At 33.6% G+C, this 72,089-nt stretch overlaps 3 protein-coding genes across 3 annotated transcripts; 1 reads left to right on the top strand and 2 right to left on the bottom strand.

Moving 5' to 3' along the window:
* Window positions 1-151: 151 nt before the first annotated feature.
* LOC146886266 (uncharacterized) lies at window positions 152-595 on the bottom strand. Its single transcript, XM_085673367.1, has one exon. The coding sequence runs from the start codon at window positions 593-595 to the stop codon at window positions 152-154; it is 444 nt and encodes a 147-aa protein (XP_085529493.1).
* Window positions 596-1,586: 991 nt separating this feature from the next.
* LOC114184508 (F-box/kelch-repeat protein At3g23880-like) lies at window positions 1,587-2,747 on the top strand. The gene has a single exon (XM_028071815.1). It carries the CDS (start codon window positions 1,587-1,589, stop codon window positions 2,745-2,747), a length of 1,161 nt encoding a protein of 386 aa, XP_027927616.1.
* Window positions 2,748-36,811: 34,064 nt separating this feature from the next.
* LOC114183342 (WAT1-related protein At4g15540-like) lies at window positions 36,812-41,678 on the bottom strand. The gene is made up of 7 exons (XM_028070340.2): window positions 41,380-41,678; window positions 41,225-41,290; window positions 40,925-41,038; window positions 37,971-38,202; window positions 37,587-37,745; window positions 37,354-37,505; window positions 36,812-37,211 (listed from the first exon to the last, which is right to left on the bottom strand). Exons 1-7 carry the CDS (start codon window positions 41,571-41,573, stop codon window positions 37,043-37,045), a joined length of 1,086 nt encoding a protein of 361 aa, XP_027926141.1. The 5' UTR covers window positions 41,574-41,678; the 3' UTR covers window positions 36,812-37,042.
* Window positions 41,679-72,089: the final 30,411 nt, after the last annotated feature.

Raw genomic sequence — 72,089 nt, 5'->3', positions numbered from 1 at the left:
AAGCTTCAAGAGAGCCCATTAGTTGTATTACTGACAATGTGGCCAAATCTTTTGTTTGTTCAATCGCAGTTGCGATTGCATCATATTTTTGGGGAATAAAAATTAAAATTTTCTCAACGATTTTTTTGTCAAGAATAGTTTCCCCATAGGCTCACATCTGACTAACTATTTCCTTTATTCTAGAATAGTAGTCTTTAATGGTCTCAAATTCTTTCATTCTTATTAATTCAAACTCTCGTCTTAGAGAATGAAGTTTAACATTGCGTACCTCATCACTTCCTTGAAACTCTTCTTGTATTGTGTTCCAAACTTGCTTTGCGTTTGTGGCACCTATTATTCTCGGAAAGATTCTGTCATCAACTGCTTGTTGAAGAGCAAATAAAGCCCTTGAATCCTTCTGTTTGTTTTCCTTCAACTCCTTCTTCTGAGCTGCAGTAAGAGTGGAAGTGTCTTCTGGAATAGTGAATCCCTCTTCTATAATGTCCCATAAATCTTGGGAGCGAAAGAATGTCTTCATTTTGACACTCCAAAAATCATAATTTTCTCCTGTGAAAATAGGTACTGGAATTGATGATGTTTGATTGGTAGTGGCCATAGGTTGAGAAAATATTTTGGAAGTAGTATAGAATGAAGTTCTAATTTTTTTGAAGTAGTTGAAAAGTTTATCTACGCCCAGTAGATGACCGAACGTAGCTCTGGTACCACTGATAGTAATTCAAGGTTGTGAAAGGGATAGTTGAAGGGATAGAGAAAATGTGTAGATAGTAGAGTGTGAAAGTAGTAGTTGGAGAATGGAATTTGTAGTTGAGAGTAGTTGTATTGGATGTTGTGTTAGTTGTTCTTGATGTTACAAAATGGTAGGATACATGGGTATTTATAGTCCCATAGATTATTCTAGAAACTCCTAGCTAGAACTAATGCAAATACTTCTAGATTTTTCTACATAGTTGAATGTTCTTGATTTTTCTTTCTATCCTAGGCTTTTCTCCAATACTCTAGAAGTTTCTTTACATTTCAATAACTCTATCTTATATTTTTTTAGATTCTTCTAGAATTTGCATTATACTTTAATACTTATGGTTGAAGAAGCCACCCGAGATTTTTTTCTTCAATACTACACTGCTATGAAGGTTCGATAAATGTGCTGTGAAGGGTTGTGTAAGCATCGTTCTACACTGTCAAGTTAAGGATCATATGAAGTAAAATAGGCTTTTCGTGACTAAAATCAAAGAGTACTATAATCAAAGAGTACTATGTGGCTAATTAGTCAGTGGTTATGTGGTGCATTTGGATCCAAACCAATAGTGTCTGGTGTATAAATAGCTTCTATGCATTTGGATGGTATACCACATGTACCTATTACATTTATATAATTTGTTTTCTAATAAAGAAATTGATACTATTAAGAGTAATAGTAGTTTTTGTGGTTCCATTTTTTGTTTTTTTTTTAACTCTCTAAACTCATTTTATTTTCATATTCCATGAGAATGTTTTTGTAAATTTATTAAAAAAGTTTGCAAGAAAATCCTGCTATTTTTTCTAAAAACTTTAATCGGCAGGTAATTTGTGTGCATCTCATCACATCAATGTCTTCATCTCAATGTTCTCCCGTTGTTCCTCAAGAACTCATGGTAGAAATTTTATCAAGGGTTCCAGTGAAGGATCTCATGCGACTCAGGTGCATATCAAAATGGTTGAACACCCTCGTCTTCGATCCGACATTTGTTAAACTGCACCTTCAAAAGTCTTCCAAAAACACACACATCTTGTTAACCTTCAGAGACTACGAGAACGATGAAAGCAGGTACTGTGCAGCACCATGTTCCTTACAAAATTTACTTCACAACCCATCATCCACGGTTGACGTTTGTCACCGATTCAACCACGATTACACAATCTTGGGTGTCTGTAACGGCTTGGTTTGCTTGCAAGATTCTTACCGTGGAGATGAATTTGAAGAATATTGGGTCCGGTTTTGGAATCCATCCACAAGGCTCATGGGCGAAGATTCTCCACACATACGTATTCGTTTCGGTGATCACAACTACCCTTATTTGTTTATGTTTGGGTTTGGCTACGATGATTGGAGTGACAGATACCAAGTTGTTTTTTTGGATAATAAATTACAGAAAATGGAGGTTAGGGTTTATTATTTAGGTGACAGTTGTTGGAGAAACACCTTAACTTGTGATGCTTTCCCTGCGTTGAGTGTTCATGGAGCTTATGTGTGTGGCCATTTAAACTGGTTAGCACTTCCCAAATGCGGTCCTGGGTATCGCTGGGGAACTGTTACAATCAACGAGTTAGAAATTTTTTCTTACGATTTGAAGAATGAGAAATGCAGTTATTTGTCTATGCCTGATGGTCTTTCTGAAGTGCCTCCTCCGGATGTGCCTGTGCTTGAGGTCTTGAAGGGTTGTTTGTGTCTTTCCCATCATCAAGGGACTTGTTTTGTTGTTTGGATAATGAGAAAGTTTGGAGTTGCAAAATCATGGACACTGTTGCTGAATGTAAGTTATGAAGATCTTCATATTCGTGTTCTTCATGGCTTGCCAGCTCTTCCAGTGATTTTGTGTTTGTCTCAGAATGATGATGTTATGTTGCTTGCAAGCTACGATAGTGCGGAATTTATTCTATACAATAAGAAAGACAATAGTATAGATGGTCGTGAACTTTTCAATGACGACAAGTTTTTCTTTTGCTCGTATGACTTCGTTCAGAGCTTGGTTTTGCCATATCGGAATTAAAGTTGTCTTATGTTTTCTCAGATGAGTATGTTAAGTTTTGTCAGAGGTTTCAAAACCTCATCATTTTCATGTGAATATATGATAGAGAGTGGTACTAGTTTGGGTGGTTCATTCGATCTATCATTGGTTATGAATAACATGTTGCATTAGATTTCTAAATCCTGTACTTTTGTGAAACTAGTCTCTAGTGTTAAGAGTGCTTAAAGATTTTATATCCTTTCTAAGAGGTTCCTTGTAACAGTAGTCCTTTATGCACTTGGAATAACCAAAAATGACTTTTTGTACTTGTGTTATATTTTAGGAAAAATAAGGGGATATAACTACTTCTAGCTAAGTAAACAAATTATAAAGGTAAAATGATATGAAAGATCACATATATGTGCACTAAAAGGGGAGTCTTTTGGCTCAATGATCGCATAAAGATTTCAAGAATAACCTTTCTTCTTCAGTAATATCTTCTATTTATAAGATTAGAAGAAATAGTCATCGAGAATCTTCATATCCATTTTGTGCTTCAGAGAATATATTCTTCTTTAAGTTGCTTATGTCCATGTCCAAGTGTAGAGATGCATGTCTCTTCTTCAAGAAACATTATAATATATGGCATGACTTCTCAGACCAAGGTAAGATAGTTTTTATGCTCTTCACAAAGTTGACATTCAATTTTCTAAGGTTATTGGTGGGAAGCAAGTTTAATGTGTATTTTAAAAGATCTTTGAAAGAGTCAAGTCTTCGCGAGATTCTCTTGTAAGACAAACATAAGAAGCATTCTCTGCAAACATTTTTCTATACCTAGGCATAAAGGTAGGGGCAAATCATAGAAAGAAAGTTTTTTGGAATGATATGATAATAAATATAAGAAAGAGATTGTCTAAATGCAAAGTAAGACATCTATCTTTGCAGGAAAGGTAATGTTAATAAAATCTATAATTTCTACCATTTCTTTATATTACTTATCTATCTTCAAAATGTTTGTTAGTGTGGGAAAAATTAGTAGAAAATTACAGAGAGTTCCTATGGGAAGGGGCCACAAAGGTAGGAAAATTGCATGAGTTATGGGAGTGTATTTGTAGAACTAAGGAAGATGGTGGGTTGGGAGAAAAGGACTTGGACAAGTTCAACATAGCCTTGTTAGGAAAATAGAAATAGAAACTAGTTAAGGAAGAACCTAGACTTTGGAAAGATATTGTGCTCTCCAAATATGAGTTTTGGAGAACATTAGATGATAAAAAAGTTTGTAGTCTCATGATAGTGGGAAGATATTACGAAAACATGTGAAGGAGGGTATAAGGAAAATTGGTTTGATAGAAATATAAGATGGAATAGAAGGATAGGTAATAAAATCAATTTTTGGGATAATCTATGGCTAGATGAAATCCCCTTGAAATAAAAGTATATGAGGTTATATACAAATTCAATCTCAAAGAAAGCAAAGTTAGTGGAGACCGAATATTGGAATGGAGAAAATTGGGTGTGGAACTTACAATGGAGAAGAGAGTGGTTTGAATGGGAGAAGGACACAGTGGCAAACCTCATGAGAAAGGTAGAGGGTACTATAATGCTTAGAGATAAAAAGGATGAGGAAATATGGAATGGTGACAAAACAAAGGTGTAAACCGTGAAATCTGCATATAAAAAATTATATAAGAGTAATGGAACATAACAAGAGAATTTGTTTGAACTCTTTTGAAAAATGAAAGCATTACCATCAGCCATATACTTTGCATGGAGGGTTAAAATTTAGAAGCAATAGTGTCTAACCCAAACTATTTAAGTAATTATACCATTCTAGATCAAACCCTTACTTATTAGAGCTCTCAACAAAAACCTCGATCCTTATGTTTAATGTTCATATAAGCCACCAGATAATAAAAATCCAGAGTAAGCCTCATTGTTCAAATATTAGAAAATAGTAAAAAACTTATATCATATAGTTTTAGAATAAACATGAACCAAAAATTACAAGAATACAAAATTAACAAGTCAAATGTTTTTAATTGAACAAGGGTCAAAATGCCGAATAAGAAATTGGATTTATGCAAATAAAATATACAATGTGATATTTTATAACCCTAATTTATTAGCATTGTATATACGTTAATACATTTAATTATCTTTATTAAATTCATTTATATTAGCATTATTAGCATTGTATATATACATGTGAAAGTGAGTCGGTGGGTTAAAAATAAGTGAGCCTAACCTGTCTCACTTTATGATGAATCATAAATTTTGCAACTCGACTCAATCCATCACGGATTGGTGGGTTAAGTAGATTGGCTCAACAATCCACATAAAAAAATTATTTATTTATTTTTAAGTATTCAATTTTTTAAATAATTTTTTAAGCAATTCATGAGATGACAAAATCACAGTAAAATCAATAACCAATGTCTTCATCATGCTCACTACTAATATATGATGAATTGTTTTTAAGAAATTCTCCATATAGTCCAAGAAAACATGACTAATATTATACATTTTCTGTCTTGCTATTCAACAAAATATAAATGAAAAAACTACACATCTTTGTCATGCTAATTTAGAAATTTTTTTTATAAGACGGTTGCTTAAGTAATTTATTATAAAAATTATAGTTAAAGATTAAAGTATCAACATTTATAACTTGACAATCAAATTAATTAAACATTCACACTATTCAAATATTATTGAGCAACATTCTATTATTTAAAAATATGAAATTGTGAACCTATATATTTAGAAGTAGTAAATATTTATAAAAAAGTTTAAAAAAATGTTTGTGGGTTAAGTGGGTCAACCTACCTTCAACGCGGCTCGAACCGTTTAACCCATGGATTAAGTGAACCGGGTTGAGTTCAACCAACCTTTAAAAAAATTGAATTTTTCTCAATCCAATTTGAGCTGACTCATGGGTTGGAACCCATTTTGAAATCTTTAATTGTATATATGTTTCTAACATTTAATTCTCTTAATTAAATTCATTATTGAAATTAATGAATTTTAAAATACATTAAATGCATTCTAGAAATTAATTAATTGGTAAAAGTTAAAACATTTGTTTATATATTACTTATTATACTAACCCAATTCGGAGACTACGTGAGAATGAATTACAAGACAAATTACGTACAAGGAGTTACTTTTGGAATATAGGGGTGAACAAAGGACACCTTAATCCAAAATTTATTTTTTTGATAATGACATTCTAATAATTGAACAATCAACTTTTATAATAAATAAAAAAGTAAATGATGATTTTGTTCATTGAAAGTGTAATAGGTGTTAACTTAGTCTTAAAATGAATAAAAATTCTTATTTAGTTCTTGGATTTATAAAAGGTGTAACAATTGTTTCTTCCGTTTCTTTCTCGGTTTTATGTGATAATAAAGTTTAAGATTATATATTAATTATCATTTTACTAATTATACTTTTATTTGTAAAAAAGTTCAGTAAAAATGTAAATTAGTGTCACATTCATCCATAAATATTATAATAAAAAGAGTTCCCAGGAAACTTAAGGGCAAGATATATAACATAGCTAGTAACATTTACACATTTAAACAGTAATTAAAATTTTCTCTCTTCAATATAAATTGAGTTATTACCAATAAATATTTAAAGAAAAAACGGTAATTTGTCTAAATCATAATAATAAGATAAATTGGTCTCTAATTATAAAAATTTGTTCAGGCGCTTGTAATTGTCAAAATATAGGCATTCATTTAGGGTTTTCTCTCGATGACCATACTAATTTATAATGGTAACTAAGATCCAATTCAAACTAATGAACACTTTTTTTTTTTATCAACAATAACAAATAATAAAATAAAATAAAAATATCTGAAGATAAATTAATGGACAATTTGTTTGATTATATCATAGATTAAGTAATAGAGGTAAAGGAAATGAAGAAAGATTCAAAAATTAACATTTGATATATAAGTTTGACCAGGTGTCCACCCAGCAGGGATGACATTGGTAGCCACAACAGTCTTAAACTTAAAGTTGGTTAGCCTTATAGAGAATGGTGCTTTGAGTTGTGACCCTTTGTTATATTTCCAAATTGCACCCCAAGATTGTTGCATGGCTTCCCATGAATTTGAAAAATCTTCCTTCAGTTCAACTCTCTCAAGTTCACCATCTCCATCTTCATATTCAACCATCACTGCAAAATAGTCTTGGTTTGATCCCGAGTCCACATGAAAAAATATAGACGTACGGGGATACTCGCATGCAACCCTGCAAAAGTTAGTTGTTAATTTTTTTTAATGGAAAAGTTGAATTCACGATTACTTTAATTTTTTCTTCTCAACTAACTAAATAAATTTTATTTTTCCAAATTATTAGTAGGCATCAAATTCACGACTTTTTCTTTTGTAGACCAGTGAGTTGTCGGTGTGCAATAGAAATATGAGTGAAATTATTAATTGGGTTAGTTAAATTATTAATTGGGTTAGTTTGTTTATCGGGTGTAAATATCATTTTAGTCTCTCTTTTAATGTTTCTTTGATCAAGTATATTCAGTATGGTGTTAAGATTAGTTATTTTATTTGTGCACAGTAACAACTGACCATTATACAAACCGCGTTAGCTAGTATATAACGGAATAAATCGATCCACTTAAAACAATAAAGTATCAAATTGAACCAACTCTAAAAATTGAAGAACTAAATCAATAATTATACCTAAAATATAAGTATAGAAATTAAGAAAATGTACCTGTTATATTGAATGGCTATTCTGCCAGCGTTGCGTAACTGATCGGCTTGACCTGGACCCGCCATTACACCAAAAGCAGCACCACTCAAATCAAAATGTGCGTCTGAACCACAACTAGGACACTCATCAGTGATCACTACCCTCACACACTACCAGAAAAACGCTAATTACCGCCGGTCAGAATCCGTCGAAAATGTGCATAATCCGCTGGTAATAACGTTTTACCGACGGACTTCCGACGGCAACAAATCAGTCAGTAAACCGCGCGTCAGTAATCATTTACCGATGAACTGTTCAAGTCCGCCGGTAGTTACCGACGGAAACATCCATCGCTCTGACCACTGGTTATTACCGACGGATTATGCCGTCGGAAATTACCGACGGCCTTATCCGTCGGTAAATCCATTCGTAAAGTCCACGCTGTTACCGACGGATATATCCGTCGATAATTACCGAGTAAAACATCCGTCGAAAATTACCGACGACCTTATCCATCGGTAATGACGTGGACTTCACGAATGGATTTACCGATGGATAAGGCTGTCGGTAATTTGTCGGTAAGAGTAAAAAATTGGTCTGGGTTTATTTATTTTTTAGACATTCCACAATACCTGCATATAGAAAATTCCAACACAGACAAATCCAACAGTCCAACATTCCATTTTATCAAATATTATATGATTATCAAACTCCATCACAATATAACTATATATATATATATATATCAGATGACACACTAAATTGTTTATAAACAGAGAAAATTGGTCTGTAGCACAGGAATGTTTACATAAGCACGATCAATACCAAGAAGGAATAATAATACATAGGTTTATTAAGTACATGCTGAAGAAAGTTTGTCTTAAGAACAAGAAAAACAAATAATCTTCATAATCAGGAGAAGATTCTTCATTTACATTATCGTCCTCTTCATTATTTTGTTGCTGAGGATGAGGTGGAGGGATTTCAGAGTTTTGTTGAGTAGGGTTTGGCTGTTGTGGTTGTGGCTGTGGTTGTGGCTGCTGAAGATGAGCCTGAGCATCAGGAGGGAGATATTGCAGAACTAGGGATTGAAAGGATTGAAACTCAGACCTCAATTGCTCATTTTCCTCCAGGCTACGGAAAGTTGTTGCCTAATATTAGTGAGGTCCTCAATATTAGAAGAGGAAGAAGGTGGTAGTTGGTTCAGACTTTCATTTGGACCAGCATATTTTGGAAAAAGTTGACCAGCCCCATAAAGTCTTCCTTTCTTTTTCCCTCATACTATCTCAATCCAGCACCTAGTCCTGATAGAATCATCCTGTGTAGGATCAACAGAGGATTGCTCTTGTGTTCCATCAACACATGAGGAAACCTCAGATCTGACTTGAGAAAGCCTAGTTTGAAATTCTTCCTGTAAGTAAACAATGAACAATTATTATTCTGTGGTGGGATATATTTAAGAGTAAATAATACTGAACAGTAAAAGAGACTTACATTTGTCTTCCTAGACCTCTCATCCACATACTCGCCAGTACCCTTCCGGATATGTGTCTGCTGAAAGACTTCATCAAGAAACACATGGCCAACTCACGTGCCTGCAACAAAATGTTATAGAGTTAGATTTGATTTGATTTCAAACTTTAAAAATGTAGTTCAAATGTGACAAATACAAACAGTTAATGTGTTTACCATACGAAGGGCATGCTCGTAAGTGGTAATGGATCCACCTGTGTGTATGGTTCCACCTGTTTCAGAAACCCTATTCTTCTTAGCTGCAATACATTTGCTCCGATAACTTGGAGAATTCCAATGTTCTAGCAGCCTTGTCCACACATTATTAGGAATCCATTCTGGCCTTTCTCTAGCCATTATAGCATCTCTAAACATCTCAGATAGACGATGAGAAGCTCTACTGTTGAAATTTCTCTTAATGGCAATTTCATGCTCTGGTGCCCACTAAACTCTTCTCTATAACACAATTTAAACATATAAAACATTATAAGTATATTAAACATGGAATAACAATTAACAACTTAATTTACCTATATATAATAAGTTAGAACACGTTACCTTGAAAAGTTGCCAAAAAATGTCCTTGTCTTTTTCAGGTATTGATCCCCATGATGGCCAAGGATTAAGAAATTGTTGCTTGATTGTCTTTGTGATAGCCTGTGAAGCAACTCTAGATGAAACAAACCTATAATTCATGGAAAATTGTCAGAAGATGAAATAAGTTACATAATATAAACAATGAGAATAACTGAATTTAAATATTACCCTCGATCGATAGGTTCAATCATCGGGCGATCCTGTAGAGGAGGGTCAGGTTCTGCATCCAAATCAAGATCAACCATAGGCTGTGGGGCAACTATATCACCTGCAACTGGGGATGGTGTAGACTGTTGACCAACGGCAGAAGATGGGTCACCAATCGAGGCTGGAAATGGTACAGTATGAGGTGATGGGGATGCTCCAATGTCTGTAGAAGGGGTATGTAACCCAGTGTGTGGAGCTGAGGAAGATGAGGATGGTATATGTGAGGGTGGTACAGAAGGGGCCTTGGGAGCAACAACAGGGGTATGCAACTCTGTGGGTGGAGGTTGAGAAGATGAGGACGACATATGAATCGCCGAAATAGATGTAGGGTTATGTAACCCTGTGGGTGGAGGTGGAGAAGATAAGGATGGCATATGTAAGCCCGGGGTAGGGGTGATGGGTCTGAGTGGAATCTGAAGCACATAATTATTACGTCTCTTTCTTAAGACAAGATCAAACACACGAAAAAAAAATACAAGGGCGTTTCAGCGTAATGGAAACGAAACTCTCTAATTCGTGACAAAATTCTAAAAGTTCATTTCAAATTTGAAAATAGGAGTAATTTAAAGTAGAACCTTTTGACATACCGTAATACTCTCTCTTTCATGAAATCTTATCTTAATTTCTAAAATTTTAAATAATATTTTACGTTTCGCTTATTTTTAAGTCGTTTCAAATAACGTAATTTTCTATATCTTTTCTCTTCGTCTATTTTCTTTCTTTCTATTTTAATGGTCTTGGATTTCATTTTATATGATAGTTAAAATCCATGACTCAATGTTTGATGGAATATGAATTTCATATCTATTTTTGAACGTAGTTTATAAACATTGAAAAAATAATATCACCTTTCAATTTAGTGGATTTTAAGAGATGTATCATTATTAAATTTTTGAAGAAGATTATTATAGAAATTTGAAGGATAATAAATATGTGAAGACCCAATGAAAAGGCAAAAACCTTATTATATCATCTTTAAATAACGAATATGCTGGCTTGTTTATCATTCATCAATTTGGATGCAGACACACAGGCACTTCGGAGTTGACTGGTTCATCATTAGCATCCTCACTCTGGCTGTCTTCAGAATCCATTGAGGCTCCCTTTTGGAAGTAATCTGTTTTGAAATCGTAATCACCATCCATTGAAGCTTTCTTATCCTTTTTTCTTTTGTTCTTCTCTGCGCGCCTCAGTTTTGTATTAAGCATACCATCTGCAGTGTATAATTTTTCATTTTGCCTACTTGCTGCATTGTTATCCTTCTTCTTTCCACCATCATCTTCCATGGCTTCATCCACCTCACCCACATTTCCGGGACCTTCGCCTTGGTTACCTGACTTGGTTTCTGTCTCATCCTACAAGAGAATGTTTTAATTAGAAAGTGTGAAAACACTAAAATTCCCAACATACGATTCATATCAACAATAGTCAATTCTCTAAACGGTTTCAAGAAACAAACCTCCAACATCATTTCAGTAAGATTGAGAGGGTGACTTGAAGGAACTTCAACAACATTGAAGTCATCAACAGATTTAAGGCTCCCAATATATGAAGATTCATTGTTATAGACTTCATCAACGTTAAACTCTTTTGCAAATTCAGAAACTATCTTCGCCTCTGAAGGTTCACCTTGATCCCTATTTGGGGGCATGGTATAATACTAAATTTTACCTGAAACATACAAACAGAAAGAGAAATTTCTGCGTTTAGTTCTTTCTCAATTTTAACTTCAAAATAACAGAAAAGTAATCGGTTCTCTGATCATAATTTAAGAAATTCCATGCATGCGTACCCTCATTCCAATCACGAAGAACGATTCTTGCAGTAGTAGCAACGTCATGTATTCCATCCTTCTTGAGTTTGCCCTTCTCTCTAGCTACCTTCCGCAGAAAGTCGTCAACATCACCTACATTGAAACTGCCAATTTTGTACAGAGTTACCAGCTGCTCAGGCAGACAGAGCTTTAGAATTTCCTTCACTGCGTTGGCCAAGTTAAAAGAAAAGAAATAAGTCTTTCAATTTACTTAACAAGAGTCAGTACAGCTTAAATCAGGATTTTCCATAAATAAAATAATTGTATCATGCAAACTTCTAAGCTTTTTGGAAATTAAAATTCTCATTACTAAATCAAACATTAATTTATATCTAAACAAAATAAAAACAACCATAGAATTTTAAAAAAGCATAAAAGGAAGCATAACCCAACAGCTCACGCATAAAAAAATCCAATGTTCTATAACATCACCTATCCAGTTGCATTTTTAAAACCTAACAAAACTCCATTTTATAACTAGGGTAAGTGACAAGATTTAACCAAAGGGTGCTATTATCACCGACATTCGAAGAATGGTTAGATCAAACCACACACAACCATATATTAAAATACAATATACACACCCAGCGACCCACGGACTAACCTCATTCACACCATCATTGTTAACACAAAAGTAAAGGGAAGTTGTAAAGAGGGAACGATTCTGAAAATAATTGAATTTATAATTGAAAGTAATTCTATTTGAGAAAATGGAGGAAAAGGGGATAAGAAATTTACACAAAAATAACATGTTTAAAGACAAAAAGCACCCTTATATATATAGGCACTAGAAAATACTTCAAACTGTGTAGAATTGAATAGAATTCTTCAATGTCACAAGCTCATTTTCTTTTACTATTTTTTTCATGTAAAATACCTATAAATCTTCTACCATTCATTTCAAACTGAATTAATGCAAATAAACACCTGAATAACCAGATAATAAGGGAGGGGGAAATGACTTGGTATACCTGGGCTAATTGGATCCTCTAAGTTCTCAATCCTCTTGCAATTTTTTAAGGCAATGGAAGCATCATTTTGTTGAGACTTCAGCATAACAACACCAGGGCAATCTAGCAACTTAACATTTTTGTCCAATTGAACCTCTTGCATTGATCTTGTTAACCCCGGAGTAGAGCCAACATTGACAACATGAGACCTTTTTAAACTATTAATAAGACTACTCTTCCCCACATTGGGCAAGCCAATCAAACCCACGGTTATTGACTTCTTGATCTGTCAAGACAAGGAAGCAAAACAACAACAAAATCAATGATCTACAATTAAAGGACAAAAGCAGAAAAAACAAAACAATTAATGGATAAGCAATAGACATTAGTCAAACCTAGTGTTAAGAGTCAAATTTTGCTCATTTAGCCTATAAACCATAACATAGTTTACTTTAGAGTTGACTTTTTGAAATTGTTCCAAATTGAGTGATTTGACCTTATGGAATCATTATAAATGCCTAATTACACTTGTTGGAAGTGGTCAAACACCAAAATTTGATGTTTAGGGCCAATTGAGCAGAAGTCTTAGTTTTAGCTTAGTTGTTCAAGTAATGTTTAGGTAGAGTTAATCCTTCCACTTGAGATTTTGATCAATTTGTAGGTCCTATATACTTAGGCAAGGTTTAATGGAAGATTTGAAGGCCTAGAAGTTCATATAGAAACAAGGTCAAATTTGTGGAAAAGCATGAAGTGTGCAAAAGTAGCATGTTTGACCTTAGAGTTGACTTTTGCCATTTGGACCCCAAATCAAAAGGCAACCATTTGTAGCACTTTAAGACACTTACTGTGAAAGGGAACTCCACTTTGGAAAAGCAAGAAGTGTGCAAAAGTGACTGGTTGGATGAATTGGTGTGTCCAATAGACCTCTACAGATCATTGTTTCAGAGTAAACAAGATGATTGGGTTGGATTCAAGACCAATGGTAGTAGCCAAGCTCATTTCACTCATATTTCTCCACTTTATTGCACTCTTGCTACAATTTTGAGTTTATCTTCATTCCACCACTTCACACACATCACTTTTAAGTTTCTTTAACTAGTTACAAGTTTAAATTTGGGTTTCCATCATCAAATCACCAAAATCCCAATTCTACACCATTTTCACGATTCATACACACCATAGTTAATATTCCAATGGAATTCTCACTCATTTCTTAATCATTTTGAGTCTTTTAAATTCGTGCACAATCTTGGGATGATTCCAAACCATTTCGAACCATCACACACCTAATTTCATCACCATTTCATCAATTCACGTTTCTCTGCATTTTTCTCGTTCATGTTCAACGTAGATACACTTTTGCATTTCAATTTCACGTGATTTAAGCTTTTTGATTTGTTCTTGAGTTTTGTTCATCATCCTTGGATGTTCCCAAAGTGATTTGAATCATCAATTTCACATTTCCTTCCATGAATCGCCAAATTCAAAGTTCTGCATCTCATCAATTCACATTTCTACATAATTCAATGATTGTGCAATTTTAATGATTATTGGTGCAAATTGTTTTGGGGGTTTCGTCCATGGCATCATGACGAAGTGTTATGCATTCTTAATTGCATTTTCGTTTCACGAGTTGGTCGAAACGATCGACGTCGTGTTTTTGCTCAAATTTGGGAATTAAGGTTCATGAAATTAGGAACTTTGTGTGTAGTGCACCAAATCGAGTATTCTAGTTTCTAAATGCAATTGAGGTCAATTATAATCATTCTGCATCATTACATTTTCAATTGCATCATCAAAAAATCCCAATCCGAGGTTACAATGTACCTTGCTCATGAACATGTTCTTGATTTTGGGCAGATTTCGAATTTGATGAATTTGGACAAATTTAAGCATTGCATTAACATAATGTTGATCATTAAACATGTTTTGAGTATTTAGGATTAGCTAATTTATCATTCCCTACCATTTTGTGCCTTATATGTCTTGCATTCATGTATTGTTCTTAGCATTTTTCGCATTTGATGATTTTGAGTTTAAAATTTTTAAGAGTTGATTTTGAGTAAATTTCCCCACCATAATTCAAGCACAAAATTTGCATTTGACTTTAGCCATGTTCACAAATTGATTCCTAAGATTCTCCCTATACTACAATTTTTAAGGGGAAATTAGTTTTGACTAAGTCTTTTAGGCGACAAAAAGGCTTTATCAAACGTCCTTTTCTTCATACCATAAACGAGTTCAAACTCTAATTGTGACTCACTCTAGTAATCCTCAAGCATCATCTTCTGCTCCAACCATCCCTTGCCTACGCCTCCTACACTTGAACTTCCTATTACGATACGAAAAGGTACTTGTTCCTCTTATAATCCCAACCCTCTCTATATTTTTACCATTATTTATAAAAATTTGTCTCCATCTTATTTCTCCTTTGTTTCTTTGGATTTTGTGGCTGTTCCTAAGACTACAAGTGAAGCCATGGTTGATCCCGATTGGCGTCAAGCAATGGTAGAGGAGATGGTAGCCTTACATTCTAATGGCTGTTGGGAATTTGTTCCTTTACCTCTTGACAAGAAAACAATTAGCTATCATTTATTTATATAGTGAAAATTAGACCTAATGGTCATATTGATCGATTAAAAGCTTGTTTGCTCACCAAAGGATATAAATAGTTTTTTGTCTAGATTATGAGAACACCTTTTCCCTATGGCCAAAATAAATTTTGTTTGTCTCTTTTTGACAATGGCTACTATTCATCATTGGATTATCCATTAGCTAGATATTAAAAATGCATTGTTACATGGTGAACTATAGGGGAAGAAGTTTATATGGATCAACTTGTTGGTTTTCTTGCGCCCGATGATTCTTGTTTTGCTTATAAGCTTCAATGGTCTTTCTATGGTTTGAAGCAATCTCTTCGATCTTGGTTTGGTCATTTTAGTTCTGCCTTAATTCAGTTTGGCATGACGAGGTGTGAGACTGATCATTCTATCTTCTCTTTTCATTCCTCTCATGACAAGTGCATTTACCTTCTTTATGTTGATGAGATTGTCATCACGGGTGATGATGAGATTGAAATTCGACAACTCAAAGAACACTTGTAAGATTTGGAAAAATTAAATGAATAAATAAACATTTATTTAATAAAAAGGAGAGTAAAGGGATCCCTATATTAATTAATGCATACAGTTATGATAAGGAATAATACTAGCTCAAGTGGTTGAAAGTACTTGGTTATGTTGAGAGGACTTAGGTTTGAGTCTTATGTATGCCATTAGTGTGATGTTTTAATTATTTAATTGTTTTGGATGCATGCATGGTTGTGTGACATGAGATTATAAAGCGATATGTGCATAAAATGTCAAGAATCATGTGATGGTTTGTTAGTTTGTGGATATGCTTAGTAAAGGTGTGGATGTGAGTTCGAACCTTAGCTAGCGATAAATAATTCCTAGGAGATGATCAGAAACCCTAGCCGTCTTAAGAGAAGGCAGAGAGGTAGAGATTGGGTGGTTACTAGAACTCAAGTAATGGCACTTGAATGGCCATTAAGCCTTTTAATTTCGTTTTAATTTTTATTTAATTAATTTTGGGATGGAAACTAAGAAGAAAGATGAGTGCTAGTGAGGAAAGAGGAGGCATTTTAGTGAGGCATCTTACAGGAGTTTTCATAGCACTAAGTTTAGGTCTAAGGGAGAGTAAGAGACTAGGAATAGTGTTGCTACTGCTAGAGGTCAAGAGTGGATCAACTTTGGACCAAGAAGGAACATTAGGATTGCATTGGAACAAGAATTCCAGGTAAGGGGAGTTGCACATAATTGCTTATTTCGTGTATAATGTATTTTGTAATGTATTGAAGCATAATTGCCCTTCCCCTACTGTCAATTTTCATAGTTCTCGTAATTCTAGGTTTCTACCCAGAAACCACTTGGCGGCATGCGTGGCCCGCCAGGCAACACACCTTGATTGAACTAGTTTTTTGGGTTCTGCCTAGAAACCGCCTGACAACAATCAAGGCCCGCTAGGTGACACGAATAATATTGTTTGTTTTTTGAGTTTTAAGGGTTCTGGAACACGTTGAACTTATAAATCCATCTCGTTTGTGTTGCGTGAATTCTATATAAATTGATGATAATTGTCATTGTGTGATGTATCTTGATGATTTGATAAACGCATACACATGAGTATTTGATAAGGGAATTGGGAATGGGATTAAATGTGTATAATTGTGGTTTTGTATTCAGATGTTGTTACTAAATGCATATTTATACTGGAAAAACAAAATTAGAATAAATTCCTATGGAATTGGATGAATTGGATCAGGCTTTGAAAATTCGAGGTTTTCTCGCATGGTGCAAAAATCATGAGTTCAAGGGTTTTTGTAAAAACATCTCACTAATTAGCTATGATGTAAAAACCATTACTTTTCACGTGATTCAAAAATAAAAGACATAGATGAATTAAAATATCAACAATAATAAAAAGAACAAAGAAATTATTTCATTCTAACCTCAGAATCCATAATGAAATTATAATGGAATCAACCCAAGAAGTTTAGCACTCCATGAAATACAAAATAAAATAAAAATAGAAGAAGAATAGAGAGAGAAAGATAGAAATGAAACGAAATTAGGCCCCCTTAAGGGTTCCTAAATTCCGAAGTGCCGAGCTTGTTTTTATCCTTTCTGCTTCACTTGGTTTCTTTATATAGGTCTTGATTGGACTTGAATCTTATATTTTCTATTGTTGAAATCTTTTATCTTTTGATATAATATCTCTCAAATAGTTAACATATTTTATCAATTTCTAAAATATTTTGAAGATTTCCTTTGTTGATAATTTGATATATATCAAAGATAATTAATCAAAAATCTTTAATTAATTAATTATTCAGCAACTTAATTTCTGTCTAATTTCCAATTGTGCCCCTCTTGTAATCTCCTCCAATTATCTTCTACATAATACAATATCTTCAAGATATATTTGTTTGTTGTGGAGATCTAAAAAGATTCAAGAAGATCTTGTCATACTTAAAAAGATTTTGTAGTTATTATCTTTTGATATTTTATGATATAATTAAATAATAATTATTTAAAATATCAAATAAAATATCTAAAGATATATTTTCTCAAATGATCTTTTATCATAAATATTTATGAATTATCAAAGTTGTCTTCTGGAAAAAGATAGAGAAAACCACAAGGTCTAAATTTTGTTGCTCGTTCCCTCTTCTTGGCTTAACCAAACTTCTTCACTTTTGAAGCTTTTCTTGTCATCTTCATGCAATGTTTTGCTTGGATTTTTGTGATTTTGATAATTTCCTATTCTTGGAATTATCTTTAAGGTGCGATGAAGCTTTAAGAAATTTATTTCCACACCTTCATCAGTGCAACTTAGCTATAGCTCCACTAACACACCTCAAAATATCTAAAAAATATTTATGCAACTAAAAAGCTATTTTTAACATCTTTTTGTATCTCATGCTCAATAAACCCAATTATAAGAAATCCTAATTAAATCAATCTTTTAAGGACAAAATTCAATTAAAAATCCATAATTAAACATAAAATGAGGGAAAAAAATATGAACTCATCACGCACACACACACATATATATATATATATATTTATATACATATATATATATATATATGTATATATATATATATATATACATATATATATATACATATATATATATATATATATATATATATGGATGAATAATTGATGTATGTGATGGGTGATGATGCAATTGAGTCATACTAGACTACATGTATATGCACTAGAGTGTTGTGGATGTCTACCTTGATTGTTTGGGGTGTTAAAACCTCTTTTGGGGTGCTAAACTAGCAACTTTCATGTTACTGGTATAGCGCCTGGCAGTATAGGGGAGACCGTCAGGCGATAGGAAGGATTAGGGAAGCCTTTGAGAAATTAGTGCTCGACAGTGAGTTGTGACCGTCAAGCGGTCTGCATTGTATTGTCGCTTAGTGGCGCTTAGGTTGCGCCAGACGATAGCGCATAGGGTCAGGATGCTTTTGTTATGTGTTTTGCATGTTTTGAGATTGACGACCTTAGGCCAGGACATGCTTAACATTATCACGAGCGGGTAGGTTCGTGATTGGTGATGGAACGCGTGATTAATATGAGTGGGGAGGTTCATATAAATGATACTCTCGTGTGAGGATACGAGCGGGGAGGTTATTATGTTTCATGCTCACACTTTAGAGTTGTTGCGAGCGGAGAGGTTCAACTGCATGAATCACACGTGTTGGATTACGGGTGAAGAGGTCCATAACGGTTGGACTACGAGCGGGAAGGTTCGTAGAGGTTGCACCACGAGCGAACAGGTTCGTGGAATCATGATATATCTTGAGGCCATGGTCAAGTATGTGTATGATATGAATTGATAGTTTAGTCTCATATAGGTGATGAGACAATGATTCAGAATACCTTGGGCAACAAAGGTTTTAAGAATGAGTATTGCGATAAGTTAGAGTATCTTGGGTGAGGTGTCTATGTTACTAAATATGTATGTTTATGATAATTTGAGCTCACATTTTTTGATTTTGTTTGGTGATGATCGTGTGGCTTGTCACATGAGAGTAGATGTTGTTTTAGGTGATGCTAGTTATGCATAGAGCCAAAATGAGGGCTGGCTATTAGGATTTTATTTAAAAAATTGTTTTGGTTATTTTGTAATTTTAATTAAGTTGGTTTTGGAATTCAAAATTTGTAATTATTTACATTATGGATTTTGATTTTGGCATTTGAATAAAGTTTTAAATTTTCCCGCTTTTGGGAATGAATATTAAATGTCGAATTATTTCAAATATTATTTCTTTTATTAAGTAATATCCAACTAGGATGTTACAATACGTTTCATAGTAATTTCATACTAAAGATTTGGGCTCTCTAAAATATTTCTTAGGCATTAAAGTTGCCCAATCTAGTTCTAGAACTATCATTAATCAACGAAAGTATGCCTTGAACATTCTCATTGAAATTACTATGCTTGATTGTCATCCTTGTGATACTCCTATGAATCTCAAAATCAAGCTTCTTCTAGGTCAGGGGGGCCATTGAAAGACTCAGAAAGATATCGTCACCTAGTAGACAGACTCAACTATCTCACCAGCATCACTTTTGCAGTTAGTGTGGTAAGCCAATTTCTAAATGCTCCTTATGATAACCATTGGGATGTTGTGACACACATTCTTCGATACATAAAAAATGCTCCAGGATAAGGATTATTGCATGAAGACAAATACAGTATTAAGATCACTTGTTACTTTGATGTGGACAACGTGGATGACCATCAGATAGAAGATCCACTTTTAGGCACTATGTTCTTATCAGAGGAAATTTTATCTCATGGAGAAGCAAGAAGCAAAATACAATTACCAAATCAATTGCAGAAGCAAAATATCATGTTATGGCAGTAGCCAGTTGTGAGCTTACGTGGCTTAGGGAACTACTACAACTAAAAATAGGGGACATCCATGAAACAAAGCTTATTTGTGACAATCAAGTTGCACTTCATATTGCATCAAACCCGGTCTTCCATGAAAAAACCAAACACATTGAAATTGATTGTACCTTTGTTAAAGAAAAGGTGCTCTATGGATAAATCACTACTAACTTTGTCAACTCTAGCAATCAGTTGGCTGACATATTCACTATGTCCTCAAAAGCCCTCATATTGAATACATTTGTAACAAACTTAATGCATATGACATATATGTTCCAACTTGAAGGAGATTGTTAGAATATAATCCATTGTTACATATCTCTAAAAACCAATCGATACATAACCTATAAAATTAATATAATTAATTCCTAATTATTAGGTGTCTTTATTGTAATTGATTATATTCAATAATATAAATATATATGGAGTGATCTACATTAAATACACAATACATTCAGAAAATATACAATTCTATTATTTTATTTTAAATTCTCTTAAATAATTTTCATGACGTCTAATAAAATATATTTCAAACAAAAAGTTTATATACCATTCAATGGATGATAGTTACATTGACAAATCTGACAAAGTATATCAAATGAAACTTTACGATTTAATTGTTTTATTTTTTTGATAATTAGTTAGATGGTACCCATTTGCAATCAAATGTGTCAGTTTGGTATCCGCTTTTAAAAAGATGTCAATTGAGTCCTACTTTTAAAAAGATACTTCAGTTAGGTCTCTCTAAAAAAAAAATTACTAATGTCGTTAACAGTATTGATATTTAAAATGACTTATAAAATTAAGTATTGATATTTATATTAAAATTTAGTGGTTAAAATCACGAATAAAATTACTAATCTACCAAATTTAGTGGTTAAATTTTTTTTTTTAAAAGACCTAATTAAAACATTTTTTCAAAAGTTGAGATTTAATTTATATTTTTTAAAAATAATTATCAAACTGACATATTTAAAACAAAAATAGATATCATCTGATTAATTAAACTATTTTTTTTTTAAATTTTTTTAGTTATATATAATTTAGCCGTGAACATAAACCACAATAATATAAAAAGTGCAAGAATAAAGAAGGAATAATACACTGTATTTTTATATTGATTTGTAAAAATAAACTAGTAAAACTTTACATACTCAAAAAGTGAAACAATGCATGTTGGACAAGTCACATCACATATTCAACACGCGGTACCTATTTGACACATGGCATCTTGCATGTCACACACCTCACATTCGGTATGGCTAACATGTCTCACTCTTCGAGAGAAACCTTTACGAGAACTCCAATTTTCCTTTCTTTTCATGCTTTTCGGCATCTTCAAAGAATTATAAACGGATTTCATTGGCAATTGATGTGTGAAAATTGCAATTACATTATTATTCAAAAATAATGTATTTAATTAACTAGATATATTATTTGAATAATAATGTAGTTGTAATTTTCACACATTATATATATATTTTATTTTTGACATTCTAATTATCATAATTTATTAAAAAAATAATAGAGAGAAGAAATATTGGTTTTTTCACATGTTCATAGTGTGCCTTTTGGTAATCTTGGTTCACTATAATGGTCTTTTTTTTTTATATTTTAGAGTCTATTTGTAGTCAAATTTGTAAAAATAGGTCCGTTAATTTTTTTTTTTGCAAAACATGGATTAAGTCGTCAGGATACAAGACGACATTACAGGTGAAGTCGTCTTGTATCTTGTCGATTTTTTTTTTCTTTTAAAAAGCAAAGTCGGCCTGATAGAGGTCGATTTCTGTTCAATGTAAAAAGTGAAGTCGTTAGGTTGAATGACGACTTCACTTCAGGTTTTTTTTTTTCTGAAACGTAATTAAATATTTTTTATTATTTTTTAATTAGAGTTGATTGGAAGAATAAATATTAAAAATAAAAAAATAATATTGGAATAAAGGTAAACATTAATATATTTTAACATTGATTAAAATTAAAATACAACAATTAACATAGTAGAAATTAATAAGACGATCATTTGTGGCCTCCAATGCCACATGAAGGTCATCTTTTGGGTTTGGTTGATCGTCTTGGTGGTTGTTGTTGGTGTGGTTCATCATCATCATCATTATCTTCATCTTGATGACTTTGAGGAAATTGGGGATGGTGAACCGTTGTTTAGGGGGTTTGAGAAGGCATTGGCGGAGGATAGAATGACATTGATGATGAAGATCTTGGATAATAGGCAAGCGATGTTCTCATGGTTGAGGTGCCAAAAATGTGAGATGGACCACCACCATAGCTTGACTAAGATGGGAAGAAAGCATGTGAGGAAAGGACGTGTTGGAATGGGGTGTTAGATGGGTTGTCATGCTGAAGGTGTGGATGTCCAAACATTTCACCGTGACCCATAAACGACAGTCCAAAAAATTGGTGGGGATGATGTATAAAATCTGGAGAAGACTCGACATGGCCAGTGTAGGGTTGCAAAGCAGGTTGGGAAGGTTCATGTGACATATCATACTATAAAATAAATAGTAGGGTTATTGCCATGAATAAGTATGCATGATAAACAAATGTACAACATTGTAGTAAAACTAACCTCATCGTCGGAAGATTTTGTAGATGGAGATATATATAATGTGGTTTATGTACCACTGCATGTAGGGTGTTTCATCACGCAAATGGTTGTTTCCGCTAAACACTGTACCTTGAATGACCCAATTTTGTCAGTCATTCCAAATTGCAATCCACTAGTGATGATATGCTGCCCAATCTCTTTCATTTCTCCCCCTCAAGTCGTCCCTGTGAACTTGATCCAGGTTAACCGGGTCAGGCGGGATGTTTTGCCTTAAACCAAATTGACGCATGACCCAATTCGCCAGATAGATTTCGACTATCACGAAGCAAATTATAGGGACTGTTGCTCTGGCGATTGGAGGGATGTCAATCACAATCAACCTACTAACTTCATTTTGAATGTAAGGCCTTCACAAGAACTTAAACAAAATTGTAGACATTAGTTTCAAATGTTAAAAATTGTAAGGCCTTAAACCATATTGTACGTATTTGATCAAATCTCAAGCAAAATTCTCTAACTGAAATGGAATTAGGATTTGTCCGATGATTTAGGTTTATCCACCTAAAAATAGTAGCAATTTGAAGTTAGTTAAATTACATGGCAAGAAGAAGAAGAAAAAATTAAGTTAAAAGTTAGCTTTTACCTTCTTGCAACGGGGAAACCATCCTCATTAGCCACCTCCTCATCACTTAAAGGCTCAAGTTATGGAGCAATAGAAGTAATTCTCTCCCAAGCCCAACATTGTAACAAAATCATGCATCCACCATCGTTTTCCTGGCTTAGGTGAATGCCAAGGTCTAGGCCACTATATAGATAGGCCAAAACTACAGACCTCCAACTATAATTGCTGACTACATTCAAGTTAGCTATCTTAAGTAGATACATCACATGTACCCTAGCTGCAAATGTGTCTAGCATTTAAAATGCTTCCAATCAATGTTAGTATGTACATGCTCGCATATTGAGCAATAACATTTGTTATTGCATTCCGTGGAAGTTGTTGGAAAGTATTATTTAACCAAGAAACTCTAATTGAGTTTCCTATCATGGTCGTCGATGGTGGAATGACCCCCTGTTCATGGAAGGTCGAGAATATGTCTTCCACCATGGTGGGATCAGTGACCACATCTTCATATATCGGTAGCCTAAGGAGGACTGCCACATCCTCAAGTGTCATAGTGGTCTCTCCATGTGGGAAGTGGAATGTTTGAGTTTTTGGTCTCCACCTTTCTAATAAGGAAATGATGAGAAGGTGGTTCACATCCATGTCTGGAATATACAAGATGTGTCAAAATCCAACCTATTCAATTAAATTTTTGACACGTGGATCAATTAAGTCTTGGTTGTTTAGAATCCAAATTGAAGCTCGTCTTGGTCTAAGAACTCGTTCGTTGCCTTCCCACAAGTCCTTGGTAATATGTTCATGTTGAAGGCGCAATAGTGATGTAAGACTCGAGAAAATTAAATAATTAAATAATTAATTATTTAATAATTGCGGGTAGTAGGAGCCTTTATGGCATTTAATGTGGATTGTTATGACGTGGAAAAGTACTAGCTCAAATGGTTCAGAGTACTTTATGGTGTTGAAAGGACTTGGGTTCGAGTCCTATGTGTGCCAATTGTTTGTTATTTGAATATGGATACTATTTTAATGTTATGTTTTGACGTGATTAGTGATAATGTAATCTTAAAACTATAGGAATTCTCACGAAACATAGATTGGTTGAATTAGTTGTGGGTTCAAACCCTTCTAAGGACGAAATAAACTTTCTTTTTGCCAAATTTTCTTTTGGTATGAATGTCAAAAGGCAGAGGAACCTTAGTTGCAAAGAAGTAGTTTAGTGGGCTGAGAAACACTCTGTTAATGATCATTGAGTAACCATTAAGCAATTTTTTTAATTTAATTTTCGTTTTAGTGGAGTAAATGGTGATTAAGAGGGTAGTAAGTTAGAGAGAGAAGGGAATTAGAAGAGAGTGAAGCACTGCATTTTCGTGTGGGATTTGGGCAGAGATTTTCCAGAGGATTCGTGCTGGTTTACAGTGCGAGTTGAGGCTGGAAGTCATTGTTGGAGTGGAAACAAAGGCTAGGAGAGTTTTGGTTTAAGGACACACACCAAACTCAAAATTTGAGCGGGGAATCCAGGTAAGGGGAGCTACTTTCATGTGTTTTAGTTGTATATAATGTACTGTGACTTGTATGAACCAAACTGCATGCGATTCTCTTCTTTTACGATGTTTCTGCCCAGAAATCGCTTGACGATCATGTGTGTGCCACCAGGCGACACATCATTTTTGCCCAGTTTTCTAGCTTTTGCTATGAACCGCCTGGCAGCGATGAACTACCACCAGGTGGCGTGTCACTGTTATGGGTCTATTTTGATGTTGTTTGTGCGGGAGTCATTGTGACTTCTGGAATTGGTTTGTGTAAATCATTTGAGTGATTTACTACTATGAAATTGACGATATTTGTGTGTGTGGTGACACTTTGGAAAAAAATCGTGCATGATAAATCATGAACACATGTTCAGATTTTGGAGAGGAGTGATTTGGAGTTTATTTCCAAAGAGTAAGGGTCAAATGAAAATTTAGAATTGAATTCGGAAGGAAGTTCAATAAAGTATATGCGAATCAATGTGTTTTGGTTCATTTAGCAATGGGATAAATTCTGGAAAGGGGCTGAGTTACTCGTAGGTATGGAAAAAAATTGAGGTTTCTACTAAGTTTTGATACACCGCCTAGCGGCGCTCCGTTTGCCGCCAGGCGACGATGAGGTGCAAGTGCAGTTTTGCGAATTTAAGTGGTTAGAAACGAGGGAGAGACCTATGGAAGTGAATAGTAATAGAAACTAGGTGATGAAACGGGAAGGAATAATACACATATATTAGTGGAGAATGAGACTAGTTAAGAGGTGTGAAGATATGTTTTATGGCAATGTGTAGTTGTAAGAATGGTAATGAAAGAAGGGGAACATGTTAATTCTAATTAAAATTTCAGGTTCTGGAAAACATAGGTTTTCTTTAGGTTTGTACACTTGGGACCTGTGATGGTCATGCCTTAGTGAGTAAGGTATCAATCATAAATTGTGTATCATGGATTGGGAGTTAATTGGGTGGAATGTGTGGTACTATTGCAATTTGATATACGAAGGTTGTGTATTTTGTGATATTGTATTATGTGTCAATTTCCTTAGTTAGATTAAGTCATTGGATAATCATAGAAATCTTGGTAAATCCTATGTCTTGATTAGAGGGATTTGGAAATGTGGATTATAGATAACGAAACCATGCGTGGAGTGACAAAGTATCAAGAATCTTACCCTAATGGATGAGGGTGTATTAATACCTTTGAAGGTATTATTTGAATGAAGTATGATTTGTTTAGTGTGCTAAAACAGTCATTGGTGCGCTCCTGATATAGCGCCTGGTGGCGTGATAAGGACCGCCAGGTGATAGGATTAGTAGGAGTGTCCTCCAACATGTGGCGCCTGGCGGCAAGGGTGATCCGCCAGGCGATAGACTTTGAAATAATGGGTTTGGGTGAGGCTTGGCACCTGGCGTCAAGGGTGTCCCGCCAGGCGGTCTACACAGGATTTTTGCCTGGCGGCGCTTAGGTAATGCTAGGCGACAGTGCTGCAGGCAGTGGTTACGTGTGTTGTCTGTACGCAATGATGTGGGACTTGGATCAGGAGATGATGTGCCATGAGCGAGTAGGTTCATGGATGGTGGTGAAAACATGATGATATGAGCGGGGAGGTTCATATCCTATTACTCTCGTGTGGGGATACGAGCGGGGAGGTTCGTATGTTCCATGCTCACACTTAAGAGATGCTGCGAGCGAGGAGATTTGTAGCTGGTGGATCACGTGTGTTGGACTACGGACAGGTAGGTCCGTAGAGCAGGACTACGAGTGGGGAGGTTCGTAGAGCAGAACTACGAGTGAGAAGGTTCGTAGAGGCAGGACCACGAACGGGCAGGTTCGTGTGAGCATCATAAATCCTGAGTCCAAGGTTAACTATTTGTGTGAATTGAAGGTTGAAAAGCCTTGGGGTATTAAGGTCTTGGCCAAGAACTAACAAGAATAATATAGCTGGGTGTGTTTTGATATTATTAACAGACGTGTCAATTAATTTATGAGCTCACCCTTTTTGTTTGTGTTTGGCGATGATCGTGTGACTTGTCATATAGGAGCAGATGATATTCTAGGTGATGCTTTTGACGCATAGCTACGGAGAGAGGGATAGCAGGGGACCTTTGACTAGAGATTTTCTTTATGTTTTATTTTTATGTAGTCGCTATTTTGGAACTTGTATATTATTACCCTAGTTTCATTTAAATTATGTATCACGCGTTTGGGAATAATAAAATTATGAGGTTTGTTTTTATATTATTATTTATTTATTTTAATTAAGTAATTTCCAGTAGGGACATTACAAGTGACATATCTTGAGGAAGGTGTCAGTTGTTTGCTATGCTTAAAAAAATAAAAAAAACGGGTGAGAGGAAATTAGGAGTAAGATAGAAAAATTAAATTGTGGAGATCAAAGTTAGTGATTAAAAACTGATATGTAAAATAAAACTAAAAGAAATGCAAACCTTGAAAATAGTAGCAACAAAGTAAGTAATGAACAAGTCTTTCTGGAAAATCAATGCACAATGAAGCAACCACAACAAAGTGAGTAGAATGAGCCAATGCATGGGTTATATTGACGTGAATGTTGGTGTCCAACTACCAAACTCCATTATTTTTGAATGCATTCAAAATTGCAATTAATTGTGGCAATGATGGCAGACAACTAGTACTGGAAAAGCTGGCTAATTTGTAGACCATTGCATGTAGATTTCTCAATGTGAATTGCATAGGTAGTAGGAGGAATCTCTGAATTCCACTATTTGTATGAATCTCGTGCTTATGAACATGTATTGTGCAGTGCAGTTTCCAGTAGTAGCTCGTGTCTATGTTAGACTTTTTGGACAAAGCAAAGATGATATTAATGCATACGTTCCAATGAGAAGTCGTGATCAATTCAACCTATTTCACTTGGAAGTTGTTATGACCCAAGCCGGTTTCACATTGAAGTCATCACCATTACAGTCGGTGTCCTTTAAATGCCATATTAAAGTCATCCTAACATGCATTGGTTTCCTCTTAAATGTGAAATTAAAGTCGTCTTGACTAGCAGCGGTTTCCTTTAAATGCAAAGCAAAGTCATTCTGACATGCACCGGTTTGTATTTAATATCCATTAAAACTGGCCTAGTTGTCAACAATTTCAATTACACCTAATGTAGTTGGCTTTTTTATGTTTTTTTTTTAATGTAATAAAGGAAAAGTTGTGTGTTTCCATTAAATATGCACTGATAATTTTGTGGTTTTCAACAATATTAATTAAAGTTGTTGCATACAAGATTTCAATGAAATTTGCATGCACCTATTTTAACTGTGTGAGAGAGGCAAGTGCGCATGCACACCCATTGCATGAGTGATTAAACCACCAAAATTTTCATTAGTTATCTCTTGTTCACCTCTGCATACAATGGCCCATCCCCATCCATCAAGTCAATATCATGATATTCTTTCTGATTTTAGTGAATATGATATGAAAACCATGGCTTTTGAATACTCACAATGGAATCAACCTCAGCAATATTCACAACCCAGTTCATGGGCATAAGTTCGGAAATTACTTATTTAAAATAAAAATTTAGAGAATATATGAATAACCTTATTTATTAATAATTTCTTTCCCAAAACGCGGAAAAATTTAAAAAAATTATTTCAACGCGCCAAACTGAAATAAAAACCGTGGTGTTCAACTATAACAAATATAAGGTGTTTATAAAGCCAATACAAAATATGTTATAAACTTCTATATAAGAAAACTATAAAAACTCCCATAGCTATTTCCCCCACTCCATCGCTAACCATCCACATGCTCACCTGCATCAACATTTGCTCCCATGTAACGAGTTACATGATCGTCGCCAAACACACACAGATAGGGTGAGCTTAGTTAAAAATAAACAACTAAAAACATGATAATAAGTAAAACATCTCAAAACTATAACCCAAGTTAGATTTTCCCATTCCTCAAGCATCAACTTTCAACCATTTCTTTAGGTGCCTCTTGATTCTACACCCTTTGGTGAGTACACCGATCGATCTTTGTTGCATGAGTGTCTACTGAGCCCTCAACCAAAGCATCGCATCTTGACACTTATCCAAAAGCTGTGTAGGAATCCTCCTCACGAGCCAAATTTGCATCCAAAATCGCCTAGCGCGCCTCTCGCGTCGCTAGGCGGAACTTGGTTCCAGACCGCTTGGCGGGCATTTCACAACCCCAAGCGCCAAACGCCTTCCAGTGCTTCTGTTGCTCCACTTCCACCTAGCGGAACTCACACTACTGCTAGGCGCCATGCACGTCCAGTGTCCACTACTAATGTTTTGGGTATCTATCGCCTGGCGGCTCGCCCCGCGCCGCTAGGTGCCATACCAGTAGCGCAATGCTACTGGTTTTTGGGCACATCAAACCGGTCTTAAGGGACCCCAAACACTCCATACCAAGATTGCAGTACATTCATACCTAAACAGGAATAACTCTAGGATAATGATACAATCCAACACAATCATAATTTCATCAATCAAGTAACAATTATCCTTAATATGAGAGCAAATCTTTTTATCATCATTCCTCTCCAAAAATACAAGCCACATCAAATGTAATGTATACTAACAAATTGACCCGTACTTACAGCTTCAAACATACAATTTACCACATTCGATCAAAGAACCCTTTTATTCTCTCCTACATATTATTCCATTCGACTGCCCATTATACATACCATCATTTAACTCACTCACTAGTTTTGAATTTATACATCCTTCATCCACTAACCTAAACCATGCAGAAAAATATTAGATATGCCCCTAAAGAACACACAAATCACCAACTCCAACAGGAACCCTAATCCCAATTTCATTCAAGACTTCATGCAGTTTCCACCAATTAAACACCACAACGCCACGTATAAATCAAACAAAAACAAGAAATTGGCAACGCAGTATACATCGCCTGGCCGTTCGCCCTCAGCCTCTAGGCAGTTCATAGGGAAACCCAGAAAACTGGGTTCAATCACGTGTGTCGCCTGGCGGGTCACCCATGGCCGCCAAGCGGTTTCTGGAAATTTCCAGAAACCCGAACGAAACTCGAATACATGCAAAGAATACAGTCTCAGTTCTTTTAGGCACAACACGAAACATACAATTAAAGCTTAAAACAACAAATAGGAACTCCCCTAACCTGGATTCCTTGCTTAATTTGATAAATCCCTTAATTACTCCTTGATCGCCAATAACCTTCGTTGCTCTTCTTCCAATCCCATTCTTTCTATTATTCCCAACACAATTTCTAGTCTGAATATTCCTCTCCTCACAACACCTTCCAATGGCAGACTCCCCAGCCCTTTCTCTTTGCTTATTTGGTCTCTTTAATCACTCCTTAATTATGGTTAATGACCATAAAACGAAAAATTAAGTATTTAGTGAGCTTAATGGTCATTCAATGGATGATTTGAGATACTTTTCCAGCCATTCTAGCTGCCCTTTGACGGCTAGGGTTTGTGTGACTCTTCACGTTTATGCCAAAAATTGAATTTAGCAAAAAGAAGTTATTTCTCTTAAGCCAAGGTTTAAACACACAACCACACCATTATCAAGTTAATGCACAACCATTCAACCAATTCATGATTCGTGATAATTTCTATAAATTTAGAGTTTTATACCTCCTTATCACGCTCCCATATATATATATATATATATATATATATATATATATATATATATATAATACCATTAATAACACACAATTGGCCTACCTAGGACTCAAACCTAAGTCCTATCACACACTAAAGGACTCTCAACCATTTGAGCTAGTACTTTTCCACGTCATGACAGTTAGCATTTAATGCCATAAAGGCTTTCCCTAGCCGCATTTATTAAATAATTATTTATTTAATTATTTAAGTTTCTCGGGTCTTACACAAATCATACCTCATTTCAAACTTCAATTCCTAGGAGTGAACAACAATTAAGTATCAACATGTCTTTCGACACAAAGGAGTCCACATTGTCATATATCAAACAATACCATATTGATAATGTCTATAGATTTGTGGTGGTTGAGAGCAAATCTAAGAAATATATATGTCGATGTGTCGACTACAAAAAAGGTTGCCCATAGCGTTTAAGAGTTGCTTATGCAATTGCAGTTTCAAGTGAAATAAGGAAGATTTATTGTTCACACACATGTTTGACAACCATGCAACCTGTTGATCATGTCAATCTTGATTCCAATAAAAAATGGTTCTATTGTGTTGAACTCTATAAAGGAAAACCCTTCCATACCTATCAAAAGTTTGATAGCTGAAATAAAAAATTGTTTCGGATATTCAGTTTCATAAGACAAGGCTTGGAATGGTAAGCAAAAGACGTTTGCTAAGGAGTTTAGAGATTGGGAAGACTCTTACAATGAACTTCCTAGGTGGTATAAAGTTGTACAAGAAAGTAACCCTGACACAATAATTCAATGCATTGGACCTCTCATAGTTGTAAATGGTCAACCTGACCCTTCTTGCTATATTACGGGACGCGTATTTTGGTCTGTTGAACCATACATCAAAGGGTTTAATTATTGCGAGCCCGTTGTCCAAGTAGATGGGACATTTCTCGTAGGAAGATATCAAGGGACATTGCTAACAACGCTCGCTCAAGATGTGTCACATAATATATTCCCTTTGGCCTTCGCGATAGTGGAAGGAGAAATAAAGGAGGCCTTAATCTAGTTTTTTCAACTCTTAAGGGAGTACGTCACACCACAATCAAACCTCTACTTGATAACGGACAGGGGGGAAAGGCATATTGGCAGCCCTACAATATGAAGAAGTAGAATGGGAAGCAGATGGACTACAATCAGTATACTGCATACGTCATATTGTTGCAAACTTCAACAAAAAGTTCAAGAATCACGAGTTGAAAAAATATACTTCATTATATTGCATATTGACAATATACTGTATAGGTAATAAAAATATTCTTTCATTCACCATATTATCTCTTCATCGAAAGTGGCATCTTGGATCGACAGGATACCACTACAAAAGTGGACTCAAGCCTACGATGGGGGTAGTAGATTTAGAAACATGACAACAAACCTGGCAGAATGTATGAATTCTGTTTTAAAAAGAGCTCGTTCATTACCAATTTGTGCTCTAATTAAGGCAACATTTGAAAGGACTACAACATGGTTTGTTGAGAGAGGGTTAATGCACACTAGATGTTACGAGGTGGCCACTAGTATCCCGAGGAAATAAATTCTATTATTAGAAAAAATCAACAACAAGCGAGAATATGTCAAGTGCACCGATACTCAAGAGAAAATAATGAATTTCAAGTTCAAAAGATGTTTTCTCTACATGACCACCGCGTACCAATGTCTTTTACAGTTAAATTAAATGATTGGTAGTGTGATTATGGTCATTTTCAAGCTCTTCGACTGCCTTGTCATCACGTAATAGTTGTTTGCTCTTTGTCCCATATAAACCTAACCATATACATCCATCCAGTTTATACCCTCTACAACATCAACAAAGCATATGAAGACAGTTTCATCCAGTTAAGAATAAAGAATATTGGTCCACATACACCAGACCAAACTTCATTCCAGACCCAAACATGCGTCATAGGGTACGGGGAAAACTACCAACTATTAGAATCCATAATGAAATGGATCAACCAAATCTCAACAGACGAAGCAAATGTTCATATTGTAGAATTGAAGGACATCATAGGGACAACTGTCCCTATCGTCAATAATTTGTTGTTTTATCCAATTTTCTAGTATATTTTTATTATGTAATTTTTTATTATCTAATATATTTTATTATGTTAATTTATTGTACCAATCAACAAAAATTTACAAAAATAAAAAATATAATCTCTAAGAAGAACAAAATTTAATATATATATATATATATATATATATATATATATATAATTACAGCGTTTCAAAAAAACCGTTAAGTAAAGTCGTCATTCAATCTGAGGACTCATCATTCAACCTGACTTCACTTTTTACATTGAAAAAAACCAACCTCTATCAGGCCGACTTTGCATTTTGAAAAAAAAAACAGGAAAGTGGCGGGATATAGGACGCCTTTTGGTAATCTTGGTTCACCATAATGTCTTAATTTATTTAAAATAAAAAACTATATGTATATACTTTTTCAGCAGACATTGGAAATACAACATCAGATTCTTTTGAATCTGATAATATTAAATAACATCTGTGTTCATTAAAGTACTCAAATTTATTGTCTAAGATAGACGCTACTTTGTCTGTATTAGATACTAGATGATGTCAACATATACTATTACAACCCATACACGATGTTTTATCTTTTGCAAAGATGTCTGGCAAACTTTTGCCTGCTTACTTTAAACAAATATATATATATATATATATATATATATATATATATATATATATATATTAGTAACATATATAGATTCATAATAACATAAAGCCACTAAGTTGAAGCCCAAAGATATTAGATCTTAGAATTCACAGTGAATTAGATACTAAGCCCTAAGATCGACACATAACAACTCCTAATCCTAATCCTAATCCTAGGAGTTGTTATGTGTCGATCTTAGGGCTTAGTATCTAATTCACTGTGAATTCTAACATCTAATATCTTTGGGCTTCAACTTAGTGGCTTTATGTTATTATGAATCTATATATGTTACTAATATATATATATATATATATATATATATATATATATATATATATATATATATATATATATATATATATATATAAAAGAGTGTTATAATTCCTCATCTATTAAAGGAATGAGTACACAGATTTGCTCACAAATATAACAATGCCTAAATTATAGCTAATACAATATTTGACATATCTTAAGACCCCCACTCAAGTTGGTGCATGGATATCACACATTCCCAACTTGAATAGAGACTCATTAAACATTTTGCTTGACACTCCTTTAGTGAGAACATCAGCCAACTGCAATTCTGATCTTACAAAAGGAAAGGAAATTATTCCAACTTCAAGTTTCTCTTTGATGAAATGTCTATAAATCTCCACATGCTTTGTTCTATCATGTTGCACCGGATTGTGAGCAATTGCTATAGCCAACGTATTATCACAGTACAAACTCATAGTTTCATTTTGTTTAAAGCCCAAATCTGATAGCACATTTTTAATCCACAAAAGTTCACATACACCTAGTGTCATGCCTCTGAATTCTGCTTCAGCACTATATCTTGCTACTACAAGCTGCTTTTTACTCCTCCAAGTTACAAGATTCCCTCCTACAAAAGTAAAGTATCCAGAGGTAGATCTTCTATCATCTTTTGAACCTGCCCAATCTGCATCAGTATACCCTTCTACTTTTAAGTTTCCATGATTTGAGAATAAAATTCCTTTTCCAGGAGTGGACTTTAAATATCTCAAAATCTTCTCAACAACATCCATATGAAGCTTTCGTGGGTCATGCATAAATTGGCTAACGACATTCACTTCATAGGTAATATTTGGATGTGTATGAGACAAATAAATTAATTTTCCTACCAGCCTTTGCCTATGTTTGCTGAATTTGAGCATTGAAAGAGTTTATGATTCTGTTCAATTGGTGTATCAACTGGTTTACTCCCAAGCAATTCAGTTTCTGATAGTAAATCAATAGTATATTTTCTTTGACATAGAAAAATACCATGTTTTGATCTAGCTACTTCAATACCCAAAAAATATTTAAGGTTTCCAAGTTGTTTCATCTCCAATTCAGATGCAAGGTATTGTTGTAAACTGGAAATCTCATCTTAGTCATTTCTTGTAACAATCATGTCATCTACATATATAATCAAAGCTGTAATTCTTCCTTTACCTCTCTTCAAAAATAAGGTGTGATCAGAGTTACTAGCTCTATAGCCAAAAGCCTTCATAGACTTGGTAAACCTTCCAAACCATGCTCTTGGGGATTGTTTTAATCCATATAGAGCCTTCTTTAATTTGCAAACTTTCATTCCAATTGAATTTGTCACACCTGGTGGAGAATCCATATAAATATCTTCTGAAATTTCTCCATGTAGGAAAGCATTTTTCACATCAAATTGTAGAAGAGGCCAATCTTGGTTTGCTGCTAGTGACAGAAGTATTCTCACAGTATTGAGCTTGGCTACTGGTGCGAACATTTCTTGGTAATCTACACCATAAGATTGAGTGTAACTTTTAGCCACAAGTCGTGCTTTATACCTCTCAATAGTTCCATCAGCTTTATGCTTAATTGTAAACACCCATTTGCAGCCTACAACCTTCTTCCCTCTTGGTAAGGACACAAGATCCCAAGTGTTATTTTTTTCTAAAGTTGCCATCTCATTAATCATTGCTTTGGCCCATCTAGGATTTGCCAAAGCTTCATGTATATTACTAAGAATAGAGATTGAAGATAATTGAGATACAAATGATGCATATGACTGGGATAACCTGTGAGATGACACATATTTACTAATGGGATATTTAACTTTGGCTTGGAGGTTTGGTTCATATTTAGCTGGAGGTTGACCACGGTTAGAACGGGGTGGAAGATTATACTGGACAGTAGTAGACTCAATGTTTGGTGTGTTTTTGGTCTCATGCAAACAAGGATCAATTTCATGATCGGTTTCGTCTAAATTTGTATTATCAAGGATAGGATCAAGAGAATCAATTTCATGATTAGTTTCAACTACATTAGTATTATCAGAGATAGGATCAGAAGGTACCTCTGAAGAGTCAAGTCGAACCTGTGGAGAAGATTGAGCCAATTGGTTAGGATCAGAAGACACTGTATTATCCAAAGGAGAAGTTTCCATATTTAGGATTGGCTCACTTCTTGCAGAATGATCCTCACACGATAATTTATCTTTACAGTATATTTTTATATCTGGGATATCAAACATACTAACATCATGATTATGCACTTCACTTTCATTGTCGTCCTGAAGTATAAAATCAACATAAAAAAAAAACTATGCTCATTAAATGTCACATCCATAGAGATATAAAATTTCTTTGATGGTGGATGGTAAGCATAATAGCCTTTTTGAGTTGATCCATACCCAACAAAAACACATTTTAAAGCTCGTTCTTCAAGTTTTGTACGTTGATGTGGGTGTAAGTGAACATATATAACACATCCAAAAATATGAGGAGGTAAAGAGACTATGGAAGGAAGGATACAATGATCAGACAACACATCAAAAGGCCTTCGAAAGTTAAGCACACTAGAAGGTGTTCGATTAATTAAATAAACTGCAGATCTCACAGCCTCACCGCATAAATGAGATGAGACATTACCATCTATCAAAAGTGATCTTGTCACCTCTAATATATGTCTATTTTTTCTCTCAGCCACCCCATTTTGTTGTGGTGAATAAAGACATGTAGTTTGATGTAAGATGCCTTTAGAGTTCATGAACTTGATTAATTCAGTCTTAAAATATTCCCTTCCATTGTCTGATCGAATGACCTTAATGTGTGCATTAGATTGAGTAACTATCATATGATGAAAAGAACGAAACACATTACACACATCACTTTTATGTTTAAGCAAATACACCCAAGTTACCCAAGTACAATCATCAACAAAACTGATAAACCATTTTTTTCCCATTATGTGTAGATTGTGGGGCAGGACCCCAAACATCTGTGTGGATTAATGAAAAATGAAAAATTGTTTTTTATTGCTTAAAGGAAACACAACACGATGACTTTTTTGCTCTGATACCATGTTAGAAGTGGGTTTTAAGTATAACTCAACCCTACAAAACCGACTTGTAAGGTGAGGTTTGCACCTCACTTATATACTATGAATTCGCCTTATCTCTAGTCGATGTTGGACTTCCAACACACCCCCTCACGTCAAGGTATATTCATCTCGTGCGTGGACAAGAAATTAGTGGGTGGTCCGTTTGCGGCCCGATATCGGATGGAACAAAATGTCCAAGAAAATTCGCTAGGATAGGCTCTAACTTGGCTCTGATACCATATAGAAAAGATTTAAAGAATAATTATGATGTATTATTTCAAAGAATAGGGTACCATATATATACATACAAGAGTGCTATAATTCCTCATCTATTAAAGGAATGAGTGCACACATTTACTCACAAATATAATAATGCCTAAATTATAGCTAGTACAATATTTGACATATCTTAACACTATTTAAACCAATTTTAATAAAGATCTTACTTCCATGTTTTAGATTCTTACTCAAATGCAGAAATAGACAATGAGACAATAGCTTTTTTTTTTCTTCAAACAAAATCGCAATATATTTAAATTCTTGTAAATTTTGTACAAGGGACATCTCCACAAACAACATGAATTTTGTGGAAGAAGACATTATTAGATTTGACAAAGCAGTATTGAAAATCATTAGTCAACAATGGGTGGTCTCTTCGTTATTTTTCCCTGTGTAGCTCACCAACAAAGGGCTCTTACTACTTGATGAAGGACGCATGTCAAAGTCCTCACTCAATTCATCTTCTTTTGCATTACCCCATATGACAGCATAAAATCCAAACGAGAGTATCACTGCTCCAACAACACTACAAAGTTTGAAACAAAACGTAGATGTCAAAAAGTGCATTGCAAAAGTGAATCAAATAGTCGTGTTCTCTGAGAGTTTCAAGTGATTCAAATTTGGCAGAATTAAAATCCAACAAGGAGAAAAGGAAATGAGCTTCATACGTTCCAAAATACAGAGCATCACCAAGGAAGACGACACTCGAAACGGCTGCAACCACAATGGACAGAGGCTTAAAGATTGAAACATAAACTGGGCCTTTAAGATGAATGCCCCAAGTGTGAACCAAACTACTTAGGCCTGTGCAGAAGAAACCCTGCATGAAGTGAAAGTACAAGTCAGATTAAACATCATTTCCTTGACTCGTGTATCAATTAAATTTGTGTTAGCTTCTCACCGAATATACAATAGCAATCAATGTTATATCAGGATTTATCTTCCAAGCACTCAAATTTTCTTCTAATAGCAAGCAAATTGGAGCAGATATCAGAGTCCCACTCAGGTTGTACAGGAACACCACAATAAGCTCTGCTGGGTATTGTTTCATAATATCGGTCTGTTTCCAAACAACAGAAATTGTACTTTAGTATTTCTTTGGTGTAATAAATGCTTTTTTGCTATAGTTTTTGTTTTTATTTCTTACAACCAACGACAACATGCCTTTAAGCACAATTAAAGTTAAATTTTATATTTTTTTTATATCATAAAAATGTCAGTTTTTCTAAACATTTAGAAACAAAAAAGGCAGTGAAAAAAGAATCTTTCTGAGTGTGTTTAATACCTGAATAATGTACCAGATTGGAACCAAAAGATACTCAACGGCAAGTAGGGATCCACCAAGAACCCAATTTGTTTGTGCTGTGGATTCCATGGGAGAATGAAGCGTAGGAGATGAAGTTGAAAGGATTATGGAACCCTTGTAGAGTAAAACTATGAGTGCACCTAATATGGATACGGCCGAACCCAGGATTTTGGCCTGAGAGCTTGAGCTTCTCAAAGCTACCTTTTCCATCCTTCAAACAAATGGACCATCAACATAGGTTAGGATAAAAAAGGTAACAATAGTGAAAAACAAAATGCTAACAGTAGTGAAAGTTATAATGATATATAGTTCAACTAAAACACGTGAACAAATGAAAGTGAATACAAATTTTTTTATCGTTTATCTCACATAATCTTTTGTACATTGGTTTTAGGTTAAAAAATATAAATAAAAGAATCTCATATGGGAAGAAATTATTTTTTAATGCTAATAAATAAGGCTCAACTCGATCGGCTTAGTCTGAACACGATTTGGGGTGATTTCAATTTAAAAATAACTGACATAATTTTAAATAAATTTGAATTGTATAACTCGATGCAATCTTAAGATTATAGTGAAAGCATACGTTTATTGAACATTGATGTATTAATAATAAACTGCTTTATTGGATATTCATGACATGTTAAGGTTACTAACACAGGCTAATCCATACTTAAATTTATTGACTTGAACTAATGATATTTGTGTTGCTTTTACTTTTTTTAGGGTATGGATGAATTATATTAACTTGCCTAATAATTTTAACAGCATCAACTTATTAAAAAATTACTCTAAACAAAATTATGAGAATTAAATAAATTGTCCAATTTTGATTATAAGTAAATTATATTAACATATAATAATTTTAGTAGCATCAAGTTATTAAAACCATAACTCTTAGAATAATATATATATATATATATATATATATATATATATATATATATATATATATATATATATATATATATATATATATATATAACACATTCAGTAGTTTTTATTCTTTTTAATATGAACATTTGCTCATAAATAAAGCACGATTTAATAAATAATATCACCCGTTAACGTCTAGAATGGACCTTCATTCTCGTTGCATTATTACCTTTCCTTTTATGAAATAAATCTTTAAAAAGTTATTTATTGTGGAGTTCTTAGCTTTAATAATCAATTATTATGTATTTTTATTATTGAAACATTTAACGTGAGGATATTTATGTAAGAATTCTTGTTTATATAAAAAGGAAACATTTTAATAATTGTGAAACTAACCAATTTTCATGTGATATTATAAGAATCATAAAAAGTGAGCTAACCAATTTTTACATAGTTATTATTTACACAAGTGAGGATGTTTTATTAAAGTTATCCTACTGTAATAAAGTTTAACCAAAGAGATTATGTAAATAGGAGTGATGACGATACACATAAAATTAAAATAGGTGACGTAATTAAGTAAAAATAAAATAAAACAATGAGTGTATGTAATCTGTTGTAAGAGAATAAACAATCTCAAAGGAATCTTGTCGGTGGGGTCCAAATTGATTGCCATCAATAATGCTATTTTCTTTATAGTGTCTTTCACCAAATTTGAATTTAAATATACATAAAGTGAAAAGGACATAATTCATATTATTCATCGAAAACTTTTGGACTCTTATAAAGTACATTAGATACGTTAAGGTTCACATATATCTTTCTGTTTAGTGATATAATTCTTGGCTATAATAATTGCGTGTTTCCTCCACTTTATGTTATAAATGTAACTTTAATTTTTTCAACAATAAAAAAAATAACATAAATATTAGTATAAAATATATCAAATAAATATAAAAAAATGATAATTTCTTGATATTACTTGTTCTTTTTTACATTCATCTAATAACCGCATAAATTAATATTTTATTGTAATATAATACTTTATTAAAAAATAGTTCTACCATTGAAATTTTTAGTGAATTGTGGTGTGAAAATTAATTCTTTCTTAACCTTTACGGAGAGTATATACAAGTTATCCAGTCCAACACACAACCAAAACCACTATCCCACAAAATTAAAAAAAGAAAAGAAAAGAAACCACTCTTTTTGAAAGTTGAATAATTTTTAAATAATATATGTTGATCTGATGTAATGAATCAACAATAAAAACAACGTTTTAATCTTAATTTATTATTTCAAATTTTAGGTTAGGTATGTATAATCACTTAAAGAAACCAACGTTTAGTATTTATGATATGACACTATGCCACTCAAATTTTAGGTTAGTATGTATAATCTTAATATATGACTCCATTTCGACTTTATTAACATTGATTATTAAGATAATCTTATCCTAAAAAGATTATTTATTATATGACACTATGCCAGTGTAATATATTGTCAAACATACCTATCACGACTTTATTAACATTAAATGATTGCTGATAAAAAAAATAGCATTAAATGATTATTAAGATAATCTTATCCTAAAAATATTTAAAAAATATGGAAAATTAAATATTTTTTTTAATAAACCAAAGCTTATTTACGATAAATTAAAAATGTGAACTTAAATGAACCAAGAAAGATTTTACAAGTTAATCTGTGTATAATTTAATTTTAATTGATGAAAAGCTAATTTAACTTTCGAAAATTTCTTCTCATATCTTATGCAAGTCCAAAACGTATAGATGTTTTCTTCAATTTTATGAATTTGGATTTTCTCATGATTTTAGTGTCCTTTTCTTTTCAAACTATAAAATATATTAATTTTGATATTTTAAAATATAATAAAAAAAATCAATATATTTTAAAATTATAAAAAAATCACAGTACCAACAAAAATAAAAATCAATGAAGTGAAAGTCAATAGAAGTAATGAAGTGGACAAAAGAAATTGAAATTGACTTGCAAAACTTTGAAATAACCGAATGATATTTTTGCAGTTCATGCACCTGAAAATGATAGCCAATATGAAGGTGAAAGCTGGTATGAGGTTGCTGAGAGCAGACGCAAGCGTAGGCGATGTGTAATTCAGTCCCTTATACCCACAAAGTTGAGCTGTCACTCTGCCTCACTCCCCATTGCAACAACAAAAATTAACATCAACATTTATAATTACATGATCATCAAGATTTTTTTTCTTAACTACAATTTTACAATTACTCCAAAGAGGAAAATTACTTGTGTGGAATCTAGTTCAAACCGATCTAAATTGTGTAAATAGGGTAAAAAACTGCATAATTTGATCTTACCCAATTACTCCAAGGAGGAAAATTCTGAAGATGAGAGAGCGGTTGAGCTGTGGAAGGCCTCTTGACCTGAAAAAGAAAAATGCAGAAACAAGATGAAGAATGGTATCGAATTGCATAGAAGAATTAATTTGAATGATAAAGAGATAAAAGAGCACCAGCGAAAGACGAAGGGCAGAGGCAAAAGGAGAAAGAGAACAGAGATGAGATATGAATAAGCGATGAAGGCATAATAACTCAATCCCTTCTGAGTTGCAGCTTTGAATAGAATGTTCACACCAACGTTGGAGCACTCTATGCCAACCATTGCAATGAATGGAAGCACTTCCTTGTAACAATACCTCCCTGTCATCTCTCTCTCTCTCTGCTTCAACTCTTCAGATCTCTTCGGTTATTCTTTCTCTACTAATGTCACCGCTACCATTAGTTTTATTCATTTATACTTAATTTTCTTTTTAGTTCAGTATTTTTATTTTGGTTCTATTTTAATTTTTGTTTGATTTTAGTCTTTTTCTACTTTTTTTTTCTATTTTAATTTTTTCTGTTAACTTTTTTCTATTTAACTCTAGCTGATTCTGAAGACATTATTATTAGCTTGTTTGGATACGTATTTGGACATGTTTGAACACAGATTTTATTTTACAATATAGCAAAGAAAAAACAACTTTTCTTTTATTTTTAGAAAAAATTAATAAATACTTGACAATTATTTTATTTTTAAATTAATTTTAAATCTATGCCTACGCATATGTTAATGTTTTTGTGTTTATTAATGGATGTTGGAAAAAAAATAATAAATAATTTTAAGGTTATAATTAAGTTTTGAATACAATGAACCTAAAAAATAATTTATATATTTTAGAAAGTCATATACATTTATAAAAATACAAATAGTAGACATTACAAAAAAACAAAAAATAAAGCATGTGCAAAAATAACGTTGACTCTATAAAAATATAAAGGATATATAAAAATATGTAGAGTAGACTCGCTAATCAGTGTATGAATATATTAATCTAATCTGTATTGTTAGACTCGTCTAATATGTATTGTTAGATTTACTATTCAGTATATAGACAAATTTGTCTAATGTATATTGCAAGACTCCTTTAATAAAAAAATTGATAGAGTCGTCCAATATGTTTTAATAAACTCATCTAATATGTGTATGAACAAACTCATTTAACGTATATTATTGAACTCATCTAATCAGTGTATGGAAAAACTTGTAAAATGTGTGTTGCTAGACTCGTCTAATATTTTTTATTATACTCATTTAATCAATGTATGAACAAACTTATCTAATTTGTATTGCAAGATTCATCTAATCAGTGAATGAAAAGACTTGTCTAATTTGTATTAATAGACTAATCTAATTTGTGTGTGAAAAGACTTGTTTAATATATATTGTTAGAATCGTCTAATCAATATATGAATGACTTGTCTAATGTGTATTGCTTGATTCATCTAATCAATACATCGACATACTCGTTTAATTTGTTTTGCTTTACTCATCTAATCAATGTATTCCTAGAATTGTTTAATAATTTTTGTTATATTTGTCTAGTCAACGTACAAAATGAATTGTCTAGTATTTTTTGTTAAACTTGTCTAATTACTGTATGAATAATCTCGTTTAATGTGCATTGTTAACCTCATAATTTTTTTTTCTATATTCTTGTAATAAGTGCATGGAAAGACTTATTGATGTGCATTGCTAGACTTGTCAAATTAATATATCGATAGAGTTATGCAATACATATTGTGAGGCTTGTCTTATTAGTGTATGATAGACTCGTCTAATGTCTGTTGCTAGACATGTCTAATTAGTGTATGAACAAACTCGTCTAATGTGTATTCTTAAACTCGTGTAATTAATGTGTGGAATGATTCATCTAATATTTTTTTTTTGCTATATTTGTCTAGTGATTGTATAAACAAACTCATCTTATGTGCATTTTTAAACTTGTCTAATCAGTGCATCAACAAACTTGTTTAATATTTTTATTAGACTCATCTAATCTATGTATGGGAATGACTCGTCTAATGCATTTTACTATAGTAATCTAATTAATGTATGAATAGACTCATTTATTGTGTATTATTAAAGTCTTGTAATGGTTTTTGTTATACTTGTCTAATAAATATACATACAAACTCGTCTAATCATAAAATGATAAAATTAAAACTAAAAGAATAGTATAAAAAAAGAGTTAATAATTTAAGTATATAAGTTATTCTTTAATAATTTATACATGACTAAGTAATTATACATTATAAAAGGGTAAAAATGAAAATGAAAAAAAAAATAGCATAAAAAAAAAGAATTAATAATTTAAAAATAATTTATTCTTTATTGATAAATATATTGAAAATGCATTAGAAAAAGTTTTTTAATTATGGTTAACATGTATCTAACGACACACATTCAAAGAAGTAATTGTAATTATGTATTTATTTTAAGAATCAACTAAGTTTTAAAATAAATTTTAAAGATGTTTATCATGAATTAAATTGATTACTAAAAGAATTTTGACTACAATTGAAAATCCTGTAACAATTTAATAAAATTGAAAAGAAAAACTATTTAAATATTGATATGAAGATTCTAAATTTGAGAAACTAATAGGGTTATTGAGAATGGAAAAAATAATATAAACAAATTAGTTTAGAAATAAAATAAAATGAATAAAAAAATAAAACAATGTGGTAATAAAAGAAATATAAATAAAAAAATAAAAAAATAAAATAAATGAATAAAAAAACAAAATAACTTTCATGCACACGTGTTAGAAAGTTTCCAAGGGTCTGCGACCTCCAACGTCATAAAGAGGGGGAGAGGTGCCTACAAAAGACACTTTGATGCCAAAGTCAATTTAGAATGTTAGAGAATAAATACTAATGAATACATATAACATATACTTCGTAAAATGTGCTTTTTATACAATGGTTCATGGGCCTTACTTGGTTGGATTTTGGGTTAAGTAGCCTAATTACCTAATCATCAGATTAAGATGTCTGAGCTTGTATTTAGTTGTTTTGAAGGATAATCATGTCAGACCAGTCCATTGGCGTAGTTCGAGTACATGTTGTCCTAGAGGGTCGACATGTACCCGGTTAGGTCGTGTACCTTATGGGGTGTCTTGGCTATGTATAACACACTAACCTCCTAATCTTAACATGTCCTATGTTAAAGACTTTGAGGAACTGGTTACACATACTCAAGTATTGGCTTCTCGACCTCTAGAGTTTTTGCAAAGAAAATTTGTATTTCTTTGGCCGTATGAGTCTATAGGCATAGTAGCCCCCCAACCTCATGGAGCTAAAGCGACAAAAAGGTTTGATATGTCTAGGTAGGTGTAAAGTCTTGATTGATGGGACATGGGCAAGTGGTTGCTAGAGTTTTACTGAAATTGAGGTGGCTTTTAGATGTTGAAGAGTGGTGATATTGGGCTTTTTGTCGAAGGCTCACGATTATTATCACAAGATGGGGTGGAAAGGTGAAACGTTGCGGTCCATTATATAAATAGTGTATCATTTTATCACATTCTTCACAAAGTTCCCAGAGTTCTCTTCTGTTGTTGATATCTCCTTCGACAAAAACACAAAGGGTCAAGTACTCTGAGGTATGTCCTTCAGTGGTTCTAACATGAGTTGATGAGTTCAAATTTTTTTCCTCATTTAATATTTAAATTTGGGGATTTAATAGAATTTTTATGCTTAAGGATTGATTTAATTAGGATTTGTGATTATTAGATTTATTGAGTACGTAAGGTAAAAATGGCGTAAAAATTGATTTTAGTTGCATAAAATATTGTTGGATATTCTAACGTTTTTGATGCAGCTGAAGTTTAATTTGAGTCAGCTGAAGTTTAATTTGAGTAATTAAAAGTGTGGTTTGAAATATTCAAAGTTACAAAATAAGTCCAAAATCAGAAAATTCTGGGAAAGAATGATTCAGGAGCTAAATGCACCCAATTTTTACTTTACACACTCCTCCTGCAAGTGGACAACCTAAAAACCTGTTTTGCACCCTGGTTTCTACTAAGTTACACCCCTCCTACCACTTAAACCCATCTCAACCAGATTATGCCATGTGGCAATTCCCACCTTTCAAATCAAGCCAACCATATGCTGACACATGTCATTATCCTTGCAAACACATTTGCACCAACCATACACTGCCACATCATCATCTTCCTCCATCTCACACATGAAACCCTAACCTCCATTTTCATACTACTACTTCCACCACCGCAGTCCACCGCGGGCAGCCACAACGCCACCGCGCCACCATCAGCGCCACTATGAGCAACACCACCATTGCAACAACTCTTTGGTTTTGGCAGATACCGTCATCCACCACATATCTCTTTCTTCCTTTCCTTTCATTTTCTTTCCTTCATCATATTATCATGTATTTCATCCAAGCCATGGAGGGCTAAGATTTTAAAGTTGATTCCATTGTAATTTCTTAACTGGATTCTGAGGTTAGATGAATTAATGTATTTGTTCTTTTGATTTTTGTTGAGATTTATATTTCATCTATGTCTTTTATCTCTTAATCATGTGAAAAGTAATGGTTTACATCATAGCTAAATAGTTATATGTTTTAATCTAGATGCATGTTAATCACATAACTTAAGGGTTTTTAACTTTAATTGAGAATTTACTTTGATTAAATTTAGAAACTTTAATGTAATTATATGGGTTTTTGCTAATAATTGAGAATGTACTTTGATTAGAGGTAAAAACTTTAATTAGAATTAATCAAGAATTTACTTTGATTAATTAGCTTTTTGCTTGATTTTAGAGATAAAAGAATAAACATGATTAGGCATAGTAGTATTTAGGTTAAAATACCTTTTTGGTCCCAATTTTTGTCAAGTTTTTTCAAATAAGTCCTAATTTTGGTTTTGTGTTCAAATAGGTCTCAATTTTCGTCAATTTTGTTCAATCGGGTCATTTTTTGCTAACACCGTTTAAATCATTAACGGTCATTAACAGTGACTGCCACGTGTCATTTCGTGGTTTTTTTGAATTTTTTGAATTTTCTTTGAATTTTTTAATTTTTTGTAAATTATTTTTAAAATGTACACATGTCAACCTAGTAGAGTGTCACGTGTCACTTCGTAGTTTTTTTGAATTTTTTTGAATTTTTTTTTAAATTTTTATTTTATTTTTTTTTAAATTTTTATTTTATTTTTTTTAAACTTTTTTAAAATGTCCACGTGTCAACCCAATAGCATGTCACGTGTCAACCCAATAGCATGTCACGTGTCAAAGTCAATGTTTTATATTCAATTTGATCCCTATATTTGTTATTTTTGTTCAATTTAGTCCCAATTTTTGTTAACATTAACCAATTTGGTCCCTATCGAAGATGTGACCAAATTTAATTTTTATATCAAAGTTGTAATGGTGTGAATTTTAATATATTATATAAAAATATTTAATAAAAAATGTGAATTTTAATATAAAAATTAAATTTGGTTTCAATTTGGAGATGGACCAAATTGGTTAATGTTAACAAAAATTGGGACTAAATTAAACAAAAATAACAAATATAAGGACCAAATTGAATATAGAACATTGACTTTGACACGTGACACGCTATTAGGTTGACAAGTGGATATTTAAAAAAAAATTAAAAAAAATTCAAAAAAAAAAAATTCAAAAAAACCACAAAGTGACACGTGGCACACTACTGGGTTGACACGTGTACATTTAAAAAAAATAAAATTTTAAAAAATAATAATAAAAAATTTAAAAAAACCACGAAGTGACATGTGGCAGTCAATGTTTATGACCGTTAATGATTTAAACGGTGTTAGCAAAAAAAGACCCAATTGAACAAAATTGACGAAAATTTGGACCTATTTGAACACAAAACCAAAATTAGGACTTATTTGAAAAAACTTGATGAAAATTGAGACTAAAAAGGTATTTTAACCTAGTATTTAATTGAGAATGTACTTTGATTGAATCTATTATGACTAATCTACAAAGTTCTTACTTTTAATTGAGAATTTACTTTGGTTAATAGTAAGAACGCCAACAAATTAATTAAGAATTTACTTTAATTAATTTGAAATCAACAACAATAATTAATTTAACAATAATATCTAAATAACCTATGAAGAATCCTATTTTGAAAAAGCAGTGGAATTGACCTATTTACTATTACTATGTTTACAATCTTTTATTTGTGTGACATTCATTCTTTGCATATCAAAACCCTATATTTTTATAGTTACTAGTTTTAATTGCATTTTTATAAGAATCAAATATTTTAAATCAATTTCGTATTCATTGAGAGACGACTCAGGGTTATCTTAACCCTATCTAGTTTGTTCACTACTAACTTAGCAATACTGAAGTTGCTATAGTTAAGTAGTGGTAATTTGATCGCTTAATGACAATGTTATCATGAGTGCTGGTGAGAGGTTGGGTAGTAGTCGATCTTTAGGATTTACAGTGTAATTAATGGTTCTTTTGGCATGAATGTGGAAGGGCAAGGAAACCCTAGCAGCCAAGAGGGGCTAGAAAACTCATGTAGTAATGGCTTTTGAAAGGCAATTACACCTCTTAATGATGGAAATTCGTTTTCAAGCATTAGCCACCACTAGTGCAGAGAGTAGATTTGGTCACGGTTATTTTGGCCTTTTTACCGCGAGTTCATAACCGAGACATATCTTGGTGAGGTAGAAAAGAGAGGTTCATGCCCTGGTTCATAACCGAGGCATATACGAAAATTACTGCCTCAAGTCTTACTTCAACCAAGACTTAATAGACATAAAAAATTAAAAAAGAAATTGCAGTTTAGTTCGTGTTCTTTCATCTCCTCCGAGTACATTTCCTCCACCATTGGCTTTTGAAGTTGAACTTAAGCATTTATGACCCAATTTACAACCTTTTCCATTTCCAATTTTAAATACACAAAACACACATTCTAATAATCTTTGCAGTGGTAAAAGGAGAAACTTTAACACAATTGTTGAGTAGGCAACGTTAAAGCTTCACAATGGAGAAGTTTCTTTTGCCCACAGTTTGACCCAATTCATAATTTCTGACACGGGAATTGGTGTTGCTGTCTGACCCAATTCATAATTAAACAACATCCTATTTGACGGCCAAATTGCGGTGGATGGGTGAACGGAGTGGCTGACACAAGGAGCGATGGAGAGCTTGGCGTGCACGCGTTTTGCGTTGTAGAAGCAAGAGAAGACGTTGAAGGAAGAAAGAAGGAGGCGCAGGAACAGTAAACTGATTTGGGTTTTTAAACCCTAAAAAGCTCTATTGCCTCGGGTTATATATGACCGAAGCATAATTATTATTCTGCCTCGGTTTTAATGAGACCCGAGGCATAAAAGTTCACTTAAATTACAAAAGTGTCACCGCATCATAATATGCCTCGTTTGCACCAAAACTGAGGTATATAAGGTGTTGTCGAAACGTAAAATTGCACTAGTACACCATTATGTCATGTTTAAAGAGACCATTAAGGGAAAGTGAAAGAGTTTTCTTGACTAGTTTTTGGTAAGGGCTGTGAGGGGTGGATTGACAAAGCATCCATCGTGCTAATTGAGAGAAAGGGAAGGCTACTACGTAGGGTTGAGTGGAGGCAAGAGAGAAGATCATTATGGAACCAAGGCAAAGCACGAGTAATCAATTTTAAAGCGAGGAATCCAGGTTAGGGGAGCTGAACCCGTAAATTTAATGTGTCGTGATATGTTGCATTTGTGTATGTATAAAAGTTCATGTTTTCCTCTGTTTGGTCTCATAATTCTAAGTTTCTGGAAAATTTTCAAAAATCACCTAGCGGGCCTTCAAAGCCATCAGGCGACCTATACCCTTTTTCTGTGTGTTTCTGGGTTCCTGCGAGGAATCGCCTAGCGGTAAGCATCGTGCCGCCAAGCGACATGTACCTTATCACCTAGTTTTCTGGGTTTTTGGCATGAACTGCCTGGCGATGAAGAATACCCGCCAAGCGACGCAAGTCGATTGACTCGATTTTGATGTTTTTCATGTTCCAGGAAGATTATGATAAGGGAGAAATCATGTCTAATTTTTTGTGAGTGATTAGACATCATATATCCTTGAAATTCGTGGAATTGGTGGTTAAATTGGATGAACTCAGATGAGCATATTTTAGGGTTTGACAAATTTGGAATTTGGGGTATTAATGTTTGATGCTGGAATTGCATTAATAGTATGTAAAATTCGACTCTGGTTGGAGAATAGGCACCCTTAGTAGTAATAATTGACTGCGGAAAGTGGGTAATAGATCAATGGAGGGTGGTTTAGTGTTAGTGGACATTCGTAGGTGCAGTGAAAAGCTGGAATGGTTCCAGGCTTTCATGCACCGCCTGGTGGCACTTGCATTTCCGTTAGGCACCAACGCAGTGGATGTTGCACTACGTGGCTGTAATGGCAGGCTTTGGGTGGATTATGTTGCAGTCCTAAATGGAACTAGAAGAATGGATTTGGTGACGTTTTTGGATAGTTAATGGGGGAACTCTAATGCATGAACTAGGGTAGTAGGTTAAATTTAAGATTGATTAGATATAGTAGCAAAGTGATGTGATGGAGGTGTAGATTTGGTTATTTGAAAGAGGACTAGAATGAATGCGGCTTAATCTGTTGTGGTATTGATTATTCTGAGACTTAACTTAGGTTGAAGTATAATATAGTGTAAATTATGGTTGTGGGCAAGCTTTGTGGGGAAGGTTCAGAAACTTGATCATGTTCTTTGACAGATTCAGATTTATGACTGAAGTATTAGTGAACACTTGGGTAGTAGTGAATGGAAATTTGATATGAAGCTAGTACTTAGAATATAAATGGATTGGGGCATATTATGAATGAATAAGGTTGACCTTAAGGAAGCCTAATTTTTGTGGACTTGAGTGGTTGAACTTAAATGGAAGTAGGAAACCTGATAATGGGTTAGCCATTGGATAAGTGATACAAATAAATTGGTGTAGTTAATTGTAAGCTTTGATGTCTCGAATGAGGAGTAGAAACGGGTCTAAATGACTCTAAACCAGTACTGCGCAGGTACTAATACGATGCGTGGCGGTGGTGTTAGACCGCCAGGCGATAGCAGCCAATTCAGAGAGGTACTGGACATGTGCCAAGCAACACCTACAAGCAGTGACACCAGAGGCGCTTAGCACCTGGCGACACGTGTCCCCTGCCAAGCGGTCTAGAAGCGCATTGCGCATGGCGACTTGTGAGTAGCGCTAGGCAATATTGGTGAGGCAAATGTGTTTGCAATGCTTTGGATGTGCGTGATCTACAAGGCTTTGGTGATATTTTGAAGGTTGGCTTGTTAGTGTTCCTTGAGTTGTGGATCGGAACATATCCCTTGAGTTGTGGCTTGGGATAGGGGTTAAGCATGTGGCATTCCTTGAGTTGTGGCTCGGCATGGCAGATGAACACGAGGAACTCTTGAGTTGTGGCTCGGGCTGGGGAGTGTTGCCGGTGTGAGTGTGCATGTTGTGGCATGTATGGACGGGTCCAATTAGATTGACCTCCTCAATATTAAGCTGGCGTGTTTGGTAGTCTTGGGACGTTACGAATGTTATTCATATTGGGAACTCCATCTGGCGTTACAGAGTGTGGTCCGTAGCATGGTTTCCTACACGTGCTCTACCAATTATGGTAGGTAGGTGTGGCAGCAAGACATCTTGAGATACTCACTAGAAGACGTAAAACATGGTTAACATGGTGGTGTCCATGTGGTATGGATTCCAAGGACAAAATTCCTTTGATGTGCTTGACTGTGAGTTCAGCCTATCATCCTAGAATGATGGCCAGTCAGAGATAACGATCCAGTCACTTGAGGACTTGTTGAGAACATGTGTACTGATCACTTGGGTGCGTGGGATGAAGTTTTACCTCTGATAGAGTTCACATACAACAACAGTTTTCATGCGAGCATTGGCATGGCGCCATATGAAGCTCTTTATGGTAGGAAGTGTAGGATCCTTTTATGTTGGTATCAAGATGGGGAAGCAATGCTTGTTGGGCCAAAGTTATTAGAACAAACTACAGAAAAGGTAAGAATGGTGAGAAATAGGATGCAGGCCTCTCAAAGTAGGCAAAAGGCTTATGCAGACCATAAGAGGAGACCTTTGGAATTTGCGGCTGGAGATCACGTGCTCTTGAGGGTGACCCGAACCACTAATGTGGGAAGGGTTGTCTGCTCAAGGAAACTTTCTCCTAAGTTCCTTGGTCCTTACCAGATTTTGAGGAGGATTGGGCCGGTGGCTTATAAGATTGTTTTGCCCCCTCAGTTAGCAAATCTCCATCCGGTATTCCACGTGTCACGGTTGAGGAAGTAAATCTTTGACCCATCTCATGTGCTTGAAGCCAAGGATGTACGGATCAGGGAGGATCTCACAATGGAAGTACCACATGTTGCTTTAGAGGATAGTCGAGTTGAGGAACGTTGGGAAAAACCAGTCAATCTAGTCAAAGTCATATGGGCCGAAGAACAGGTAACTCTACCTGGGAATTGGAGGAGGATATGAGGAAGTCACATCCGCATCTATTTTCCTGGTAAGTCTTCATTTTTGAGGGCGAAAATTTTTGTTGTAGGGGAGAATATAAGGTCCACTTATTTTTCAGCCCTAATGTTTTAAGGCCTATTCCCATTTGTTGGGCCTAAGGATTGGCCCATAGGGTGTCCAAGATCCTAAACTGCCCTAACCATCTCATTCCACTCATTTTTCAAAAAAATAACTTCTTCCCCCCCTCTTAGAGCTGCAACCACTTTCTGCTAGGGTTTGGACTTTGGCTCTCTTTACGTTAGCTCAACCATTTTTCTGCTAAACTCTTGAATTTGCCCCTAGAGCTGTTGTATTTCGCTATTTGGTGTCGAAGTCTTTTGTTAGCTCACTCCAGGTAAGGGAAGATAGAACTCCTTTTTCTTTGAAATATAGTGTACTTATTTTCGTTCTGGAATGAGTATGTTTGATTGATGTAGCGCTACTTTTTTTTCTACACTACACACTTTTCATAAAATGACGGTTCCTACTTCATTAACCGTTGGATCGATCTAAAATTTTAATAGCTGATCCTTGACACATAATTCTTGACATTGACCGGTCGGATCTTGAATCGGAGCTCTGTAGTGAGAGCCGTTTTTTCACAAGGTTATTGTAGTTTGGTTATTGACAACACGACACACTTTTCGTAAAATGAAGGTTCCTACTTCGTTAACTGTTGGATCAAGCTGATATTTTAATAACTGATCCTTAACACATAGTTCTTGACTTTGACTGGTCGGATCTTGAATCGGAGTTCTGTAGTGAGAGCAGTGTTTATCGCAAGATCACTGTAGTTTGGTTGTTGACAACATTAACCTTTGTTGCTTATTTGGTGCATAACTTTCTTTATAGGTGTTCAATTAAGTTGGTTCTTGTTTCATTTGGTTCTTGATTCAATCATATTTAATTTGAATATATAAAAAAAAATTGGAGCTTTACACAAGCTGCAGTTTTATTTCTAAAATCCCAAATCGTTTGCATAATGTGTTGTTAAGTTGGATTGGATAATAATTATAAGAATTAGTTATTTTCCAAGAGAGAAATATATTGTATGATTTTAATATGTATCTTCAAATGCTTGTGTGAGAATATAGGAGATTCCATGGGGGAGATCCTATTTGATTTAATTAGTAGTCTCTTCATTTGGTCAGGACGTAATTCCATGACCCCTGTTAGTGGGAGCTCATGGTGGTGCCTCATACTTAGGATGTAATTCCACGAGTTCATGGTGGTACCTCATTATATATTTAATAAGGATTCAAGGTAAGGATTGCATCTTGACGTTCTAAAGAGTTAGTTAGTCTCACGTAGAGCGTACTGACTTAAGTGGTGAGAGTAGCAAGAGGCTTGGAACACCTTAAGGCTAACATTGTGCATGGTAGGATGAGACCCATTGACAATCAGCTCGGTAGAGCAGTAGAGGCCACCACAAGTGCAAACATCCAGTGAATTCGACTAATTATATGTATCTGAATAAGTCGTGTCTTGAGTCTTAGTGTATTGGTTGCGAGTCATCACATGATTGATTGATGTATGTATCTTGGACTATGAAAATGTATGCAATTGTATGATAAACCATTTTCTACTCTAGCTTACGCTTTCTGTTTGTTGTATGTTCTGTGTGTGGGATTTTCTCTTTTTGCGGTGATTACCAATTTATTGATGTGAGCAGATGCGAGAACTCCTCGTGGTCAACAAAGTAATGGAGGTTTCACTGCCTAGATCATCTTGGATCAGATCCTTCTTGTCTGAGTTTTCTTTTAGGGTTATGACCCATGTATTGTTTTATCTGTGGGCTTTATTTTGAAATACCGTTGATCCCTTATTATACTTTGTTACTGGCATCGTGGTGTGCCCTAGTTCATTCATGGTTTCTTTTGTAATAATTGTAAGGAGTAGCGTTTATACTCCAAGACTTCGCCTCTTATATTAGTCTTTGTGACATTTCATTTAATTAAGTTTATCTATTAAATGGGACGTTACAGAGTGTAGGGAGGATCCTTCCAAAGAACTCGCTGAGAGTTCCCTTCCCAGGAGGACTTGGTATGATTGGGTAACCTCTAAGTTCAGGTGATCACGATTGCTGATGTCTGGGCTTAATAACGCCTGGGTTTAATAATATATACATTCTTGACCAAGGAGTGAGCTCCGATATAGTGTCTTTTAAAAGGGTAGGCGATATAGATATTTTATGTCATGGTCGCGAAGGGGATGAAGATGAATTCTTCTATATATATATATACATATATACATATATACATATATATACATATATATATATACATATATACATATATACATATATACATATATGTGTATATATGTATATATGTATATATGTATATATGTATATATATATATATATATATATATATATATATATATATATATATATATATATGGCCTTCTTTTTTCAACTACATGTTTAACTTCCATTTGACAAGTTCACCATGGGTATTCTCCATCTTTTAAACGTTGTTCCTACTTCATCCAATCAGTTGAGATGGTTTATAGGCTTTCTGGCTTATTTGCTGATAACGTTGTCGTCAAGCAATCAAATTAATACTACTAAACTATAGTAACTTCAGTATTGCTAAGATAACAGTCAAGAAAATAGAAAGGGTAAAGTAACCCAAAGTCATCTCCCAACGAACACGGAATTGATTTTTAACAAATTAGTTCTTACAAAATCTATAAAACGGTTAGTCAAATAAAATAATAAAAATATGAAAGGATTAAGATAAACAAAGAAAGAAATAAAAACAATAGTAAAGAAAATAGATTGATTCCATTGCTTTTTCAAAATAGATTCATCATCGGTTATCTAAAGATTATTGCTCAATTAATTATTGTTGTACATTTGCAAATTAATCAATGTAAAGTCTCAATTAATTTATTGACGTTCTCACTTTTAACCAAAGTACAGTCTCAATTAAAAGTGAGAACTTTTAGATTATCCATAGTAAATTCAACTAAAGTACAGTCTCAATCAAATTTTACCATGCCTAATCATGTCTATTCTTTTATCTCCTCACCAAATAAAAAGATTAATTAATCAAAGTAAAGTCTCGGTTAATTTTCATTAGAGTAAATACCTTTAACCAAATTAAAGTCTCAATTATTGGTAAAAACTCATTTAATCACATGAAAGTTTCTAAATAAAATCAAAGTAAAGTCTTAATTAAATTTAAAAACCCTTGAACTCATATGATCAACATGCATATAGATTTAAAATCATTACTTTTTACGTGATTCAAAGATAAAAGACATAGATGAATGAAAACCTCAACAATAATAAAAAGAATAATGAAATTATTTCATTATAACCTTAGAATTCATAATGAAATTACAATGAAATCAACCCAAGAAGTTCAACACTTCATGAAATACAAAATAAAATAAAAATAATAGAAGAATGGAGAGAGAAAAAGGAAACGAAATTAGGTCCCCCTAAGTGTTCCTAAATTCCGAAGTTCCAAAGTTGTTCCTAAAAATATTGGAAGAGATATAGATTATTTGACAAATATAATTGGTTGATAATATCAATATCTAATATAATTAAATTAATTAATTAATTAAAGATATATGATAAATTATCACCAATTAGTATTTGTATTAATTTTCCAAACCAACCCTTTGCAATCTCCTTAAATTATCTTTTAAATAATCCAATATCTTCAAGATATATTTGTTTGTTGTGGAACTAAAAAGATTAATCTTGTCATATTTAAAAAGATTTGGTAGTTATTATCTTTTAATATTTTATGATATAATTAAATAAGATAATTATTTAAAAATATCAAATAAAATATCTAAAGATATATTTTTCCTAAATTATCTTCTATCATAAAGATAAAGAAAACCGCAAGGTCCAATTTTTTTGTTCCTCTCTTCTTGGTTTAGCGAAACTTCTTCGCCTTTTCAAGCTTTTCTTGTCGTCTTCATGCAATGCTTGGCTTGGATTTTTGTGCTTTTGATAATTTCTTATTCTTGGATTTATCTTTAAGGTGTCATGAAGCTATAATAAATTTATTTCCACACCTCCATGAGCTCAACTTAGCTGCAACTGAACTAACACACCTCAAAATATCCAAAGAACATTTATGCAACTAAAAGCTATTTTTAACATGTTTTTGTATGTCATGCTCAATAAACCCAATTATAAGAAATCCTAATTAAATCAATCTTTAAGCACACAAATTCAATTAAATACCCAGAGTTAAACACTAAATGAGGGCAAAAATACGCACTCATCATTTGCAAAGCTTTGTATTTGTCTCCCACCCTTGAAAGCTTTCCGTATTTTTATGTTATTCATCCTAAGGATCAGATTAAGTTGTTATCTTTGTTGGGGAGCTCGAACTCTTGCCTTTTTTTTTACGGGTACTCTCAATCCTTCAAGAGGTTCAAGGACAGGTTCTTCAAGGTGGTCATAACCTCCGTTGGGAGGTCACATTTTTATGGTGTGATGATGGTAAACCAAAATTTTTGTTCTATTGGATTCCAGATCCCCATAAATACAAAGAGAGGCCTTGTTGGAATTCCAAGCACGATCCATGGTAATAAGTTGAGGGGTAGCTAATTTGCTACAGAAGTAGTTGGTTGACGAGGCCAAGAAGAAGGTCGTGGAGGAACTTGCTATTTTGAAGAAGAAAGTGGAAACTAACCAAGTTGAATGGGCCTCTGAGAAGAAATCCCTTGAGGAGGAAATCAAGAAATTCAGAGGTTGGAAGGCGTGCTGATTGGGATCTAAAAAGAAGTTGAAGGAAGAGAAAAAAGAGGAGAAAATTGATAAAGCTATTAAGTCAAAAGTCACGGCTCTAGGAGAGGTCGAGATCGCTCTCTTCGGCAATATGTTATATCTGAGCATATCAATGATTTCCAAAAAGCACTAAGGCAAGCTGAATTTCTATACAAAGAGGTGTCGACTACTAATGCCCATTTTAGTGTGAATTTGGATATATACGATGACCACATTCTTGATGTTGAGGAGATAGCCGCTAAGGTTGCTAAGCGTGCGACCAAGGATGTTGAAGATGAACATGCTGATGAAGGGATAATCAAGATGAGTCATTCTCCCACTACCCCAAACTATTGATGAAGAAATGGAGAATGTTGAGGATGTTGTGGAAGAGTAGTGTGTTAAATTATGTTTATATTTTAATACGTAGAATAGGTTTTTTGTATCCCAACCTAATATATTAACGAAAATGATATTCGAACATAAAATTCGAACTCATTTTTGACGTGACACCCTTTTTTTCTTTTATTTTTACTTTTTTTAAATGAAACTGAACCCATGGTCACGTGCTTGGAAGTTTATGCTGTAAATTCTTTTTGGCAAAACTAAAGCAGACGTGGAGAGAGAAAGGTGGAGGAAGTGGAGACAGCGTGAGCAAGTTGGAGGAGAGGCGGAAACAGCGTGAGAAAGTCGGAGGAAAGGCGGCGACAACATGAGCAACTCGAAGGAAAGGTGGAGACAGCGTGATCAAGTGTGTGGAAAGGTGAAGCCAGCGTGAGGAAGTCGGCGGAACGGCCGAGAGAGACTGAGATAGTTGGAGGAAGTCGAGACAGAGAAGTTGTGGTGTTACAGAAGCGAGGTGGGAGGCGGTCACCATGAGAGGACACACCTGCGACAACGACTACAGTGGAGGGGATCGAATCCAGTGGAAGCGAGTCGACGGCAACGACAACCAACCCACCGGAAGTCGTTCTGCAACACCGTTTTAGTGTAAGGTTCGTGTTTTTTTGTTCACCATTCGAAAAGGTTTAATCTTTGGGGGAAAAACGTTTTATTTATTTTCGAGTTTGGTGCAACATTGTTTGACAGAGTCGTTGGTACATTCTGGTTTGCATTGTGGTGTGGTTTTGTAGTCTTGATTTTGTAGTGGCGTGTTGTGGTGTTTGACAATGTTGTGCCTTTGGAGTGGTCATGAATATTTTGGTTTTCGTCTCCCAGTGTTTGTGTTCTCAAGCAATGAACACTCTGAAAATAAGGAAATTTTATTTGCTGGTCAGAAAGATGATCTTTAAAGGGGTAGTAGAACCATCAATTACGTTACAAAGTGGGGAATAAAAGTACCCCAAATGGGGAGTGCTGTTGTATATTCTGGTTCACGGTACTAGTTTTAATAACCATGTTAAATTTCTAAGTTTTGTTAAGCAATTAAATTTTATTTTTAATTAGGACCAATTCCAATTTAAAATAAAAATTTTAATATCATTTTATTTTTGGAAGGAAATAAAATGTTCTTTAAACTTTAAATAACGTTACAAAGTGGGGAATAAAAGTACCCCTAATGGGGAGTGCTGTTATATATTCTGGTTCATAGTACCAGTTTTAATAACCTTCTTAAATTTCTAAATTTTGTTAAGCAATTAAATTTTATTTTTAATTAGGATCAATTCCAATTTATAATAACAATTTTAATGTCATTTTATTTTTGGAAGGAAATAAAATGTTCTTTAAACTTTCAATTACGTTACAAGGTGGGGAGTAAAAGTATCCCATATGGGGAGTGTTGTTATATATTCTGGTTCACAGTACCAGTTTTAATAACCACCTTAAATTTCTAAATTTTGGTAAGCAATTAAAGTTTATTTTTAATTAGGACCAATTCAAATTTAGAATAACAGTTTTAATATCATTTTATTTTTGGAAGGAAATAAAATGTTCTTTAAACTTTCAATTACGTTACAAATTACAAAGTGGGGAGTAAAAGTACCCCAAATGGGGAGTGATGTTATATATTCTGGTTCACAGTACCACGTTTAATGACCATCTTAAATTTCTGAATTTTGTTAAGCAATTAAATTTTATTTTTAATTAGGACCAATTCAAATTTAGAATAACAGTTTTAATAACATTTTATTTTTGGAAGGAAATAAAATGTTCTTTAAACTTTTAATTACGTTACAAAGTGGGGAGTAAAAGTATCCCAAATGGGGAGTGTTGTTATATATTTTGGTTCACAGTACCAGTTTTAATAACCACCTTAAATTTCTAAATTTTGTTAAGAATTTAAAGTTTATTTTTAATTAGGACCAATTCAAATTTAGAATAACAGTTTTAATGTCATTTTATTTTTGGAAGGAAATAAAATGTTCTTTAAACTTTCAATTACGTTACAAGGTCGGGAGTAAAAGTACCCCAAACGGGGAGTGGTGTTATATATTCTGGTTCACAGTACCACGTTTAATGACCATCTTAAAATTCTGAATTTTGTTAAGCAATTAAATTTTATTTTTAATTAGGACCAATTCAAATTTAGAATAACAGTTTTAATAACATTTTATTTTTGGAAGGAAATAAAATGTTCTTTAAAATTTCAATTACGTTACAAAGTGGGGAGTAAGAGTATCCCAAATGGGAAGTGTTGTTATATATTCTGGTTCACAGTACCAGTTTTAATAACCACCTTAAATTTCTAAATTTTGGTAAGAAATTAAAGTTTATTTTTAATTAGGACCAATTCAAATTTAGAATAACAGTTTTAATGTCATTTTATTTTTAGAAGGAAATAAAATGTTCTTTAAACTTTGAATTACGTTACAAAGTGGGGAGTAAAAGTACCCCAACTGGGGAGTGCTGTTATATATTTTGGTTCACAGTACCCAGTTTAATAACCATGTTAAATTTCTGAATTTTGTTAAGCAATTAAATTTTATTTTTAATTAGGACCAATTCAAATTTAGAATAAGAATTTTAATAACATTTTATTTTTGGAAGGAAATAAAATGTTCTTTAAACTTTCAATTATGTTACAAAGTGGGGAGTAGAAGTACCCCGAACGGGAAGTGCTGTTACATATTCTGGTTCACAGTACCAGTTTTAATAACCACCTTAAATTTGAAAGTTTTCATAAGCTATTAATTTTTTTTTATTATGACCAATTCAAATTTAGAATAACAGTTTTAATAACATTTAATTTTTGGAGGGAAATAAAATGTTCTTTCAACTTTCAATTACGTTACAAAGTGGGGAGTAAAAGTACTCCAAATGGGGGTTCACAGTACCAGTTTTAATAACCATCTTAAATTTCTAAATTTTGTTAAGCAATTAAATTTTTTATTTTATTATGACCAATCCAAAATTCAAAAAACAGTTTTAATAACAACTTTTATTTTTTTTAGGAAATAAAATGTTCTTTAAAGTATCAATTACGTTATCAAGTGGGGAGTACAACTACCTCAATTGGGGAGTGCTGTTATATATTCTAGTTCACGGTACCAGTTTTTATAACCATCTTAAGTTTCAACATTTTGGTGAACAACCCCAATCTGCTTAAGCAATGACAAATACGTGCCAACCACAAACTCAACTTCATGGAATTGAAATTACAAAATTTCATAAATGGGTCAAAACCGGGGACTACAAAACAATTTCCGGGGGACTTACGTTCAACATTGTGGTTCACAACCCCATCCTGCGCAAGCATTGACAAATACATGCCAACCACAAACTGCTCAAAGTCAACTTCATATGGTTCATAATTCCTGGCCTCCAAAATATAATTCCCCATCGTGCTCGTTGTTGTGTGCCGGAAGTCTTCAATTTTTGGAAGCCCTAGTGGCCGTCTTTTGAAAATAGCACTAACCCTGAAAACTACGCCGTCGATGAGTTCTGGTCAGACACCTGTTCTCCAGCGACACCTTCCTCTGCCTCTACTCCGACTTTCTATCTCACGCTAACTCCACCCTGCAAGGGCTTCCGGTCGCCTTTCTCTCTCTCTCTCACCAACACTACCAAGTTTTCCATTTTATCTTACTTTCTCTCTCCACGTCTGCTTTAGTTTTGCCAAAAAAAAATTACAGCATAAACTTCCAAACACGTAACCATGGATTCAATTTCATTTAAAAAAAGTAAAAATAAAAGAAAAAAAAGGTGCCACATCACCCGTGTAAAAAATGAGTTCGAATATTACGTTCGAATATAACTTTCGATATATTAATGCCCTTTTGTATGCACTTTGTGCCGTTAATGGAAAGTTTATCTTGTTTATCTTGTTGTTTTTCTCATTTGTTTACATTATACCATTTTTCGAGCAACAGTGAACTTACCAACACAAAAAAAATTGTCTAAACACATAAACAACAACAATTTATACATGTGGTTTAAAACACATCAATTGCCACTTTTTTTTAATGGGTGTGACTTAAAAATTATCAAAGACTACACTTTCACAAATATGGTTTACAAATCATCAAAGACCACACTTTATGAAATGTTGTCTATTTATACCATACTTTTTAAAATGTTGTCTTTAAAACATATGTCAAAATGTAACCTTATATTTACTCATAAAATTATACACAAAAATGTGATCTTATATTAAGCACTTTTGATTTTTTTATTTTTATTGTTTTAATAATAACTATAAGCATATATATAATATATATATATATATATATATATATATATATATATATATATATTATAACCATTATAATTAAATACATTATTTTTTAGAAGTATTGAAAATTTTTTAAAACTATCATAAACCTAAAATTTCTATAAGTACAAAAAAATACATCTTTCTATTTTACATAATTCTGAATTAGTAAAATATTTAAATTTTATAAAATAAAAATTTAATAATTATTAAATAATCCTACGTAAATTAACTAAAATATTATATAATTTTTATTAGCAATCAGTGAGTTAGTAAAATATTTAAATTTTATAAAATAAAAATTTAATAATTATTAAATAATCCTACCTAAATTAACTAAAATATTATATAATTTTTATTAACAATCAGTACTGTATTTATCTCTTGTAATAGTTTAGTGGTTACATACTTAACATATTTCATATTCTAATTAAATTATAGTATTTTCTAATTTAAAGTATAAATTTTATCTTATTTGACAACATTTTATACTTTAAATTAGAAAATACTATAATTTAATTAGAATATGTAATATGTTAAGTATGTAACCACTGAAATGTTACAAAATATGGAAAATGATTGCTAATAAAAATTATAAGGATTATTTAATAGTAGTTATATTTTTATTTTATAAAATTTAAATATTTTACTAATTTAGAATTATGTAAATTGGAAAGATGTATTTTTTTTTTCGTACGCATAGAAATTTTAGGTTTATGAAAATTTTAAAATTTGAGTATGGATTAGCCTATGTTAGTACAAGGTCACATTTTTTTTGTAATATTATGAGTAAATATAAGGCAACTTTTTTATTTGATTGGACACACATTTTAAAGGCAACACTTAATGAATTGTGATATAAATGGAAAACATTTTATAAAGTGATTTTAGGACCAAAATGCAATACATTTTCAAAAATAGGACTCAATTGATATTTTTAAACAAAAATGGGGACAATCCGAGGGTTTTAATCTAAATTTTAATATTAACATAATTTTTCAATTCAAATAATTCGTTTAACAAATTATTAAATAAGATAATTCTAATATTATGAAAATTTTGACTATTAGAATGTTTGTTGTTATAAAAAAACTACTATATTAATTAAATATAATTATTTTAGAGTTAAATATGTTTTTTTCCTAAAATTTTTATAAAAATTAAGTATTTTTCATAAAATAAATTATAAAGTATTTGGTCCTTACACTTTGAAAGTAATGTAAAACATCATCTCTAACAAACGACATTGAGAGTTTTCATTTAGCAGTTTTCTTTTCATTACTCTTGTTTTACAACTATCTCAATTACTATTTTCTATTTTTAATTTGGTTTTACAACCCCAAAATCTTCTTTTTAAAGTCAATTAATAGACTCATTGGATATGTGTTCCTTGGACCGGCCTAGGTTGAACCCTTTACTATACATTAGGAGGAAACTTTGTTTTTTGTTTGATGAGCTTGTGTGACACAAAGGCTATCATCAAAATGACATTGTTGTCGGGGAACACATGCCATTGAGTCTCATTGTTTTTTTTCTTTCTCTTGTTTGTATACAATGTCAGTCCCCCCTTTGAATAATCAGTTTTCATATGGAAGTTATTTTGATATAGTCATTCTCGATAACATACTTTTAACATGAATTGTGATCAAAATAAGTTGTAGTTTTTAGAGCCATATTATCAATAGTCATTCTAGCCATATTTTGAGCAATCTTGCAATTCACACTTTTTCCAGGAACTCCACAACTTTTTGAGTTATTAATCATTCTTATGAATCACAATATGAGTAGAAGCCACACCCATATTTTGAATAGTCATCTCAACCATTGCTATAATTTTCTAAGCCATATTATAACCATTCTTTTGAACCACATTGTCAACAACCAATGCTTATAAGTCACATTATGAGTAGTTTCCACAATTTTCAGACTAGCCATTTTAGCCATAAGTTCAAAAATTTCTAAAACATCTTTAAAGGAATTGATGAAAAAGTTTCAACAACAGTTTGATGCAAACATTTAGGATTTGAAAAAGCAAATGAATCAACTACACATTATATTGCATGGCATGAAGTTGTCTTCAGAGTTTAATGAGCCATAACAACAAGCAAATTTTGTGCATTCTTATTTTGATGTACAACATGTGATTAAAGAAGAAGAGGAAGAAGAAAAACAAGAAAAAAATGAAAAAAACATAGATTTAGATTTGGCTTTATCTCAAATTTTAGAAAATTTTATTACATACAACTGTGATCATGGTTTATGCTCTATAAGTGTTGAAATTAACTCTGCAATTTATCATGATTCTAACACCCAAAAGGTGCACATTTTCCTCCAACTGAGAGTGTCATCACTAATTTTGGTGGTTTGGTGCTATTGTTCATTCTAATTTGAGTAATATTGTAAAATTTGACTCTGATTTTGTTGTTCCATGTGATTCTGATTTAGTGGCTATTGATACTAGTTTTAAGGATTTAACTATTGTTGCTCATGATTCTAATGCATACGTTTCTGATGCTAATTTTCTTGTTTTTCTTTTTTTTTGAATTGAACTTTGCATTCACCTATTGGTGGAGCTCTTGGTGCGAAATGGATGAAAGCTCCATGAAGTAGACGTGATCCATGGAAGGGAGTGGAAGCAAGTGTTTAAGGCTCTTGCTAAGCATTGGTTCGGACTAAGGTGTTTGAAGGTTTATCTTAAGAGAAAGCTAGGGGAAGTTGGCTAGAGGAGATGATGCAATCCTCTAGCAAAGAGGAGATGATGCAATCCTCTAGCAAAGGAGACTCTCAAATGAAATAGGGTGGAGTACTCTCAATACTATGCTTCTATTGCAAAATTCAAGAGTAAAAATGTACAAATGGTCTACTTTTGGCTTTTATATGTGAGCCTAAAAGCTAGACTAATTCTTGGCCCTTAGATCAAGCTTGGAGGAGAAGATTTAATCATCACCCTTGGATGGTGGCTAGGAGAAGGAGCAAGGTTCATGGCCATTGGATGATGCTTTGGAAAAGGAGGAAGCATTCCTAGCCCTTGTATGCATTGGGTCTATGAGGTGTAGGAAGGAATGTTGACTTCCACTTAGTTCACCTTGGACCTTTGGTAGCTCATGGCCAAATCTCCTATTGGACTTAGTTAAGCCCAATTTTATCAATTTAACTACACATTGTTTGACTTATTATTCTAGAAAACAAGGCCTAAACAATGGGCCAATCTTATTGCTATTCTATTGCTCTTCCATACACCTCTTCAAATCTTCACATCTTCTTTGGCCCATGTGAAGAGTGTGAGAAGCCTATGTGGGTTTGGGTCATCTTTGATGAAGCCCAATTGGATATTTTTTAGCATGCCCCTTATTATTGGGCCTCTTGATAGGCTTGGGCTTGAAGGTGCATGTGGGCCATGGATTGGGCCTTGAGCATGATTTGGGCCTAGACGTTGGCCCAAGCTATAAGCCTTGTTGGGATGACATCACCTATAGTGTATCCTCACCACATCTACTATTACATGAAATTGACCTAACATCTACTCTATGTAATTCTAAGTACAATATGATCTATGCATTATCATAGTGTCTACCCAGTGTAATTGCACATATTGTCTACTCCACTTGTCTAATTAGGTCTTGTCTACTACAATCCTATGCTCTCTTTTTGTGATCATATACTTGGTTTATTTTTAGGTTCTTTCTAGTCGTCTACCCCTTATCGTCTACCACACTTATTTACACCTTTCATATACCCTTATTTTATTAAGTGCAAAAGGCCCCCTCATCTATATATAAGCCTTTGCTACCTTGTAATCTTCACTTTTTTAGTTGAATCAAATTTAACCCAAATTTTGTGGTAATCTTCTTATTCTTTGAATGTCAACACAAATGGAAGTGTTCCTTCTAGCCTTACCACCAAAGAAGCTTCTTTGGAAGCGAGAGCCATTAGTGTCAAGTTTCTCATAAGAAACTTGGAAAAAGTTTATCTTTTTTTTGTTCTTCTGCTGCCTTGGAGAGCTTGGAGGATGCTTCCATTATCTTGTATTTACTATTTTATCACTATTTAGCGACCTAATAGAAAGTTGGCCACTATTTAGTAATCGAAATTTTGGTCACTAATTCGTCGCTAAAAGGATTGGTCTCTTTCTAGTAAATGGGCCAATTTAGCCATTAAAATTCAAGTGACTGAATTAATTCAGTCGCAAAATAAAAAAAAAATAGTGACTCATTTTTCGGTTGCATGAAAAAAAAAAGTTAAATTAAAAAAATGTCACTAATTCAATCACAGATGTGATAATATAGAGACACTTAGTTTTTGGTCATTAATAGGTAAAAAAAATATATATTTTTCAATGGTTAAATAAGTAACAAAATAAAAAAAAATAGCGGCCAATATATTTTGATAGCTAATTTTATGTACATAATTTTACCTATATACAATATTTTCACTTGCTTGTAAACAATTTTCTAACCTAATTTCATGTTACATAAATTTCAAATTATATTAACATTAGATGGGTGATGAATTACAATGTGAATTGTACAAAATTCAATCGTTCAACTTCATGAGTAAGGTTTTAACCCTCTTTGTTATCCCTCTTGAGCTGGACCTTTTCAACTTCTTACCTCCTAATTGGAATCCATTCGTCATACTGATGGCAGATTAAGTACCCTTTAGAGAATCATAACTTAAAACCCTGCAAATTCGAGTTCATCAAACACAAGCTCCACACAAAAACCCATCAAATTTATTTAATAAGTGGAGCATACACTTACCACAGCATTTTCTAACACTAGTTGCTTTATCAACAAAAACTTTAGTACTCAAGACTACCGAATGGTTGAAAAGCATTAGTAAGTTCTTGATCCCATAATTCTTGGGGTATGTGATAAATAAATGGGTTGACACCAGGTGGTCCCAACCCAAGTGAGAAATAGAAAAATAAGTAGAAAAATAGTATCAAAGTATCCTTCCTTTTTGGAAGCGAAAGAGTGATGGTAAAAACAAATACAAAAAATAATATCTAGATGAATAAATTAATTAGTTTTTGTTGTTTGTCTAAAAAAATAAAGTTCTTGTAAAAATGTGATAAAAGGGTTAGTTTTAACAGTATTTTGTTTCATTTTGTTTGTTTTGCTTTAAACTACCTTTTTAATAAAAATAAGTTTGCGAGGAAGTCCATCTTTATTGGCTGATTCACATTTTAAACCCCATGATCTAACTTCTCCTTTATTGTAGAGGTGCCCTCGGCCAACTTAATTGTTGGGTCAAAACGAAAAGTTTCATTAAATGCCACAACTCAATTGAGGCACGAGGGTTGAACCAGCTGACTTACCTTAGTTCACCCACTTAGAAACATATATTGGGATTGGAGTAAGAGACCTTCCTTTCACCACTTAAATTTCCAGCACCTCCTTGATCTTATGTATTCTGTTCTGATTTTTCAATGAAATACATTACTTTAGTTTTGATTTTGTTTCATTCTGTTACGATTGTGTGATCATTTAATCTCTCTTGCAACTCTATGTTTTTCAGCCTTTAATTTTTTATTGCTTTAAGTTTCCTTAATTGCTTTCTATTATCATTTTGTTTGCCTTTAAGTTTCTGCACCAATTTACTTTTTCTGTCTTTGTTTTTAAGTTTTTTACAGTAGATAGTTTGGATTCCTACTTGCTATTAGTGTTTATGATTGAGCATTTCATCTCCATGCATGTTTAATTTTTATACCTACATCTGCATCAATTCACTTTTCTACAACAGTTTTTATTAGCTTCTTATATTTTATGCCTTTATTAGCATCAATCTCGTTGGTTTCTTCTACATAAAGTATGTTTGCATATTGATGAAATTATCTATTAGAGAGGTTGACTTCCTATGATGATTTTGCCACTGTGAGCTGATATCTAATTATGCTATTTGTATCTTATTATGCATATCGAGTGAGTTAAATTTTATGTGTCAATGTTGTTATTTAGATATCATTTTTGTCCTTAGTTGGTGAATTTCATATTCACACCATTCTAAATTTTGGGTAACAGGTAATCAAAAAAGCTTGTGAGAAAGAGATTGATACACATGATTTCCAAAGCAAGCACGTGATTTATTTGCATTGGCCATATCATGACATCAATTTAAGCTTGTTACAATTATTGTGGTTTGAGTAATACGTGAAGTCTGTTGTGCATCTTGAATTGGATTAATATAGGGTTTCATGCATACTATGATACTAGAACATGGTTCTATTTTTCTTCCATGTTTTCACTGCATAATTGTGCATCAGAATTTCATCTTTGTTCATGACCACTCTAGATCATCTTTGCATGCATACTTTATTGCATTAAATGTTGTTGTTATAGTGTTGAATATCCAATAGTTCAATTCCATTTGCATCGTACATCTACATATATTGATTAAATTTTAGGTGCATACTAGAATTATTCTAAATAACACTGTGCCACATTTTCAGCAATGGATTTAAGTTATGTGTGTGGTTCTTTTTCTTTGTTGCATTAGTTACATGTTGAATTAGGTGCTACAATTGCATATAAAATCACTCATCGAGAATCATCTTCATTCCAGTTTAGACTCAATTCATCATCCCATTAGGTTCCATGCATAAGACATCATGCATCACTCTTGCATACCAAGTTTAGTTTTCATCCATGCATATAGATTAACTTTTAATTGAATAAATTCTACATTTTTTCTTAACTTTTCTTAATTTTATTTTCCCCCTTTTTCTTTCTTTTATTTTAATATTAGCGAATCAAATTACGCAAGCTAGACTTAACACACACCATCACTAGTGCAAATTCGTGTTTAGACAGCGCCTTATATGCCTCGGTTCTCTCACAAACGAGATAGATAGAGACACGGTGGCATTTTTGTGATTTAAAACAACTTTTGTGCCTCGGTTACCAAACAACTGAGGCCTATGAGCGTTTATGCCTCAGTTATATTTCCAACCGAGGCAGTAATAGTGTGAAAAATTCAAACATTCCCGCTTTTTTAAAATTCAAAAATAATGAGGCAATTTTATGCCTCGGGTCCCAATGAACCGAGGCATATAAGTGTTACTGCAGCAGGCCTTTTCACCCGAGGCCTATAATTAGCCAAATTTATCAACGTGTTTTTTTTTTGTTATTTTGCGTGAGAATATGCCTCGGTTATGCTTTGAACCGAGGCCTATTCACGTTTATGCCTCGGTTTCGAATCAACCGAGGCAGTATAGCTTATTAGGTTAAAAAACCCCAAATCGCAGCACTGTTCCTGCGTCTTCTCCATTCGCAAAAAAAATGCAGCCACTAGTTCAGAGATTCTCAGGCCGCGCCACCACTGATTTTCGCCCTCCACCGCACCGGTTGGCCATCAAATTGGTCGTTCTTGTTGGTCCTCCATTTCCGGCGTGAATCACGCCCCTTTGTACGGTTCATTTTTACGTTTTTGTTTCGTTTTTTATTCAGCCCTATCACTTTTTTTGCGTTTTTTTGGTATGTTGTTGAAACCCACACCACCAGACACCACGTGATACCTCGAAACCACCGCGTCACCATAAGTCTTTTGCGAGCCACCCAGCTTGCAGATCTGCAAGCAATAACAACCAAACCACCAATCTCAATGGTGGCCATCATGAAACCATCAACGCACTCTCGTGAGCAAACCACCACTTCGAGCTGCACTTGCGAAGGCCAGATCCAAACACCATGGCAACAGAGAGACACCACCGCAAGGTCTGGACGAAGCAAGCCACCAAAGTCATCGCGACGAGGAAGAAGTTCTGGCGTCACGCCTAGGTTGTCGTTGCGAACCTTACGAAGGGGACACGCTCAAGGAATGCGAAACTTCTCCATTGTGCAGCCACGAACAAGACAGACGCGCCTCCACTATGTGCTCAATTTTCTTTTTTTTTTTTTGAATTTCTGATACACATTAGGCCTCGGTTAGGCAGAAACCGAGGCAATAACTATTAAATATGCCTCGGGTTTGTAACCGAGGCATAAAGTACTACCTTTTTACCTTGTTAGTATATGCCTCGGGTGCGCACCCGAAGCCAAAAGGTGAAAATAACCGCTGTCATTTCCCTTCCCTGCACTAGTGCATATTCTTGGATTTGATACCCAGGATTTCCCTATACTTCATAAAGGGGATTTTGGTTTTGTTTTCTCTGAGCTATACTTCATAAGGGGGATTTTGGTTTTGTTTGCTCTAAGCGCAACTGAAAAATTGAGTTAACAATGAAACTTAGTATTTGATGGATATTCTCAATTAAAGATTACTTGCCAAGAAGAAATTTGATTTTTTAGTAAGTTATAATCCAATTGGTTGTAAACAAATGAGATGTTAGTTTAACTCAAACGTGCAATATAAATATATATATATATATATATATATATATATATATATATATATATATTACGTTTCATATACATTGCACTATATAAGTTGATTGTAATCATGAATAAAAATTGTACATGTTTAAAAATCCCCTATCCTAAGGCTTATTTGTAAGACCCGGAGAATTGAAATAATTAATTAAATAATTATTTAATAAATGTGGGTAGTGAAAGCTTTTATGGGTTTAAATATTGATTGAGATGATGTGGAGTAGTACTAGTTCAAATGGTTGAGAGTACTTTATTGTATGAGAGGACTTGGGTTTGAGTCCTTTGTATGCTATTTGTGTGTTATTTAATTGATTATTATTTTGACAATATGTTTGATCATGTTGAGTGACAATATAATTAGAGAATTATATTAGTCATCACGAAACATGAATTGGTTTAATGGTTGTGCATGGATTTAACATTGGCATGGTTGTGTGTTTGAACCTTGATAGAACCAAATTAGGCTTTCTTTTTTGTTAATTTTAGTTTTGGCATGAAGATGAAAGGGTAGAGAAAACCCTAACTGACAATAAGCATAGGGTTGTTGTTGGGAGAGGCAAAGGAATACATTGTTTGATAAGAGGAAGCTTTAAATTCTCAAGTTTAAGCAAGGAATTCCAAATTAGGGAAGTTCCTATTCGGTGTTTTAACCTTTCTCATATGAAAATGTATTATATGGAATGATTGAAATGCATGATCTTTGCCATTCTCGAATATTTCTCACGTTTTTGGATTTTTCTAGAAACCTCCTGGCGGCGCATGAATTGCCGCCAGGCGACGCATGTGGTTGCAGCCCAGTTTTCTGGGTTTCCCTATGAACCGCCTGGCGGCTGATGGTGACCCGCCAGGCAACGTATAATATGTTGATATTTTCGCTGCTTTGTTTGGTTTGTCCGTGGTATTGGAATGCTTGAATGGGATTCCTATTGAATGTATACGATTGACATGATGAATTATGATTGGAAATTAATTGATTGTTGGCAACTGCATGAATTTGTGAATGTATTTTGGGGATTTGGGTTTATGTTGGGGTTGGTGATGAATAAGCATGAAGTATATAATTGATTGAGGAGCTGGTGTTATGGAAATAATGTTCATATAAATACAGTATGATCCTTGTATGATGTGTGCACTTGAAATTATGTAAGTATGATGGTGGGTACTGCAATTGGGGTGTTTGGGGTCACGACTGGTGCAAGAATAGTCTGGGCAGAACCCAAAACTGCATGCATCGCCTGGCGGCGCATGAATTGCCGCCCGACAACATGTTAGAACAACTTGCTATTTTGATTTTTGTCTGGGTTTCATGTTACTGGGTGTTTAATTGGTAAATTAATACATATATGATTAAAATTAAGCATGTAGATGGATTTGGCATACTAGGGACTAAAGGAGGTTAAAATAAGAGAAAATTGTGAGGTGTGATATAGTATAATGGCTATTTTTTTATGTTTGGTGTATGTGCTAAGTTATAATCCAGAATGCATGCTAAATTGGTAATAAGAGTGAGATTGGTTTATGGGATATGGTATGGACGGTGCATTTTCTTAGTAGTTAGGCGTTGTGGTGGTGGTCTTATTATTAAAGTATATGTGTAACATTGACCAAATTGTGGTGGCATGAGTTTACATAGATATTAGACTATATGATTATAAGACTTGAAGTATAATCATATGGTGATGTTGTAGTCTGGTGGTTTAGGAAGTCCAGTGGAGTGTGTGAGATCGTGGCTCACACGGTGAGGTTTCAGAGCATATGATAGAGTTTGGTAGTCTGGAGACAACTACGGACTTCGATTCGTTTTGGGGAACGTCACTTGGTGTCGCAGATTGTGGTCGTGGCAATTTATTCCCACGTGTGGACTATTAGGTGGTGGCTTGTAGTCGGAAGGAGAGTAGACACTCGTGCAGCAAAGGTCGATCAGTGTACTCACTAAAGTGTGTAGAATCAATAGACTTTTAACATAATGGTTGAAAGTTGATGACCTGAGGAATGGGAAAAGCTAACTTGGGTTATAGTTTTGAGACACTTTAATTACTGTCATGTTTTATTTGTTTATTTAAATGAGCTCACCCTATCTGTGTGTGTTTGGCGATGATCATGTAACTTTACATGGGAGTAGAGGTTGATGCAGGTGAGCGTGTGGATGTGTGGAGATGGAGTGGGGAACACTATGGGAATTTCACTGGTTTTTCTATTTGGAAGTTTATGGATTATTTGTATTGGCTTCATAACTATTTTTTTATTGTAATATTTGAACATCACGGTTTTATTTGGTTTGTTGCGTTGAAATAAATGTTTTAAATTTTCCCACGTTTTGGGAAAGAATTTGAGAATAAATGAGGTTGTTATTATTATATTTAGTTGATTTTATTTTAAATAAGTAATTTTCGGCTAGGACGTTAGATTATTTAGCTTGGCACATTTTATTGCAATCACATTATGAGCTGAACAAACCCTAGTTGGAGTTCTCCTTTCTAAGCTTGGATCTAGTTTAAGCTTGCCATATAAATAATGAGTCAAGCTTTAGCTTGAAACATTATCATATTCA

Source organism: Vigna unguiculata, chromosome 5 (assembly GCF_037176805.1).
Source record: "Vigna unguiculata cultivar grain cowpea cultivar isolate G323 ecotype 2 chromosome 5, ASM3717680v1, whole genome shotgun sequence".
Lineage (NCBI taxonomy): Eukaryota > Viridiplantae > Streptophyta > Magnoliopsida > Fabales > Fabaceae > Vigna > Vigna unguiculata.
The sequence above is the reverse complement of the archived record's forward strand: the minus strand, read 5'-3'. Positions and strand labels throughout refer to the sequence as shown.

Excerpts from the sequence above, each read along its gene's own strand:
- LOC114184508 (XM_028071815.1), top strand. The coding sequence starts at position 1,587 with ATGTCTTCATCTCAATGTTCTCCCGTTGTTCCTCAAGAACTCATGGTA.
- LOC114183342 (XM_028070340.2), bottom strand. The coding sequence starts at position 41,573 with ATGACAGGGAGGTATTGTTACAAGGAAGTGCTTCCATTCATTGCAATG. Across the intron at positions 38,203-40,924 it reads ATATTGGCTATCATTTTCAG|GATGGAAAAGGTAGCTTTGA; the intron begins GTGCATGAACTG and ends ATTTGTTTGAAG. Across the intron at positions 37,506-37,586 it reads TGATTGCTATTGTATATTCG|GGTTTCTTCTGCACAGGCCT; the intron begins GTGAGAAGCTAA and ends CACTTCATGCAG.
- LOC146886266 (XM_085673367.1), bottom strand. The coding sequence starts at position 595 with ATGGCCACTACCAATCAAACATCATCAATTCCAGTACCTATTTTCACA.